Raw genomic sequence first — 72,089 nt, forward strand, 5'->3', positions numbered from 1 at the left:
ATCTGCCCTAAACTTAACCGGGAGCCAGTGTAAGGATTTAAGAACTGGAGTTATGTGTTCGTATTTTCTTGTTCTTGTAATAATTCTTGCAGCCGCATTTTGTATTAACTGGAGGCTGTATAAAGAACAGTTTGAACATCCACTGAACACCGCATTGCAGTAGTCAATCCTACTAGAGATAAATGCATGAATTAATTTCTCAGAATCCTGTTTATTTAGAAAGTGCCTTAATTTCCTAACATTTTTAAGATGGAAGAAACATGTTTTGGACAACTTTGTAATATGCGCTTTAAATGACATGCTAGAGATAACTCCTAGATTGTGGGCTGATTCAGTAAAATTAATTGGGATTCCAACTGAGTTAAATGATGACAAAATATTGTTATGATCAGCGTCATTCCCTCCAACAATTAACATCTCTGTTTTATCTGTATTTAAAGACAAGTAGTTCTCATTCATCCACTCCTTTAATTCGCTAACACAACTAATTAAAGACAACATCGGAGAAACTTCATCTGATTTAAATGAAAGGTATAACTGGGTGTCATCTGCATACGAGTGAAACTTAACATATTTCCTAATGATAGATCCCAGTGGAAGCATGTAAAGTGAAAACAGTAAAGGTCCCAGTACTGAGCCCTGCGGGACACCATATCCACTTCTGTGTATAATGATGGAGTACTGTCAGCACATTTCTGTACATATTGGAATCGATTTGATAAATAAGAACTAAACAAAGCGAGCACTGTGCCTGTAAGCCTAACATCATTTTCTAGCCTGTGTAGTAAAATAGAATGGTCAATGATGTCAAATGCTGCACTTAAGTCTAACAACATAATTACAGTGGAGTTTCCTTCATCGGAGGATATCAGAATGTCGTTTACAACCCGCGTTAGTGCCGTTTCTATACTATGACCAGTGCGAAAACCAGACTGGAATAAATTGTAATGCGAAAGGTGTGTCTGAAGCTGACTAAAATACTAGAAAAAGTAGTCGCCAGAGAGAAACGGTAGATTTGAAATAGGCTTATAATTATTTAGTATGTGTGGGTCAAGGTCTGACTTTTTAAGTAATGGTTTACTGACTGACACTTTTATTGCATCCGGTACTGTGCCATGCAATAATGAACTACTGATAATGTTTAGAATAGGCGCTGCAAGAACATTCATTGCACTTTTAACTAGTTTTGTTGGCACTGGATCTAGGGAACAAGTAGTGGGCTTCATTTTAGAAATTAAAGTTAAGACTTTCTGCTTAGTTACAGGATTAAAATTACTAAAGTGCTGAATGCAATGTGAGGCAGGGTCTGCTAAGCTAGTATTTGGTTTGTAGTGTGATGCAGAGATCTGGGATCTTATATTTTTAATTTTCTCATTGAAGAAGTTCATAAAGTCTGTACTGCTAATATCTGTTGGTATTTTGCACTGTTGATCTGAATTTCCATTTGTTAATTTAGCCACTGTTCTAAACAGTACCCGGGGATTTTTATAATTGTTAGCTATTAATGTAGAATAGTATTCTGAGCGAGCTTTAAAGAAGTCTTTTTTATATTTATTAACACTCTCTGTCCATGCAATTTGAAAGACATGTAGCTTTGTTGTTCTCCATCTGCGCTCGTTTTTGACACTCTAATTTAAGAGCTCGAGTGTTTTCATTAAACCAGGGAGAGTTTCTGTGTGTTTTGATCACTTTTTAAGGGGAGCCACTGTGTCCAGAGCATCTCTGAATTGTTTTCCACAATTACACTTAACTTACTCAAAGTATCTATAAATTTTGAAGCAGAATTACAATCTAGATGTCACACTGTCTTTGTTTTAATCTGGGAGTGTGTTGACAAGGGCAGGACTAAATCAAATGTAATTAAGTGGTGATCGGAAATAACTTCATTTAATGGAGTGATATTTAAATTTTGAATTTCAACTTTGTAAGTTATAATTAAATCTAATGTGTGGTTATGATTATGAGTTGGACCTTTGACAATATGACAAAATCCTACTGAATTTAACAAATAAGTAAAACATTTGCTAAAAGTGTCAGTTTCCACATCAATGTGTACATTAAAATCCCTCATCAGTACTATGTGATCATAATTTATAGCCAAATCAGATAGAAGGTTGCTAAATTCAGTCATGAACAATGAATACGGCCCTGGTGGTCTGTAGACTAGCACTATAATTGTGTTGGAATCTGTTTTAATATTTAAAATGAATGCCTCAAAGAATGTAAAGTTGTCTACATTTTTAGAAGTGATTTGCATTTTGTTACAATGAATTATTCCAAGGCCTCCTCCTCGACCAAAATCTCTAGACTTATGAAGGAACGAGTAGCCATCTGGTGACGCCTCAGCTAGGGGGACAGTGTCACATTTACTAAGCCAGGTTTCAGTGAGAAGACACAGATCAGATTTTGTACTTAATATAATATCATTTACCAAAACAGCTTTAGTGCCAAGAGAGCAATTGTTCAATAAGCAGCATTTAAAACTGCATGGTTCTTTCTGAACTGCTGATATATTTTTTGTTTTAATTTGAAGTAAATTTCTATTACAGATGCCCCTGGTGGAGGGTCTGGTTTTATCCCTTGGTCTAATTATACACCTTATTTTTTGGTTATCAGTTAATTTAAGGTTTGTATCAAGACTAAATTTACTGGATGCCCCATGACAAGGATTATGGGTAACAGCTTCAGGAAAAAAATGGAAAATGAATATTGTTTTGTCTTTGGTTCAGAGTTCTTTTTTGTCTTCTCAGTTTTAGACATTTTGGAGAATTTGAATTTTGAAAAGCCTTAGCACCTTTTGTGGGCTTATATAGACCTGAAGTCTACCATTTGAGTTTGGGGCTAAACTACTAAGGGTGAGGCCTATTTTAGTGTCCACACCTGTAAAGAGGGCAGGCCTGTTTTTTCTTAGTTTTGTGGCCTGCACTCCTTTTGAGATTTGCTGTGTGGCAGGAATCACAACACATGGAGTGAACATGAAGACTCCACAAAGACAATGACCAAATGTGGGATCCGAGTTCAGGACACTGAATGTGCTAGACCAGTGTTTCCTAAACTCAGTCCTGGGACCCCCTGTGGCTGCAGGTTTTTGTTCCAACCACATTCTTAATCAGTGACAACACCTGATAGCACTGATCTCATTTAATTAGCTGGTATTTTTTTTTCTTTAACATTCAGAAAAGCACAGCACCATGATTTTTACATTTATAAGACATTTAGAAATATTTCTGCTTTTGCTATAGATTTAAATGCTTAACTCTCTTTTGTTGATTTCATTATACTTTGCCCTTTCTCTGTTCAGTTTTTCCTCTTCGTTGTATCTTAATAATGACAATTTAAAATGAGCACAGCAGACACCCAGACAAACAACACTGAAAAATCAAAGGCTGCAACTACTTTAGAGTCAGACCCATTAATTAGTAAATAATGGATTAATTCAACAATTAGAACACCTTGAAAAGTAGAATGAAAATACTGTTAAAGAGAAAAAAAATACTTTATTACTATATAACTGCTTGGTACATTTTAATATATTTTCTTAGCAAACTTAGTTTTCTAATTTCTATATTGTTCCCTAAACACAGAACTTGGGAAATAACAATTCACTTAATTAGCCCAGGAGTCCAATTAAAAACAGAAGTTGGTTGGAACAAAAATCTGCAGCCACTGGGGGTCATTAGGACCGAGTTTGGGAAACACTGTGCTAGACAATGGGCATGCAGCCAAACAAAAGAGTGACCAGCATGACACTGCAGTCACCAATGGGTTATACCATTTTATATATTTTTTTTTTATGTATATTTTTTTATATTTAAAAAAACTGCAAGCCATGTTAAAAAGCAAGTCAGGAATCTACTCATTCAGTATCATGATCTACTACAGTTGTTCCCCATGAATGCCACTTTGCTGTCAATAGAAAAGTAATAAGAGAGTCAACACTGTGATGGATTGTCACTTGCCATTTGAAAAGTCAGGAGTCTTCTGGATGTCCCCACCTGCTTTAAGGGGGCCAGGATTCTGTGTAAAAGACTGATTGCAAGTGTCATTTTAGGGGCTTGTATTGGTATTGACTAGATGTTGGGACTTACCTATATGGCTGCAGAATTTTTTGCAGATCCAAGATTGAGAGAACTTTGCAGCATATTTGTAGAAGTTGAAGATTAGCAGATGAGCCACACCAGGACCCACCTCTCCAAACAATGAAAGACTGTGGTTCTCTACATTCAGTCCTGGGACCCTCAGTGGCTCAGAGGAGCTCAACCTTTCAGCATTCCGTGTTGTTTGCCCCTCGCGTTTGCTCTGATCGTCATACAATTAAGGGAGCAGAAAAGGGAGAGTTAAGCACTATAGCAAAACACAAAGATTTCTACGTTTTTTTTAAAATAAATGACAATCTTACATTACTGCAATTTATGAATGAAGAATAAAGAAACTTAAGCCCAGCTAATTAAACAGTGAAATACATTTGAGGTAAAATTACCCACTGATGGTAAAACTGAATAGAACAAAAGCTTCAGCCACAAGGGGTCCTGTTAAGTTAGTCTTTTTATTTTCTGTTCAATAAATTTTTCCCCAGGAGGTTTTATTATTTTTATGTTTTTTTTCAATATGGAAGGCTCACATTCACATTTTTCTTTGTGTTGGGGTTTTGGATGTTATTTTATTTTTGAATTTATATGTTAACTCCATTTTCTTTTTCTTCTAGGTGCCACCATTTTGGTTGCTATGATGCAATAGAAGTTCTTAAGGGCCATGGCCCCAGACGTCATGTCATGTGAAGTCATTGGCGAGTGCTGTGACATGCTGGTAACAAAGGAATATTGAGGATACAAAAAAATAACCAGAAGGTGGCAGTGCAAAGAAACAAATCATCAAAAGAGACAGCTGGGTCAGAGCCGACAAGACAGACAATAAGCCTACTAAAATGGAAATCTAAGAGACAAAAAAGGAGTTCAAAACGGAAAAACAAAACCAGATATTAGGGTCTACAGTAAACCCTCGTTTGTCACGGTTTAATCCGTTCCAGACTCTACCGTGATAAATGAATTTCCGCGAAGTAGGATTCTTTATTTATAAATCGAATATTTCCGCAGTTAGAGCATAGAAAACCTGTTTACGACCTTCTAAATACGTTTTTTAAAATTATTAGAGCACTCTAGACATGAAATAACACCCTTTAGTCGAAAGTTTAAACTGTGCTCCATGACAAGACAGAGATGACAGTTCCGTCTCACAATTAAAAGAATGCAAACATATCTTCCTCTTCAAAGCAGTGTGTGTCAGGAGCAGAAAATGTCAGAGAGAGAGAGAAAAGCAAACAATCAAAAATCAATAGGGCTGTTTGGCTTTTAAGTATGCGAAGCACCGCTGGAGAAAGCAGCTGCAAGGAAGAGAGCAATGTAAAGGTAGTCTTTCAGCATTTTTTAGAGGAGCGTCCGTATCCTCTAGGCCAGTGTGCGAACAGCCCCTCTGTCAGGAGCAGAAAATGTCAGAGAGAGTGAGAGAGACAGAGAAAAACAAACAATCAAAAATCAATACGTGCCGTTCGGGCTTTCAAGTATGCGAAGCACCGCGTGGGAAGCATATTATATCATTGAGGAGTTTTATTTAATACATAATACGCGCTCTGGTTGGGTAGCTTCTCAGCCATCTGCCAATAGCGTCCCTTGTATGAAATCAACTGGGCAAACCAACTGAGGAAGCATGTACCAGAAATTAAAAGACCCATTGTCCACAGAAATCCGTGAACCAGCAAAAAATCTGTGATATATATTTAAATATGCTTACATTTAAAATCCGTGATGGAATGAAGCCGCGAAAGTCGAAGCGCGATATAGCGAGGGATCACTGTATTTGATAAATAAAATACCTACACTAGAATTTGAATCACACAAGTATTCTCCACTGTGGGATTACGTCTTATATGTTCACCAACAAAATTAAATTGGTGGTGATGTCAAGAGATATGCTAACTGCGTCATGTGATAATTATAACACAAAAAACAGAATTGTAGAAAAACTTTAATTTACATGAAAATGATAATCGCCAAAAACAAGTTCACCATGGCCAAAAAAGTATAGTGTGAAGCAGAATACATGGATAAAACAAGGTAGGTAGTACAGTACAGTGTGATGATGTATAAACAGGAGCCACGGGTAAATCTCCAATATTGAGGAGATTCACAAAATCTTTCTCACAAGTTTGCTGTTCTGGTAACAAATGTATAAATTTTGTCTTTTGTTTAATGTATTAGCATAAATAATGGATTGACTTCATTTTTGGTTTTGACTCCTCACTAGTTTGCTGGTTATGTTTCATCCCACTTTGCCGCAAACCTCCTACCAGAGATGGTACAAGTCCTCGGGACTGAGCCAAAGAGCGCTGCTTTATTTATGTAGGACTAGTATTAGGCTCAGGTTTGTTATACAGTATTTTAAAATTACATTTTTGCTGTTCTCAGTTAAACTTGGGAGAGGTTTATGTGACAGGCTGCTACTCATTGTGTCGTGAAATTATGAAATCAGCTTTCACAGAGAAAGATTTTTATTTAATGACATTAAATTTTGGTAAAATTCTCAAGTGTCTGATTTTAAGTGTTCAGAACTATTCATGTCTCTAACTGCATACTAGAACTCTTCAGGGATTACAGGTACTTATATTAAAATTAATTTTATTCTAAGTGTTTTTACGTTCTGTACATGGCAGTTCTTGGACTCACTGGAAGCTGTGATTTCACTGTGAAGCTTTGAGATTTCAGTTGATTTATGTGCTGCAGGTAGGTCACAATTTTGACTCTAATTTTCAAATTTCAGACTTCCCTATCCAAAATTTGTCCCTTTTAGAGTGCCTGTGTGTGAAAAGTTGAGCCTATGTGCACAGCAACTCAAAACCAAATCAGTCAAAATGTAATTTTATTACCATTGTACATAGACAAATGTCTGATTTTGAGTAAAATCGCCCCATAGATGATGATGTTTTGTTTTTGGCCACATTTGTGATTAACTGCAACATAACCTAAGAAGATATATGACTCTCGAAATTTCATTCCACATAATAAAAACATGACATGCAACATTTTACTGCTAAAATCACAACCCTATGTGGGGAAAGCACCCCAGATTAACAATACGGTGGCAGCTAATGTTAATGCAGGTAACTCTGAGGGAACATTACGCAGAAGTATGAGTTGTGAGGAGCTCTTACTGGAAAACTGCCATTATAGATCAGTAGAAGAAGCCACTGTATGAAAACTGTTAATAACTTGTGGATTTGCGTGTATATTAACACTCTAAAATTCTAGTTTTAACATAAATATTTTGCATTGTTAAATACTTCAGATTTCCTCCTACATCACAAATTTATTTTATGCACATAATGTTATCACATTGTTACCAGATGACGTAGCCACGTCATGCCTGTCATATCATGGCAGTGCAAAGTGCCCAGATAACAAAATCGTGGTGTCTATATGCAAATGGCAACAGTAAAATAAATTTCAAACAAATAACAAAGAGCATGTCAACAAACAGGTACGGGTTAGTTTAATTCATGACTCTAAGTAGGCCCTGTGATGGTCTCCCATCTTATCTTGACTGCTTTTTCATCCTTGTGTCTAGTGCATGTAGAATAAGCTCATGACACAGAAATGGACCAAACAGTTTGAAAATGAATGGAGAGATGAATGAATGCTTTTAAAAAAATAAATAAATAAAAATACATAGACTGTACTAGAAATAGATCCCAGCATGTTTTAGCATTGGAGCAAATTATCAACACAAAACTCTGAAGGCATATGGCAAGAAGAAGGTGGTCTTGCATACAATTACAGTATCAAAAATTAAGTTGAAAAACATTGTTATAAATGTCAGCATTCCCACTGTCTTTCAGGGCAGCCTGAAGTATCCGCCGAAGGTCTTGGTTGCCAGATTTATTCCTCCATACCTGCAGCATTTCCAAGATCTATGCAAAGAAATAAGCAAATGTTAATCCTTCTAGGAATTACGAACAAAGATATCAGTGAATTGAGTAAATTATGTATTGCTGTTAATTTCCTTTGCAGACTTTTTAAACTACTGAGTCAAACAGCAAGACAAGCCAAATGTGGCCACTTCCTAAGCGATTTTGTGTTTTCTTCAAAAAATTAAGATATTTCTTTACTTTTGGAATTGACAATCTACTGCATTTAAAGTCTGAAATAGAAAATTTCTCTCGTCATTTCTTTCTATATATTCAATTTTTTTCCAAGTTATTACACATAGAATGTTGCTTGATATTTTAATATTCTAGGTACCTGGTAGTCACCATGACTGCCTATCTAAGGAGCTGCCCAAATGGAAACTACCTGTGCTGAATGGGCACACAATCAGCAGACTATTGTGTAAGTCTAACACGTTCACTACGATTTATCAGATTTTACCCACCGACTTCACAGAGAAAGTGCTAGATAAGTTATTTGACATTTTTGGCTGACTAGAAGTACAATTAAGACCACCTTGTGGCATGAACAAAGTCAGACAAACAAAGGCAGTAGTGAATGTCACTGTTCTCCATAATCTGTCATGTCAACTTTGTTATTATGAAGAAAATGTCTGAAGATATAATATGTTCAATCCGTAAGTACATCTTCAATCGTAGGTCTCTCTTTTATTTCACTTGAAAGCTGAAAATTCTCCACAATCACGATATCAATATTTTACTAAGAGACCCACTCAGTACAGGGGGATTCAGATCTCAGATAGCTTTGGATGCCACTAAACAAGAGCAAGCAGGAATAAAACATATTTAAAGGGATGTCTCACCATGCTAAGCAGAAGACCCCAGTATAGTGTGCAACATTTCAATGGCTGATAAGAGTCATTAAATTATACAAGAAATGTATAAAGTTTTTCACCAGAAGATGAAGCGTACATTAACTGTAACCCAGTCTTATTGTACTATGAATTATCTTAAAATTTAAAACTTAAGCAGGTTTTTTCAAATACACTCTGGGCTCAGGTGAACCACTCCACAATTAAGTGTTTTCTTTCTGGACCAAAAAAAAAAAAAATTTTGTACTAACTTACTATTTTCTTCTAGCAGGGTTTTGTATACAACTTGGTCAGCGGTAACTTGTTTAATGACAGTAGATTTAATCCTAGCCTTAAAGACTGAAGAACAGTCGTAGACTACTAAGCACTGTTGTAAGTCGCTCTGGATAAGAGCGTCTGCTAAATGATGTAAATGTAAATGTAAATGTCTTCTGGATTCATCTGCAGTATTAGCTCTTGTCTGGCAGTTACTGTATTTCCTGGAAGATTAAAGCAGGCTGTACCTGGGATTGCAGTTCTGCATATTTGTTCTCAAACTGCTTGCTGTCCTTTTCTAAAAATCCAAGGTGATTAGCCAGAAGTCTCCAGTCTCTTCTGTTCCTGGCTATCTCTGTAGCAATTTTATACAGCTGTTGATCTGTTATTTTCCTGTGTTCTTGGATAACAGCTGTCTGTAAAAAGAGACCAACCATGATAATATATATATATATACTGTATATATTAAAAAAGAAAAAAAAAAGCTAAATATCTTACAGTTAAGATACTTGAACAGAATGCAGAAGGACCAAATTGCCATATTTTGTTAAACTGTAATTTCTATATTTATTAATCAGAAACTCTTTAAAGTTATAGTATAGAAAGATTAAGAAAATACTGAAGCCTGTTGGAATGGGGTTTCCAAAGACTTTGAACTAAGAATTAAAAACGGAAAATAAAATGAATTAGTGGTCAAGTCAACTGACCATAATGTAATACAATTCTCAGTATTTTGTAAGAGTACATATGCAAAGTCTAAAATTGTTAAGTTGAACTTTGGTAGGGCCAATTTTGAGCAGATGCGACAAGGTCTAAGTAGGATACACTGGGATAAGCTTTTGAGTGTGGAGACAGTCGAGGAGCAGTGGAACAGGTTTAAAAATGTTTTACATGTAATGCAGGACAGATACATACCTTAATTTGGAATTAATAGAAAACTAAAAAAAGCCCACAGTGGATTAATAAAGATTTAAAAAAGAAGTTGCAAAGGAAAAAACTGCTTTATAAGGCATATAAGACTAATGAATCCAAATTGAATCATAGAGCATATGAGAACATGGGGGCAATCATTAAGGAGGATATCAGGGTGGCTAAAAGACAGTTGGAGAGGAATATAGCAGATAAGGCAAAAGACGACCCTAAGAGATTCTTTCAGTATTTTAGTAGTAAAAGAACAGTCAAGGAGGAGGTCAAGTGTATCAGAAATAGTAAAGGGGAATTAAAAGATACAGACAATGAAATAGCGGATGCCCTAAACTTAAATTTTTCTGAGGTGTTTACAAGTGAGCAGGTGGATAACCTCCCAGAGGTAAATGTGACTACTAAGGAGGTACTGAGGGATTTGGAAATTGTAGAGGGAGAAGTGCTGCTCAGATTAAATAAGCTGAAATCAAACAAATCACCAGGGCCAGATAATATTTACCCTCGAGTTCTTAAGGAGGTTAGTGAGTACATATATAAACCCTTGACACATATTTTTAGGAAGTCACTGTGCATTGGAGAGATTCCAAAGGACTGGAAAATGGCAAATATCATCCCATTATATAAAAAGGGTGACAGGGCAGATCCAAGCAACTATAAGCCAGTAAGCTTAACATGCACCACTTGAAAATTAATGGAAGGAATTATTAAGGATAAGATTGAGCAACACCTGGCAAGGACAGGAGTTATTCTAAACAGTCAGCATGGGTTCAGAAGAGAGAGGTCATGTTTTACAAACATGCTGGAATTCTATGAGGAGGCAACAAAAGGATACGATCAAAGTGGAGCTTATGATATTATTTATCTGAACTTTCAGAAAGCATTTGATAAGGTGCCACATGAGAGGTTGGGCATCAAAGAAGTGGGAGTTCAGGGTGATGTTTTTAGATGGGTGCAGAATTAGCTCAGACACAAGAAGCAGAGGGTGATGGTGCGAGGAACCTCATCAGAACTGGCCGATGTTAAGAGTGGTCTTCCACAGGGGTCAGTGCTAAGGCCGCTGCTATTTTTAATATATATAAATGATTTAGATAGGAATATAAGTAACAAGCTAGTTAAGTTTGCAGATGATACCAAGATAGGTGGATTAGCAGATAATCTGGAATCCGTTATATCATTACAGAAGGATAGCATACAGGCTTGGGCAGATTTGTGGCAGATGAAATTTAATGTCAGTAAATGTAAAGTATTACACATAGGAAGTAAAAATGTTAGGTTTGAATACACAATGGGAGGTCTGAAAATCGAGAGTACACCTTATGAGAAGGATTTAGGAGTCATAGTGGACTCTAAGCTATCGACTTCCTGACAATGTTCAGAAGCCATTAAGAAGGCTAACAGAATGTTCGGTTATATAGCACGATGTGTGGAGTACAAATCCAAGGAGGTTCTGCTCAACCTTTATAATGCACTGGTGAGGCCTCATCTTGAGTACTGTGTGCAGTTTTGGTCTCCAGGCTACAAAAAGGACATATCAGCACAAGAAAAGGTCCAGAGATGAGCAACTAGGCTGATTCCAGGGCTACAGGGGTTGAATTATGAGGAAAGATTAAAAGAGCTGAGCCTATACAGTTAAAGCAAAAGAAGATTAAGAGGTGACATGAATGAAGTGTTTAAAATTATGAAGGGAATTAGTACAGTGGATCGAGACTGATATTTTAAAATAAGTTCATCAAGAACATGAGGACACTGTTGGAAACTTGTTAAGGGTAAATTTCGCATAAACATTACGAAGTTTTTCTTTACACAAAGAACGATAGACACTTGGAATAAGCTACCAAGTAGTGTGGTAGACAGTAAGACGTTGGGGACTTTCAAAACTCGACAATGTTTTCTTGGAAGAAATAAGTGGATAGGACTGACGAGCTTTGTTGGGCTGAATGGCCTGTTCTCGTCTAGAGTGTTCTAATGTTCTAATGTTTTGCAAGGATTGGGAGATAAACAGCCTTTAGGGGCTATTCTAAAGATTTGATGATAGACAAAGTGGGGCAAAAGCCAAGAGACTTAACTTACCTACCACCTGAAGCCTTGAACAAAACCAATTTTTTTCTAGAGTCAAAGACACATTTTTTTCTAGATTCCGTCAAGCTATTTACACCTTTCTTTGCACTTTATAAGGCTATTACTGAAGATTGTAAATTTATTGACATTGCTAAACGCTTCAGAGATATTTCTTTGTGCTCATGGGAATTCTGGCCGCCAAAAGACACACAGTGTGAGCAGTGAACATATTTAACAAGTGCATTTAAGACATTTCCAAGGTATTGTGCTTAGTAAAACATTAGTTATGTTTATTTTATAATAAAACACTCAGGTCTGCGTGTGTGTCCAGTCTCTCTGAGCAATCTGATTGGTCCTTTTGCCTTTGGTGCCATGACTAAAAGAAAAAGTGCGAGTGTGAGGCACACGTGGAGGAGTAAAGGTGTAGGAGGCATGCTGAGAGTCACCTTTAAAGTATAAAAGTGTGACAGGAGAGGAGGAAGGCTCCTGAAAATGAGTTAGAGAAGCAGGCTTTATGGGGGTGCACGTAAGAGAAGGAGCATCGGTCAAGAGAGTTTCAGACACACAAGGGTTCTGAGGAAAGACACTGAACATACACTGAACATATCAAATTTAAAAAAAAAACTTCTATCACTTTTCTTTGTCAGGTAACATGGCCAGTGTATTATATATTGCTTAACTTGCACAGAGTCGATATTATATTTGTCATGTTGGGAAGACAATAGATCTTAAAGCTTGCAAAGAAAAAATAATGTAAATATGCAATCCACATGTAGTTACAGCTTTATGTGCATTTTGCCAAACTTTGGGAGCTGTACTTTGTGCCACTGATGTCATTTTATGCCTTTCTGAAGGTGGTGTAAGGAAAAATGCCCCCAGAAACATTCCCAGGTGTTGGTTTAGGACTCCCTGCAAGCGCTTATGTGTTGCTTTTAAACAGATTTTGTCGGAATCCTCAAAAGAGGACTGATTAGTGTTCAAAATATTCTCCATGTAGACATGCTTCTGCGTGTTGGTTAGTTGAATCTTGGGATCTTAGTAATGGCTTTGTAATACTTCCCAAAGATAAACAACTTACATTTCATTAAAAACTGAATTTCTTTTGATTATGACATAGTGCATAGTCCTCTAATACCAGTTTGGTGACATCTTCACTTCTTACAGTACTTGGTGTGACAGTCATTTGAGATAATTATATTATCTCTTTTCAAAATTCTGTTTCTTTAGCTCTTGGTGCATGATGTGATTATGGATTTTAAATCCTCTGTCACTACTAAAGCATTCAAACAACTAAACCCACTTGTTTCATCCATTGGGTTAAGTTGGAAGGGTGGAAGTAATGTTTTGCCTCTTTAAAATGGCATGTTTGATTACCTTGTACACCAAACAAATAAGGACCTGACCAAATTAACTATAAAATGTGAATAATGCACATAATCAAACAGAGGGCAAATATGTCTTCACTGTACTGTATACACAGATGCAAAAGTACATTAATACAGTCATCAAACAATAAAGAAATACAGAGCCAAACCGTCCTTGCTCTACTGGCTACGAGATAGTGGAGTGTCTTGGGGTGGGGTTGGGGAAGATGTCAAGTATGGAAGATAAGAATTCCAAGCAAAAAGGAAGAGACAGAGAGGTCTAAAATGAAAGTGAATAAACTGCAGTCGTGTTTAGGCTATTTCACAGCATATACTGCTGCCTGTAAACAGAATTAAAATTTCATTTCTATATCAAAAATTAAAGATAATTATTTTAAAATTTTCAAGCAGAGCAAAATGCTAGTTTTAGTTTGAGTCATTTATATTATCCTGGATAATTGTGGACGAGGACGAGGATGGGCACATTTTTATTTGAATTTATGAAGTACACATAGCTTAATGATTCCCAAGGTGGTGCAGTGGTTAGCACTACTGCTTCAAAGCTCCAGGGGTCTAACTTCAGATTTTTTAGCCTATCCACTATGCGGAGTTTACATTTTACAGATGTGTTCATATGGACTTTTTATGGGTATACAAGTGTTTCTCCACATCTTTTAAATGATAATTCTCAGTTTAAATGTTGGAGTTTGTTGGAGTGCATACAGCCATGCAACAATGTCCAATCCAGGTTAAACATTTGTCTTGTGCTCAGTGGTGCCAAGATGGACTTTGGCTTGCTACAGTACTATAATGAATGAAACAGTTTAGTTGCTCTACTGATTTTATTTAATTACAGTGCAAATGGAGCCAAACCTTTGAAGGAAAGCAAAAATGTTTAAACATAACATTTAGCACATTTACTTAAGTCTGAATTCTTTTTAGGTCTGTCTGCAGAGATTCCACTGACTTCAGGGAATTTGACAGACCATCTAATTTAATATCATCTGCAAATTTTACATCTTGTTAGTTACATTTTTGTATAAATTATTTATATAAATTAAAATGTGCAAGAACATCAGCATTGATTTCTGCTGAACGCTATTCATGAAATCATCTTAGCACAGAACTGTCACAATATAAACTGCTGCTGTTTGATGCAACTTTGCAGATCTCAGCACTGCACACCCTTACTTCTAGTCACTTACAGAATGGTGTCTGGTGATTATTTAATAGTCAAGGCAGATATCTGTTGTGCACTCTGCTGAAATTGGTTTTTGCTGCTTTACATGTACTGTTAAAAATTAATAACAGGGCCTCCCTGATTAAACCAGTGCTGTCTGTTTACACATCTGTGTGGAATTGTACTTTTCTGCCTTGTCTTTTAAAATAAGTTGAAATAATTTACTTATTGTAAAATTAGCTTCCAGTACTACAGGGTTTTTGACTTGTTTGTAGTGATCTCTTATGAATTGATGAAAGAAAAGGTTTTACATATGTAATTAGTAGCTTGTTTGGAGTCTATAGGGAAATTGCTGTCAAGTACTGACAATGTATTAGTTTTAACTTTCATAGTAGGTCTACATCTTTCATAATGATTTCTAAATTGTTGTAAAATTGCAAAGCTTGCTTAATTTAATTGATAGTGTTAAGTAGCTGGATTCTGTCCTGGAAGCACTGAGACCAGGCAGAACCAACCCCAGATAAGGCACCAGTCCAATGCTGTGCCTCTGTGCACTGGCACCCACACTCACTTAAGGTCATTTTATAGTCAGCAATGACCCAAACAAACACACACACATCTGTGCGATGTGGAAGAAAAACCACAGTACTGTGAGAAAAACACCTCATAAACACAGGAAGACCACAAATACGCTACCCAGAAAGCAGCAGGGCGGATAATCTCAGCCTCGAACAGCAGTGCTAACCACTCTGTCACCTTGATACTCCTAAATTTTTCAGTGCTATTCTGTGAAGCAGCAATTTCAGTCAACTGATGGATAAACGTGTTGTATTTTTGTGTAGTAACCTTCACTGATATAGTTATATTCCATATATGTTGATGGGAAACATCAACAATATGACAAACTGGTACTGTAGTAACAATTGGTACTATTTGTTTGGTAATTAAAAAGCAGGATGTACAAAAGATGGTGAAAAATAATCTGTAGTAAATACCTTGTTGTAAATAATTAGTTTGTCCTAGAAAAAACATTTTACTTAACATTGGATGGCATATGTAACATTACATTAAAGGTTCACCTCACAATGTTCCTATTGCTGACAAAGTAAAATATGAAACTACTAGCCAACCCTACGCCGCATAATTATGTATTGATGGGTGAACACTTCCTGAAAGACACAGTTGTCCAAATGGGGTTGGTTTTGAGGATACAACTGTAGGTGAATGAAAAGATGGAACTCTGGAGAGGGCAACATACAATACAGTGTTTTACACGCTGCATACAGCGATTCACATTGAAGCATAGACACTGCTAAGACCATGGGATACCCCTCGCAAACTGTTTTACACGCTGCATAGAGATTCACATCCGTGACAAATTGTTTTACACGCTGCATACAGCGATTCACATCCGCGACAAATATGATTCTTCTTAGATGGTGCTGTCGCGTCCACCCTCGCTCTCAAAGCATACACACTGCCTGGTCATGTGACCGCTCGCAAGAGCAACTAACAGAGACCCGCCCACCAACTGTAAGACCATGGGATACCCCTCGGAAACTGTTTTACACACCGCATACAGCGATTCACATCCGCGACAAACATGCTTCTTCTTATGGGGTGGGTTTGATGATACAACTGTAAGGGAACTCTGGAGAGAGCAACATATAATTGTCTGTGAGTGAGAACTGGAGGACCGCCGACGCACCCCCACCTCCCAGAGCGAGGGACAGGGCTGGACAGCGGGCGTGCGCAGAAGGCGGAACGGGGTGCGAGGGGAAGGACGCCCAGTGAGGACGATGTATTGATGGGTGAACAGTCATCTCTTAGTCATCGTTCAGTACGCACTGCCTGTTCATGTGCCCGCCCCCAACTCCTCACCTGAATTGCTTTCATCTGTGTACAGTCCACATGCACTTGTGAGTCACGTTGACTATTCATTTTCCAAACACCGCCTCAGTCGGTTTCGCATCTGCTACAGTCCACATGCACCTCTGAGCCACGATGACTGTTCATTGTTCTTTTTGTCCAGGCTGGGTGAGGTTTCCTGTGTTGAGTCTAATTAGGCCAAAGGCTCCACACCTGGTGGTGCCCTTCCATCAATTCTTTTAAGTTTTGGCTTTGCAACCATACTCCCCCCGGAACCCAAAGACTTTGGTTGCCCGGCGGATCATGGGAATAATGCTGCCGGATCGCCAGTCGGCATTGTTTATGGTCGGAACTACAACAGTATGTGATCGTCTTCGAACCTCCGACTTTCGTTCTTGATTAATGAAAACTTTCTTGGCAAATGCTTTCGCTCTCGCGTGAATTGTTGGTGGACGGGGCTCTGTCGTGCGTGTGCTATGGAGACGGAAGCGACTTTCGCGGTGTTTGTTGCCTGGAGAGCGAGGGTGGACACGGGCTGGTGAATAAGGAGTATTGTGTAGACAAACGTTTTCCGTGTTCCTGCAGGACCATCTAAGAAGAAACATGTTTGTCGCGGATGCGAATCGCTGTATGCAGTGTGTAAAACAGTTTGCGATGGTGGACGCGGTCGTGCGTCGTAACCGAAAAGTCAACATGGCTCAGAGGTTCCTGTGGATTATAGCAGAGACAAATGCAAATAACGTCGTGTTTTGTGAGTTGTCGCGTCCAAGTTGGTGGGCGTGGCTCTGTGAGTTGTCGTCCTATCCCATTTGGTGGGCGTGGCTCTGTCTTTTGTGCTCCATGGGTTTCTTGCTTGCGTGCTCCATGGGTGTCTTGCTTGCGGCTGCTTAGTGAATTATATATATAGATATATAGCCAACCAAAGAAATGGAGAAAAGAAAAAGCATGTGTTTTGTACACATTTAATTGAGGTCATTTGTAAAAAGATTTTTTAATAACATAGTAAGTATCCACAATGCTGCAATCTGACAGGTGACGGTCCCTGCTCACAATCATCGATGCCATCCTGCCCGATAAGCCAATTACTTAGAGTCAGGTAAAAATCTAAAGGACTCCAGCAGTGGATAACAGATTTACTGATATCTTCTATACTGTATTTCATTAAAAAGCCCTGAATTTTGTAATTATAATGATGATGTGTTACTTTCCTGTGCCTTCAACAATTCCTTGTTTTAAGAATGTTAACCATATTTTTAAGTATAACTAAATGTGGTATTTTTTTATTTTTATTTTTTATTTTATTTTAAGTCTAAGTGCAGTATTTCTTCTTTTACGTCTAACTAAGTGTAGTACTTTTTACTTTTTTTCCTCCGGCGTTTCAGTGTTTTGCCCTGCCAACACAGGTTTGACTGCTAGTATCCATACCAGTACAAGCGGAATACACCCATGGGCTGTGAACTTTCTAGTACCTTTGGGTGCAGCAGCCAAGTCTGAAGACCCATCTTAGGACACACTGCTATTTCAGCTAAGAATTGCCACCTTCAGAGTTTCCACCAAATAAAGGAAAGCATTTTAAATGGATTAATAGTTGCTGCTTAAAAATTAAGTATTTTCTTTTGTTTGATGATGTATAAGTTATTTTGCATATTTTGGATAACTTTTTGGTTATAGTAGTTGCTTTAACACTAGAATTACCAAAGCCTACAAAAAAACTTGTAAACCTGGCCCACCTTAAATCCGTTTGCACCTCTCCATCAGCATCTTTTGCGTTGTAAATATGTTGATAAGCACAAGCAGTCTGCTATCACATCCCCCGACCGCTGCAGGAAGGGCAAATAGCTCTCCCAGCTCAAGCCTTGTTTATCTGGGAGTCATGTACCTAGAGCTGTATAGGGTAAATAATATATCATTATTTGGAACACATGCATTTCATTTGTGTTCCGTGTCTACAAAGATCTATGTAAGTGTATCATGACAGAAATGTTGAACACATACCTAAAAAACAAACTTTTTTCATGTTTCAGTATGTGTATAATGTGTGAAGACTGAAGTCCAAATATGAAATAAGCACTTTCACAAAAGGTACAAATATAACAAAACAAGTGTGCTTTTATTCAAGACTATAACTGAAGAAAAAGAAATCGGGTTAGTGTACTTTGTTGTCACGGCTGCTTTGGTAGTACAGCGATAAGAACTGTCGACTCATAATCGAGAGCTTGTGGATTTGAGCCTTGCCATGTCCTAAAATAAACGTTTTGAGTAGTGAGATGCTCTTATTGTTACTATTATACAATAAAAAGATAGAGATTGAGATTGAGTCTGTAACAGCCGGTGTAAATATATGGTACTTGTAAAGGTTAGCGTTTTTTTTTTTTTTTTCAGTTTTATTCTCTCAGTCGTGTTCACGCTCCCCACTGATCTGACACTGCTGTTTTCAAATAAAGATGTGCTATAACAGAAGTGAACTCAGAGAACAGAAGCCCTCCCAACAAGAAACGTCCACTCACATATAAGAACAACACAGCTGCACCAGGGATAAAGGCAAAAGATGGCACCGTTTGGATGCTACAAGAGGTCCAGCGTCATCCTGCCAGTCAGTCTGCCTCATACCTGTCCTTCAACGAAACAGCACGGCTTACAGTGCTTGCCAAGGTATCATGCAAAGTCCAGTTTGTGATTATGTTTTGTGATAGTCTTTATATCAAAACATTTATATGTTACTTATATAAAAGCCAGATTGAATGTTATTTACCTTGATTTATTTACATATCTTCCTACAGCATAAGGTCACTAGTAAACTGCAGAGCTAGACACAGGCATGCTGACAAAGTACATGTGTACTGAAGTGACTTTAGCTGTAGGTGGAAGCTCCTGTCGCACCCTACGCAACTGTGTTTGATCTTATTCAGGAAAAGATCCTAGTTGCCCCACAGGAGAAAGGCTTTTCAAGACTAAGGTCAAAAAGCTTATGAAACCGTTTCTGGACAAAGGCAGAACCATAACAACAGTTGTGTGGAGCTTCCACCTGCAGCTAAAGCCATGTGTTCCACATGAAATGCATGTGTTCCAAATAATGATATATTATTAACCCTAACCCTAAGCCCTATGTGCTTATCGACACATTTACAACACAAAAGATGCTGTATTAATGTGCCATAATACTGGGGAAAATATATGAACATCTTTAGAAAAGCAATTTAAGTTATAATATTTGATGCTTTTCACCAGTAGAAAACTATCATTATATAGCGCATTGATAGGATTATTGTCACATATAAATTAAGTGACAGCATATACAGTACTGTATGTTTACAGAGAAACTAAGGAAAATATGACCTAATATGTCCCATTAGTACAAAAATGAAATAAAATTGAAGTTTCTTCTAGTGATCACTGGTGCACCAATAGCAGCAGTACTGTCATATGCAGTGTGGTCATTGAAGAATACCTCTCTTTATTAAATATTTTGTAGCCTTTTCATATGCACAGACTTAAGATGAACAATCTGTGTAGTACTGTTTTCATTCATTCATTTAGGATTTTCAGTGCTGCATCATATAGAATCCATGAGGCACATTATCACACTCTAATGCTGATTTAGCAGCATTATTTCATTTACATTCATTACTGCACTTAGCAAGCGTATTTCATTGCTCTGAGCACCTCAAAAATTAAAAATAAATAAAACCCCTACATGTCCGAAGCTATACCGTACCGCTTTATGGTTACAATTAAAAATAAACCTGCAGTATGTGAACCTCATACATAAAACTAGTTAATTTAATTAAATTTATGAACATACAACTTGTTGGGGAATTTTCAGTTCATTTTCTTCAGCGACTTCATGGGGTATGACTGGAAAGTGTAATACATCCTTCAGTGTCCCCCATCGCAACTTGTTCATCCATGTCATGAACTGATCTTCATCAATATATCCTATGAAAAAAAACAAAGTTCAACCAAAATTCCAGGAATGAGACAAACAGTTGAACAAGTTATGTTCAGATTAATATACAGTGAATTATTTCATAGAATACAATATTTACTTCAGAAGGACAAAGCTGTTTAATTCATTAAACAAAAAAAATCTAAACTTTTAATTTACTTAATTAATGCACATGGTAAATATGAACCAGGACTGGTTGTAAGGTATATTCTCATTAAAATATTTTCTTAAATATCAATTAGAAATGACATATACTTGAGAGAATTTCCATCCTTCATCTTGTAAAAATATAAATTGTTTTTGTTAATAGATACAATCCTGATCTCAGAATACATTAGCCCAATATAATATTACATCAATGTATTTTAAACAGTTGTTGAGAATTTCTTACTATTACAGAATACATACACATTAAACAATATTATCTTATACACTGGGCATTTGAAAAATATTAATTAAAAAAGCAAGTCACCTTGTTTTTTTGTATCAATTTCTTGCATTAAAAGGTTACATAGTTGCTGCGTTTCCTGTAGGCTCTCATGTGGATAAAGTATTTGCAGGATATTTTCTAATATTTCTCTGCTAAGAGAGCTTGATGTTAATATGAGATATAATCCTGCAAGTAAAGAAAACAAGTACAGTTTAATGAAACTTCCCTTTACAAACATTGTTTTTGGCTGATTACAAAACAGATAAGATTATAATGGACCAGACTCACTGCTTGAATAGTTATTTCCAAATTTTACCATGCAGGAGGTGATACTTACTGCAAAAATGTAAAACAAACAGAAGTAGAAATAGTTCTATACAGACTGTAATAAAACCTTTAAATATGCCAGATTCAATTCTGTTGAAAAAGGTAACTATTATAGAGCTCTCTTTTAATGGATATAAATAGTCAATTTTTATTTAAAGTATGTAGGATTATGCTTTAGTAAGTTGCTGACTAAATCAAATAAAATTCCACTTATAGACAATAAAGGTAAACTAAACTAAAGTAGTCTTTGCAGTATGAAACTTTTGATGCACAGACAACAATGTTAATGTGAAAGAAAGATTCAATTAGTCAAGAGTTTTTGACAGGAGAATCAGAAATATAGCCTAAATGCCTTAATGACCCACATTATTTCTTCCCTATGAAGGGTAACCTAAATTAATGTGAATAGTTACAGGTAATGGAAGGAGAGTTGACCAGTATGCAGTCCAGCCATACTTAAAAGCAGCATTATTGTTCTTTTGACAAATTAAACTAACATCAGACCATGGGAGAGGGTTGGGTGAGATGCCAGTTTAGTGGTGGACATAGGCAGGAAAACCAATGAGAAATCTTGGATGCCAGAAACAGCACACTACACACTGACTATATTGTAAGGTCGATGACGCTATGCACTATAACTTCCGGCTGCCACTTGATAGCAACAGCAGGCTAGTACAGACTGATTCATTCCTGAAAACTCCTAGGTATAACAAATACATATTTAACATTAAAGGATAAAATTTGTAAGCATTCCCTGATCCCAAAAAATTACCTGTTTTTTTCAAACACTACTAAACTACATTCATTAAACACGACACAATTAGCTCAATAATAATGTTGGTCATCAAAACAAACCCTAATATAACATTTTATCCTCATCAATTACAGTTTAATTAACAGGGTTACCTTTTCTCTTTATACTCTTTTGTTCAGTAAACAATACATACACACAATACTAGGTGCTCACATGTAAAGAAGTTTGAGAATCATTCCACATTCAATTAAACTATCATCTTCATACACCCACATTTTTACAAAGCTTAACTTGGGGGGAGCCATTACTTGTGTCTTTCTCTGGCCACCTCTTCTTCTCCAGGGTGAGAGATCTTATTTTCACTCCACTCCTATTCCTGAACTCTAGGACTAAAGAAGCTAACTGCCCAAGACTCAGAAAGGATGAAGGGAATGTGTAAATATTGGATAATTAGGACAGAAAAAGGGTGAAAAAATGTTTAAAAGAATGCCATAAATTGACTGAACTAAACCACATTTTTGCAATACAAAACACTGCTATGTTGAATGTTCATAAAAGCACTGAATTATTAAAAGTTATGCTGGTAATATTATTTTTGAAACAATATTCCTACAATGGACTGGTAGCCTGCCTAGGGAATGTTTTAGCCATGCGCTTCTGGGATAGCCTTGTGTTCTCTTGAGTTTATAGGACACCGGATTTTCTGGGTCATATAAATGGATGTTATACTTAATTCTAAAAGTTATTAAGAAAGGCTGCACATTATGGAGGTAATCTATTAATAACAACTACCAATTAAACAGTGCAATAATCATAGTACAGTATATAGTAAATAGCATATGAGGAGTATGACTGCAGGATGAAAGTAAATTCATTTTTTCATTATTATATAAAAATATTTTTAACAACAACATACACTTGAAAAATGATTAAGTAATAATAATTGAAATATTGTGGGGTTGTGTGGTGCAAGTGTTAACCCCCTTTAGCAGTTTTGTTCTTATTATTTTAATGTTTACTTGTGTTCTAATTCTGCATAACTACTGAAATATATGAACAGTGACAGCTAAAACTTGGCAAAATAGCACATTATTTGGAAGTCTGTACCTTGTATTTATGGTTATCTTTGTAATGTACACATCATGTCTACAACTGTCCAGGAGGGACAGATCTTCAATTTTTTAAATAACAGATGCTTATATTTTTATTATATTTTGCTCAGACAAAGAAGATGAACTGAATTTACAGCACACTTACAGGGGCAATTAACATCAAAGTATCTTCTCTTCCTGAATTGTACCAGTAATGTATCTCCTTAAAACTTCTGTTTCAACAGTTTGCCTTGATTTGCTGCGTTAATTATTTTTATTATTTAGGAACAGAGATGTGTAAAAAGATGCGCAAAGTCATCCATCAGACAGACCGCCTGCTTATCACTTGGAAACAGAGGTGTGTTGAAAGATCAGAAACTTGGACAGCCAACCAATCACATGTCACAAAGCCCCATGTGGAATCTATAATAATAAAAGGCAAAGTCCTCACTGACTGACTGACTGACTGACTGACTGACTGACTGACTGACTGACTCATCACTAATTCTCCAACTTCCCGTGTAGGTGGAAGGCTGAAATTTGGCAGGCTCATTCCTTACAGCTTACTTACAAAAGTTAGGCAGGTTTCATTTCGAAATTCAAAGCGTAATGGTCATAACTGGAACATATTTTTTGTCCATACACTGTAATGGAGGAGGCGGAGTCACGTATCGCGTCATCACGCCTCCTACGTAATCACGTGAACTAAAAACAAGGAAGAGATTTACAGCACGAGACACACGCGGGAACGAAGGTAAATGACGTTAATTTTTGACTGTCTTTTAATACTGTGTAAGCATACATATTAACACATGTGCAATTAAACGTGTGCATTTACGGGGTGATTTCTCAGGCTTAAAAGCTCACCTTTTATCAAACGCGGGAACTAAGGTAACTGACGTTGTTCACTGTCTTTTAATACTGTGTAACCATACATATTAACACATGTGCAATTAAACGTGTGCATTTACGGGGTGATTTCTCAGGCTTAAAAGCTCGCCTTTTACTAAAAAGGTAAATGCAAAACTATTTTCAATCAGTTTATTGAAACGCTCCGTTAAGGATTGCAATAACATATTCGCGAGATAAAAGAACGAAGTAGGGGGAAATGGAGGAAGAGCCGGAAACAGCAAAGAGCAAAAAATTAATTAAACAATTGAGAACGGAGCGAGTGAAGCATACAAGCATGTTCATAAGGGAAACAAAGCACGGTGTAAAACGTAACTTTAAATTAAGTTTATAGAAACGCTCCCGCTGCGGATTGCAATAACATATTCGCGAGATAAAAGTTTAATGAGAAGACACGAGGTATAAATGAACCACACGCCGTGGCGCAACGTTAGGGGCAACAGTTTCAACCATTCTATGATCTGCTTCTCGCAACTGAAAGACGGCACATGGCGGATGTTAGCCGACTTGCTGACCGCAACATTAGGGGCTTCAACTATGGCGCTCACGCCACATCTCAGTGCCAACACTTTCCAGACTCTACTTAAAAGACACGCCCTCCTCACTGGACAGTTAAAAAGACCAATCAAACTAACGATGACATCAAGTATTACCCAATCAAAAGTAGGAAAGGAGGCATCTTCATAAAATGCGTGTGGGATGATTTGCATGACACGCTGCTTTAAAAAAAAATGATAAAAAAAAATACGGGATAAATCCCGTCCAGTATTGATTCAAAACGGGACTCGCAATTTCATTCTCAAACGCGGCACGATTCCGTATTTTAAAGGACGGGTGGCAACCCTACAGTCCAAGGTAAGCACCCATACAATCAGATTGTGATTCAGACTAGGAATGCAATGAATGTAATTTCCCCGATCTACATACAAGGCGAAAGTCTTGCAACATTCAAAGATGAGTACTTATTAAGTACACCATGGCACATAAAAGAGCTTATGAAGCCTTGAACCGAAAAAAGCAAGATCTCAGAGATCGTAAAAAAAAAAAAAGGAGGTAATGTCGTTTTACTCGCTGTACATTTTACTCAAACATTACCAGTTATTCCACGAGGGAGACCAGCAGATGAACTCAACGCGTGTTTAAAATCCATGCTTCTCCCACGCTCGGTTATATGTCGCGTGTTCTCGGGTAGGTACACCAAAAAATGTATACATTTAAGCATGTAATGGGCAAACAAAAAATGAGGTATACCCGAAGGCACTGCAGTAGTACTCAATGTAACTTTACTTCTTAAATGTTAATGTTTTACTGTTTAATAATTTATACGCTTCTTATATATTGTTCTAATTCTTTTATCAAAATACCAGTGACAGCGCAATGCACGATAACATGGAGTGAATACACCATACGCATCTGCCCACGGCCGCCCTGGTGTGCGCAGATAGGAGTTGATTCTAAAATAAAATAAACATAAAAAGAGTAATACAATCATCACCCATAAAGCGGATAGCAGACGTGACGTATTATATGTGTACCAGATTTCAAGTCAATAGGTGAAACGGTTTGCAAGCTACAGCTGATTTAAAATCCTGGACAGACCAACGAAAAGCCACGGTAGCAAATTATAGAAGAAGATTTTACTGTTTAATAATTTATATTTATATGAAATGTGCTTCTTATATATTACTTCATATTCTCATATGATAATGATGTTAATGTTGTTTATATTGATTTCTATGTTATTGTAAGTGCATCTATGTGTGTATATGTATGTATGTGTATATATATATATATATATAAAAAATCTATATATAAAAAATATATATATAAAAAATATATGTGTATATGTATATATAATATATCTGTATATGTGTGTATATGTGTATATGTATATATATATGACAGCAACACTCATAACAATGACAACACAATTACATTGACAATCATGTTACGTTATTTTTAAAATGTTTCCTTTACTTTTTCATAACCTCTTTAACACACTACTTCTCCGCTGCGAAGCGCGGGTATTTTGCTAGTTTTAACATAAATATGGCTTGTCCAAGGGACCAGGAGGGAAAGGGTGAAGGTGACATCAATAGAGGAGACCTGGATATGTGTGACTGTTTCATCTGAACGTCAGCGAAAGCATTTTATAAATAACACTGACTGCTTAATCAAAAGCTGCCCTGGGCAACATCTACTGCTTGACATTTTCGTTAAGCTTTATCTAAAGATTATATTCAGACTCTTAATATCAGTTTTATTTTCTGTCATATCTTGTTCTGTTTGGTTTTATTATCTATACTAATTAATAAAAGGCAAAGCCCTCACTGACTGACTGACTGACTCATCACTAATTCTCCAACTTCCCGTGTAGGTGGAAGGCTGAAATTTGGCAGGCTCATTCCTTACAGCTTACTTACAACAGTTAAGCAGGTTTCATTTCGAAATTCTACGTGTAATGGTCATAACTGGAACCTGTTTTTTGTCCATATACTCTAATGGAGGAGGCGGAGTCACGTATCGCGTCATCACACCTCCTACGTAATCACTTAAACTAAAAACAAGGAAGAGATTTACAGCACGAGTCAAATGCGGGTACGAAGGTAAATGACGTTAATTTTTGAGTGTCTTTTAATACTGTCTAAGCATACATATTAAAACATGTGCAATTAAACATGTGCATTTACGGGGTGATTTCTCAGGCATAAAAGCTCGCCTTTTATCAAACGTGAGAACAAAGGTAAATGACGTTAATTTTTGAGTGTCTTTTAATACTGTGTAAGCATGCATATTAACACATGTGCAATTAAACGTGTGCATTTACGGGGTGATTTCTCAGGCTTAAAAGCCCTCCTTTTATTAAAAAGGTAAATGCTAACTGTTTTCATTCTGAAGGGCACAAACCACGTTGGATTTTGTAATGATAGTTGATTAGTAAGGTCTATTAAGGGATACGTACAGAATGATTAGTAATGCCTGTGAATGCCGATGCAAGTAGGAGAATGGGCGTGAACTAAAGAACGATTAGTAACTTGTACAGTAAATATCTCTAAAGTCTGTCTATTAAAAAGTTATTATATCTTTCAATCGTGTGTATTGATTAAACTACGAACCTAACAAGATCACTACATGGTGTCAGAAGTGGCGGATTGCAAGAGGAATGTGAAGAAGAGGTTCAGCTTTTGAACGAGTCGCGTGTTTGTTAGTAACCCGAAAACGTGATCAGAGAGCGCGAAGACGTTCTAGCAAAAGAGAAAAACAAATATGTTAGGATTACAGCCCCCACCAAATCTCCAGTTAAAGGGAAATGTAGCTGAAAATTGGAAAAGATTTAAACAGAGATTCGAGCTATATCTTGCTGTGATTGAAGCAGATAGGAAAAGTGAAAAAATGAAAGCGTCTATGCTTCTACATGTAATTGGTGAAGAGGCGCTAGAGGTGTATAACAATTTTCAGTTTGAAGAAGATGGAGACAATATGAAATTGAACAAAATAGTTGAAAAATTCGAAACGTATTGCAACCCAAAGCGCAATGTGACGTTTGAGCGGCACAAGTTTTTTTACATGTTTCCAGAAAAGCGGAGAAACAATAGAGCAGTATGTGACGGAATTGCGTAATAGGAGCTGTTCTAAGAAGAAACCGTCAAGACATCAAAGGACCAATAACCTCTAATCAGAACACTAACACCAGTGAAACAAATATTAACGAGAAAACAAGTATAAATCAGGAAAGAACATCTCAACTGCAAACACAATTAACCAGAATATCAAAATGTCAAGTAAAATCACCAGAACGACTCATTGAGACATGTTGAGGATTAAAGGAACATTTTCAATTAAGAAATGCTGAATTCCTTTAACAGTTGTGCTTTTATACATAGTTTGAATGCTGGATGTATGCCTGAAATGTTCTGGATAGTTTAGTTGTTTGAAGTGATCAAGAATTAAACGTGTGCATTTACGGAGTGATTTCTCAGGCTTAAAAGCTCGCTTTTTATTAAAAAGGTAAATGCTAACTGTTTTCATTCTGAAGGGCACAAACCACGTTAGATTTCAGCCGTTAAACGCGCAAAAATGTCGGTACACCAGATAAATAAGCGCAACATATTATCAGTTGTATTGTATGCTTACAATACATATAGAAATGTGTTAATCGTTAACTAATAGTTTCGGATGGTGTTTTTCGACTCGCGCCTTGATTTAAACGATTGCATGTCTTGGTGGGTTTGCGTAGCTTATTATCAATATCTTTACACCTCTTTTTAAGACTTATTGACTGAAACGGGCTTTCATGAAAAAACTTAGGGCTTTGCTAGAAGATACACCCTCCACAAGTTAAGGAAGTAAAAATAAAAGTAATATATTTCTGTTTTATTTAAACCTTTTAAGTTCGTATGCATAGCCCCATTTGGTTGTTTAAGTTTTTTTTTCTTCAGTAATATTTAATCTCCTTAAAGAAAAACAACATATGCATTTTACTTTTTTTGTATCTCTTTAGTAATATTTTAGTGTAAAAGGATAACGAGTATTTAAACCTTTTATGTTACTTTATAAAGTTATTTTACACAATGTTGAAAAATTAATAAGAAAGCTACATATTTTGGCAGCTGCTGCTTTAATTTTCAATGAAATGAAAAAAGCTCTCCAAGAGAAAACCTCAATGAAGAAGAAACAGTTTGCACTATCTAAAAACGAGAAACCCTCATTTATAAAGGTTTGCTGCAGATGACTTAACTGAAAATAAATGAATAGTTCCTATGTGTATAATACATATTTATCTATTTGACTTATGCCTTTATTCCAGCAACTTGCAACATCTGAGGTACAATTTGTTACATTACTTTGGTTTTTTGCAGCACAGGCAGGTGAAGTGACTTCCTCAGGGTCACAAGGCAGGAAACAAACCCCGGGCAAGGTGCCAGCCGACCGCAGGGCGCACACACCCACACACCAGAGACAATTTAGAATCGCCAATGCACCTAACCTGCATGTCTTTGGACTGTGGGAGGAAACCAAAGATATGTGTATATGTAGATATGTATATATATGTATATATGTATATGTATATATATGTTTACATAACCTCTTTAACATACTACTTCTCCGCTGCGAAGCGCGGGTATTTTGCTAGTTCGTTAATAAATACCACTTTGCTTTTACATTTTCTATACTTTGTTCTTGCATCTAGAGTTATTGAAATTACAGTTATGTCCATAAATATTTGGACAGAGACAACTTTTTTCTAATTTTGGTTCTGTACATTACCACAATGAATTTTAAATGAAACAATTCAGATGCAGTTGAAGTGCAGACTTTCAGCTTTAATTCAGTGGGGTGAACAAAACGATTGCATAAAAATGTGAGGCAACTAAAGCATTTTTGTAACACAATCCCTTCATTTCAGGGGCTCAAAAGTAATTGGACAATTGACTCAAAGGCTATTTCATGGGCAGGTGTGATCAAGTCCGTCGTTATGTCATTATCAATTAAGCAGATAAAAGGCCTGGAGTTGATTTGAGGTGTGGTGCTTGCATGAGGAAGATTTTGCTGTGAACAGACAACATGTGGTCAATGGAGCTCTCCATGCAAGTGAAAGAAGCCATCCTTAAGCTGCGAAAACAGAAAAAACCCATCCAAGAAATTGCTCCAATATTACGAGTGGCAAAATCTACAGTTTGGTACATCCTGAGAAAGAAAGCAAGCACCGGTGAACTCAGCAACGCAAAAAGACCTGGACATCCACGGAAGACAACAGTGGTGGATGATCACAGAATTATTTCAATGGTGAAGAGAAACTCCTTCACAACAGCCAACCAAGTGAACAACACTCTCCAGGGGGTAGGCGTATCAATATCCAAGTCTACCATAAAGAGAAGACTGCATGAAAGTTAAATACAGAGGGTGCACTGCAAGGTGCAAGCCACTCATAAGTCTCAAGAACAGAAAGGCTAGATTGGACTTTGCTAAAGAACATCTAAAAAAGCCAGCACAGTTCTGGAAAAACATTCTTTGGACAGATGAAACCAAGATCAACCTCTACCAGAATGATGGCAAGAAAAAAGTATGGAGAAGGCGTGGCACAGCTCATTATCCAAAGCATACCAAATCATCTGTAAAACACGGTGGAGGCAGTGTGATGGCTTGGGCGTGCATGGCTGCCAGTGGCACTGGGACACTAGTGTTTATTGATGATGTGACACAGCACAGAAGCAGACAAATGAATTCTGAGGTGTTCAGAGACATACTGTCTGCTCAAATACAGCTAAATGCAGTCAAACTGATTGGGCGGCGTTTCATGATACAGATGGACAATGACCCAAAACATACAGCCAAAGCAACCCAGGAGTTTATTAAAGCAAAGAAGTGGAAAATTCTTGAATGGCCAAGTCAGTCACCTGATCTTAACCCAATTGAGCAGGCATTTCACTTGTTGAAGACTAAACTTCGGGGCAGAAAGGCCCACAAACAAACAGCAACTGAAAGCCGCTGCAGTAAAGGCCTGGGAGAGCATTAAAAAGGAGGAAACCAAGCATCTGGTGATGTCCATGAGTTCAAGACTTCAGGCTGTCATTGCCAGCAAAGGGTTTTCAACCAAGTATTAGAAATGAACATTTTATTTCCAGTTATTAAATTTTTCCAAATACTTTTGAGCCCCTGAAATGAAGGGATTGTGTTACAAAAATGCTTTAGTTGCCTCACATTTTTATGCAATCGTTTTGTTCACCCCACTGAATTAAAGCTGAAAGTCTGCACTTCAACTGCATCTGAGTTGTTTCATTTAAAATTCTTTGTGGTAATGTACAGAACCAAAATTAGAAAAAAGTTGTCTCTGTCCAAATATTTATGGATCTAAATGTATAAATTGAAAATTAAGACACCTGTGTCAGAAGATTGTAGCGTTACTTGCTTACAGTGTAATTAAAGCTAGAGGTCGCTCTTCAAAAGAAAGACAAATGCGGTAAAACCAGAGCATATTGTTTGACTGGTAAGTGGCATATAACCAAAAGAGCAGCACTTTTAAAGTTTGTCAATGCTTGTGATAGTAAGGTCTTAAGTAGAGACTCCTTTAAAATATTGTGTGATGCATTACCTTTGTCTAAATTAGGATATCTATGTATGACTGTAAAGGGGTTCCAAGTAGAATATTGAAGGGTGACTGACAATTAGGCTTTCATGTGAGATTTTCTCTATAGGATCCCTAATGTGCGTTAATTTTAAGGTACAAGAGTAGACCAACCTAGTAATGAACTGAACCCATAATAATAAAGACACTTAATTTTATTTGACTGTTTGACAGCTTGCAGTTCCACCACATGTTAGTAGATGCTGCTATATAAAGACAAATTCATGCCAAACACTTTCAGCATCAACAAAAAGTTATCTAGTTACTGATCGTGAGATGAAGAGGACGAAACCAAGGACCGTCTATTCCCACCACATGTGGAGAAGCATAAGAAATCAGCAATATACAGAATGCTGTATATGCTTCTGAAGAAGTGCAGCATCCTACAGAACTTGTATAGTGAAGTGCACTTGTCTTAGTTTATAGTACATGTTGAAACCAAACTAACAACTTAGTTGTTAGTTTTTAACAGTGAAGAAGCACAGACTGTCTACTAATAAGAGGGAGTAAACCTTGAAGATAGATATTAGCATACTGTAGTTCAGAAGTTAAATATACAAACATCGAAAAAGTACATGTCTCCTTGTCGTGACCCAAATGTCAACTGCATGTATTCCAGCAGACCCCCGTGACCCTGTAATTAGGATATAGCGGGTTGGATAATGGATGGATGGATGGATGTATTTCACACTTCATCCATTTTTTTTATTATTATTTATAATCAATGATATAAGGCAGGGTCAATGACTTGCCCTCCGTTTGTAGAACTGCATCTCTAATCCTATCAAGTTCAGTGATGTTCTGTGAAAAGATACCTGCACAAATGGGGTTCACCCAAAAAGAGGTTTGTTTCATGATGTTATTATAGCCACACACAAAGTACCAAATATCTGGTTTTCATATCAAAAATGTTATGTGCTCAGTAATGATTAAAATACAGCAAAACTGTATTATATATACAGTACACAAAATAATTCTACTAAGATTCTTTAATTCTTCCCAACATGAATGGTTGCATGATACAGAAAGTGATGCCAAAGCGGACATCTGTGCCATACAATGCTTGGAAAGTCAGATGTTCTGATTCAATCTGAAATGCCAGTCTCTTTGTTTTGTGTTAGTATATATTTCTTGTTAGCTGTTTTGTGTTTATATTATGGTGTTCTGATACTTACCAGGGGATAATTATCTTAGGCTAGTACACATATTGACAATGTACAGTGGTCTGGGTGAATTGAGCATTTGTGGGCTTAACCACAATGTCTGTGATTTTATCTCATGGTAATCACTTTCACAGATTTTATAAAAGCAACTTAGTGTACCATCTTCAGTCATTTAAAGATTATACTGTTGTGCAATTGAGTTATGAAAAATGCTTATACTGTATGTGTATTATCATGTGTAAGACAGAAATCATAAAATACATAATTACACCAAATATTTTAGATCTTATAGTAATGAGTAGCTTTTAATAAAATGGATATCAACTCAGATAAATGTTATCAGAATGTTCATCCAATACATCTATTTCTTTGCAAAACAAAATAAATAATTTAGTACAATTTAACTTAAGCACACTGACTGTCAAGTTCAACACAGTGATGCAGCAGTTAGTCACGCTGCTCTTTCAGCCCTGGGTTCAGACTTTCATCCACCGCCCAAAAACGTGTGTTAGGTTGACTGGCAATTCTAAGATGGTTGTATATGAATATGTGTGTTAATGTGTCTCAGGCTCATGTCCCTGTCAAACTAACATGGATTAAATAAGTTTAGAAATTAGTGAATAGATGGATATAGGCAATCAATGTTATAATAGAAGTTTGTGTTCTTTTATTTTGTTTAATGTTTACCTTGAAGTTTCACCTCTGTGGTTGAGTTGCTAAGCCAAGAAACAGCACTGCAGTAGGTCTGAAACGTCAAAAGACCATCATTCCTGTACGGCAATTGTTTTAGCAACTACATAAAAGACCAAACACAAAGACGACATAATTATAAAAACGTACTCCAAGAGAAGAGATTAATTACCTAAAATAGCATTAACTATGTCCTGCTTTGCATCCACTGCTTGCTAAGGTAGGCTCCAGATTGCTTACGACCCTGCCCAGGATAAGTGGGTTTGGAAAATGGTTGGAACATTACCTATGCAGTCTACAATGCAGGTGGCTTAATCTAATTTAAAGAAATTTCTTATAATAAACAGTACATATTAATTTTCATTTAATCATACCCCTAATTGATTGATGAAACAAATACATTTAAATAAACTGATTAATATTTGAGGGGATGAGTCACGATCTTTATCAGTTAAGTTGTTCCATTAGGCAGCAGGTACACCACAAATCTTACAGTGAATATCAAATTGGCCAGAGGAAAAAAACAACTTTTGAAGGCCAAAAAAAATCAGTTTAATATTTACAATTTATTGTTCTACAAGAGAAAGTATAAATAATGACTTAATAAAAATAACAGAGTCCTTCTGAATGATCTTTAATAATTGTACATGTAATATTGATATATTTTAGCTTGGAATACTAATGCAAAACAACCCAGCATGACTGGAGCAAAGAGGATTTTGGATCCGGCATCAGAAAAGACTTGAACAGATTGAAGAAAACCCTGATGCAGCTTAGTGCAACTCTCTGAAATGAAATAGGTAGAATTATTGGCAAAACCTCTGACTTTTAAAATTCTAATTTATAAACTCAAGGCAAATATGAACACTTTACAAATGCAGTCTGAGGAATCTGTTATGGAAATTTAGAGTTTTCCTTGGCTCTCTTAAAGTCCCTTGCATCCCAGAATTTAAATATGCTGGGATTTGCACTCACAACAACTTTGTAAGGAACTTTGAATCGCTAGGCTCAAACTCAACTACACAAAATAACATTAGAACATTATTTTTATCTTATTTTATTATACACTATAGAACTTTTGCATTGTGGGATTCCCACAAGTGGGAGGAAAACATTCTATAAATTTCTGTAATTACTTTTTTTTTTTCCAGAAGTGCTGCAAGAAACCCTCCATAATAATCCTGAGAGACTGAGCACACTGATCTCTAACTACAAAGCAGAGCTTTGGCAGAAGATTAATTCCACTAATTCTATTCTTTACTCCCAATACAAAGAACGCTATCTTTTCTGTACTTCAAAGAATAGACAACCAATATATACAGGTAAAGTAACTGAATACTTCCTGTTCTCAGAAGAGAATTAGCATGCAAAGGAGGAATATTAATTCAAAGATAAAAATTGATACTTTTTTATTATATACTGTATACATAGTGATCGGTTGTTTTCAACCAAGTGTGAGTGTGTAAATGGACCTAGTCTTGTGTCCTGTACATGTTTGATTGTGGTCTTGTTCCCAGTGCTTCCAAGATAGGCTGCAGCTCTTTTTAACCCTGTACCGGATTGGAAGCATTTAAATATGCATATATGCATTTCAAAAGTGCATATGTGTGTGTATATATATATATATGTTTAATAGTATACATACAGTTAGAAATAAAGTTATAAACAAATCTCCTACAAATTACACACTTTGAGCACCTTTTTAGTCCAGTAATATCTTCACATACAAAAGATTCAGCAAGAAAAAAAGACTTTAATCACACAGAAACTTTAATAACTTTATGAAAATTAAATGTGGTTGTGGGCTGGAGGCTATGAATTAGGGAGTCCTGATCAAATATATGTTTCTAATAAAGACTTTCTAAAAAAAAAACTTTTGAAGTTATCCTTCTACTCATCCATCAACTTCCTCCATTACAAGTCTCAAACAGCCACAGTCCATCACAGTTATATCTGCTGCAAGGCAAGTACCAACCCACATAGACTTGGTTCAGACATCCTTCGAAAAGAGTAGGAAGTAATGTACAACAATGTCCTGCCTAAATTGCCCACCACAGCTTTGTCCATTCTAGCCTCTTAATCATCCCCTCTCTCTAATTGGCTATTTCTCTTATCCCTTCACCACCTAATAGCTAATGTGTGGTGAGTGTACTGGCACAAGAATGGCTAGTTTTGCATCATCCAGGTGGATGCTACACTTTGGTGGTGGTGGTTGAAGCTGCTCCCCTACTGCCTATGTAAAGCACTTTCAGTGTCTAGCAACATGCTATAAAAAATTAACTATCAATCACTCATTTCAAGGGGTATCTATTCACGCAACACACGTGTCATTTGGGATATACAGTAGGAGGAAAACTTGTACAAACACAGGGAAAATGTGCAAACACCACACAGACAGTGGCTGTGTTGGAAAAGTAATTTGCCTTGCTGGAGCTGATGGGCCGAAACACTAATCACTGTGCCAAAATAATTTCCTAGAGATTTTCTTTCTTGTACACATTTTACACTGAATATTAAAAAAATACAAAACAGTAACAAATTGACAATTTAGTTCTGGGGATGGACATGCATTAAATGCTAGTCTTGCGAAGCCAGATGCGATTCTTGAACAAAAATATGTGTCTGGTGACAACTTGTTAAAAAGGCTGCAGTAAACAGCTGTAAAATCAATGGCTAAAAAGGCTTCACCCACAGGCTTTCCCTCCAGTCCATGCACTTTAAATAGCTGGCTGCAAGGTGAGAGCAAACGAAACTGAACAAAAAATGTAACACTAAGAGAAAATAAAAAGCTTATATTGCTATTATCAACTCAGGAGTTCAGTAGCACAAGGTAACTGAAGCTTAATGATAACCTTTGAACGATGTAATGAGCGCTACGATTGAAGAGATAGACAGACAGACACACATGAAGACCACATCAGGAATTTGGCCAGACAACTTTGAGAAGTGCTCCTGTCTGCTGAGGTATATTTCTGTTATTTTGACTACTGCATCACTATTTAGCATAAAAACAGAAAATACAGTTTATATAAGCTTTATAATCTATGGATATACTATGTGTTAAAAGGCTGCAGCTATACTGTATATTTTAGAATGGCATGTACTGCTGTAATGTTAGTTTGATGTTCAACGTCTGTTTGACATTCTCAGGTTGCAGTTCCATATCTTCAAAAAAATACAGCATGAATGTATTTCCAATTAGACAGTAATGTTAACTTACTTTAGTTATTCATTTAGATATTAAGTCAGAAGGTGGATGCTTTTGCAGCCTTGTCTATGGTTATGCCGGAGTGATTTTTGTACCAATAACTGCATCTCCTGTGGTTCATCATTATTCACTCTCTTAACTGCAGTCTTTTTCACTGCATTTTGATGTAGCTCGACACATGGTTTACTTCAAATCTTTACTTTTTAATTCACATTTTGACCCAATACAGCTACAAGTACTTTCAAACTTGTATTGATTACTACAGTTTCATCGTAACTGAACAACACAGATTTAGGAGATTATAGGAAACTTTCGACTGTAGACAGTTTACCATATTCACAGGCTTTCCGTCTGTTGGACCAGGCTAACAAGAGATCCATTGCTCTTTGCAGTCCAAAATCAATGGACTGGTTTAGACATGTGACACCACTTTTAAGAAAAATTCACTTGAGGTTGTCTAAAGACGTATATATTATAAGTCTGACTCTGTGAGACTACTTAAGTGCAGTGAAGCCAATGGTAAATTGCAGACTTGAATAATTTGTGAGAACAAACAAAGGGAATCTTATTGTTCTAATACAATAATCCAATTGTTTTTACATACTGTATTTGCTAAACTTTTCTGAGTCTCAGTTTAAAAAAAATTCCTCAAGAGACTTTTGGTTTCCTTTCCCAGTCCAAAGACGTACAAGAAAGTCCATCTGTAAACTGTTAATATAGGACTGCTCTAAGGTGGAGTGGCTTTTCATCTTAAGGTTGTTCACACTTTGATTTAATTCAATTTACAGTGACAATCCTATATTAGAAAGGCAGGTAAAAAAGGATGCACTATGATACTGTCCTGGCTTTTTAAACTATTGCTACATAAAGAAATGCTGAAGATTATCTTGATGAAAACAAAAAATCTCAATATTAAAAATCCCCATAAAGCAACTTTATGAATTTATAACAATTCCTCATTAATTGATTGGAAAATGTGCTGATATGTTATCACTTCTAAAGTATTAAGAAAAAAACTAACACATATTATGTATAAAAACCTTAAAATTGTCCTAGTTAAAGTACCTGGAGTAAACAAAAAAGCTGAAGATGAGGGAAAGTTAAATCTGTACACAACACATGAGTATTTCCTTACTTTTACTGTTACACTCATGGAAGTCTGCACTTCATGTACACAATAGATAATGCATACTGCAGATCTTTGTATAAATACATAAAAAGCTTCTTCATACTCAGAAAGGAAATGCATGTATTTACTCTAATAAGTTACTACAACTTTAAAATTTATAAAATGTTTAAACATTTTTTTTTTTACCATGTGCAGTACCAGCAATCAAAACTTTCATTTAAAATTTAAGATTTCAGGAAGATAATTCAAAAATCTGCCACAGAAGTTTGCTTCTTTTCTGTGTAACTAGGGGTATAGGGTTTTACTGCTCCAGTCTGCATGTTTTTGAATAGTGGGTTATATTCACTAGATATTTCATGTATCCAACCTCCCATACCAGCCAGTAAGCACAGGTACCTAGTGTCATGCTTGCCACCTAAAAAATTAAAATAATTTCAAATTCTGAACAATAATTCTAAAGTAAGAACTTTCTAAAAGTTGTCATTTCTCTTTGATAAATGTTTTCATGAGTGTAGAGGCTAAGCTTCATCGGCAGACTAAACATCATCTGTACAGCTCTGTTACTGAATTTCCTAAACGCACTTTATCCTCCTTCAGCAAATACTGGAACTTATTCAATATATCTTCTTCTTCATTCTGTATTTCCTTCATAATATCGTAACTTTACCAGAGTCAATATGCTAGTTTAAATATTTCAATATTGTCTAACTTCTACTGTATGTCACAATGCTGAAATTTGGGAGTTACCTGAAATTAAGTAATAAAATGCTACTTCCAAATCAATCATATACATGATATATTGTAAAAACAGATCTCACATTAGGGAGTTACTGTGTTATAGTGGTTAGCAGAGTGGAGATCCCATGCTTAATAAAGCAAGACATTTATATAGAAACTGAACTAAAAAAAAAAAAACCGTACCTGTTTACTGAAAAAGTCATTTCCTTTTAGTCTCTGTATCTCAATGTTGCCATTAGAATCTGGTTCAAAAATCTGGAAATTCTCCCAGCACCTAAGTACCTCAGGAACAGACACTTGTGAAAGTAGAAAAAAAACAAACAAACAAATAATGCTGGTGTTAATTTCTTAAATTGGAACAAATAATGTAAACTCAAAATGATCCAGCTGTTCTTATCTATTTGAAGTTGTATGTCGTGGATTTCTCTAAGGGAAGGACAAAATCTTATAAAAACTCTCCCCAAAATTGTCAGACCCACAAAAGATCATATAATGATTTATTCAGCAAGAAATGAATCAACAGAGAACAAACAGGGAGTTAATGAAACTATAACAAGGTAAAACTAAGCCAAAGAACAGGAACTGTGAATAAAAATGAAGGCGAACTGCAACAGGTAAAAGGGGACAATGAAATACTGCAATATTGAAAACCAGACTCAAAGAAATTACAAAGTTTATAAGCTGAAAAAAACACTCCCATAATCAAATCTAAATGAAAGTCAGAACTTCTTTACCTTTTAAACAATCCATCCATTCATTATCCAACCCGCTATATCCTAACTACAGGGTCATGGAGGTCTGCTGGAGCCAATACCAGCCAACACAGGGCACAAGGCAGGAATCAAACCCTGGGCAGGGCACCAGCCCACCGCAGTTTTAAATAATCCTTGAATATAAAACCAATTGCACAACCTTAATATAAACCAGAGAACACACCAAATACCCAAAACAAAAATTCAAAAGCTGGCACAACAAGGATTTTTTTTCCTAAATTAAAGGCATATTCTTGGGAGACAAGTGAGCCAGTAGGCAGAATACCACAATGAAGATGTGAGGCAGAAGGCAGCCTTGCAGTTGCCCTCAGGTGACTACATGCCTAATTACCATTGCACTTCTGGGAAATTGGCTATCTTGAAGCACCACCCCCTTAATAATAAAACTAAATGAGAAAACGGCGTACACAATTAAGGGTAAATGAAAAAAGGAAAACAGATGGGTCAGAGAAGGGGATAGCACAAAACCATGAAACTATAGGTACCAAGTCTATAAGCAGAGGTTGGCATAGGTTAAAGAGGCACTGCAAAAATATTAAAATGTGCAGCAGTTTTCTGCCATAAATGTGTGAAAGTTGGAATACAAGACAGTTTTAATTTAAACTACAGATACAATCTTAAAAAAAAGGTGCCAGAATGATTCTTCAGAGTGATGCCATAGGGGAACCATTTTTGGTTCCTCTACTACATGAAGGTTCCAGAAAGAAGCCTAATTTATTTGGATGCATAACAGGCTCCAATTTTAGTCAAATGTTGTTTGATAAATATGAAGATACCAAAGAACATAAAAGAATTGCTGAAGTTATGGAAAGACAAAAAGTTGACGGGGGATCAAGAATGCCCCTTCATCAAGGGAAACATGCAGTAAGTTATTTGCAGAACAGTTCAAAGTGTACAAAATGTCTTCTTACTCACTCTCCATGATCCTAAACATGCAAAAACCAGTCATGAATTTGCACAAGATGATGTACTGTTGAAGAGGCTTACCATTAATGTTGGGGCCCCTTATCACACAAATGTAAATGGCAGATTAATTATGCATATAATTGCTACTGCAGTCTGCTCAGTAGTTGTCAACAAAGTGAAATCTGCAGAGTTCTAAAGAATTCTTTTCAGTGGATCAAAAGACATCAATGAATCTGAAAAGGATTTTGTTCATTTCATCAGTTGTCTGTACAACAACTTATTCTTAAATTATAACAAATGTTTGTCACTGGGGATTCCCTTATTCATGTACTTTGCACCATGCACATACTCCATGCACTGCTCCTACTCAGCTGACTGCTCTGTATAATACTGTGAAATATTTATCACAGAGTTGTCAAGCTCCTCAGTTTCTACTTATTGAAAAGGGGTACAGATAATATTAGATATGCTGAAGCAACTTTGTGATGATAAAGAAATTCAGTTTGTAAGATAATGTAAGTTTCACAATAACCAGTAGTGTGCATAAAATTGTGAGGATTTTTACCAACAATTAGAAAGCAAGTGTCATCAAAATCATACAAGTAAGAAATGAATACTGAATGTTTTCACTATTTATCATCTAACTTATTTTATACTGGTAGTAGTTTACAGCATTCATCATCTGCATTTAAGCGTGGGCTGCTCATTGCTAGACAGTGTGAAATAAGCTGTCCTAATGTGCTAGTTGTGGGATAGTTCACACTTTTAACTGAAAACAGTGGTCAGTTCTGGTCAAAAGAACCTCCTATCATTGATACAGACAGGAACAAAGTGAATCTGTTAATAAATTTGATTTTTGAATTTGAAGCACTGTATGCATCATTAAATTAATATGACAATGGTCTGGGCTTTGATCCACCTACGTGGCTTAAAGAGAAGCAAGATACTCACATTTTTGTAAACAGACTTCTCGGTGTGAAGCTTGTTTTTCTTTTGAGGCAGAGTCTACTGTAACGGAGTGGATGCAATTGTGTTGAGCCGAGACACATCTGGCTGCCTTCTCTGTCTATGACCTAGTCAGTACTGCTAAAGCTACAAGTAGCAGTCCATACTCCTACCTCAATATTTACAAAATACTTTTGTCTCAGATATTGCCTTTAAGCAGTACTGTTTCTTAGAGGGGATTTTTTTTCACAGGTCAACATAAATCAAGAACAATACAAATGCCCCTTGTCTGTTTAATGCCTATTCATATTTGCAAGCTGACAACTGAGACATTTGTCCCCAAGTCCGCAGTTCAATTGTGGTTGTGATAGCACATTGCATGTTCAAACAGAAAGAAAGAAGCTCACACCAGGTTGAAACTGGAATGTGAAGATGAGACAGACAGTGAAGTGGATTACTTTAAATTAATCTAAGTACCACTCTATTCATGCATAGAGTACTATTACAAAAAACTAAGTTAAGCCCTTGTGTGTTAGATAAAACATAATTTTCCTCAGTACATTACTTGTAACTTTACTGTTTTTGAACCCTATTAGTACAATTAATGATAATTTTTTGACAGATAAGTGTTGCCAATTCAGGGAAGGATTAACCATTTTCTTCTATACATCCTTTTCGAGATGAATTAACCCTTTCTCAGTTATGTGCACAATGTGGGGCTGTAAGGTCTCTCTAGATTTTTTATATATTTTTTTCTATATATTAGCTATGAGTTGATGGGTTATGCATGCTTTTCTTGCTGTGTTTTAACCAATTTTCTGATACTTAATAAAGTTTCGATAAAACAGACTGGTTCTTGTTTAACTGCTTTCTTAAACATTAAATTCTTGTACCAGACTTCAGTTAAAATCTACTGTTACAAACAAACCTCCACAGTATTTTTGGCTAAATCTGTTTTTTAATATCATGCTTTATTTTCTTCCCCAGCAATCACTCCATTTTATAAATGAAAGTAATAAGTAATTAACTTTTAACTTTCTTTTGATCTTATGCTTAATTACACCAGATGTATACTATTTCTTTGGTGGGCCATAATGAATACACAGATTTTCATGTGAGCATCTTTACCAGGTGTGTTGATTTCAGTTTATCATAAAGCTCATCCTTTATCTTCACATATTTAACAGTTTTTTAATTTCTTTAAACTTGTACATAGGATTCTTATTCTCAGTGATTGTTCAGTTCCACCAACTAACATATTTACATAATTCTTTATGGATATTGTATGGATTTCCAAATCCTTTTGATTATTAAGTTTAGTCAGGTCTTCTCTTACTTCCTGTTACATATTCCAGTACCTTTAGAAAATACAAATTATTTTTATTTTGTTGATATCTTTTCTTTTTATGGTGTATTTCTTATTTCTGTTGATTTAAAAGGGCTAATGTGATTAGACTAATTTCATAGTACACCTTCAAGCCCTTGAGGGTTAAAGAACACTAAAAGCAACCTTTCGACTGAAGAAGGTACATTAGAAGAAGAAGAAGAAGACAGAAAGTGAGATGAATGTTGCTCAGTGTAAACAGGTGTCTCTGGCTTGCTCAATTCTGTTGCTAATACAGTACATGAAGTGCCCTGTATGTTGTTATACACTTATAAATTAAATATAATACATTCAGCAATGTATTCTAAATTTATTACACAGAAATAGTCAACTGCTGAGACAGAACCAAAACCACTTTTTAAATTAAATCTGTGTAAGGATTTAATTAGATCTATTGTACCCTTTTGCCTTTTTTAATTTTGCAGAGATAAATTTTATTATTAATATTTTGTAGTATGTATAGTACAAACTGCTGACCAGCGCAAATTCAAATTAAACAAAAATGTGACAAAAGAAATGGAAATACACATACTGAAAAAACATATAGTAATTATGTATATGTTGGTGTCTTTCTTTAGCGCCTGGCTGGAGTAAATAGACATCTGAAAAGCCTTTAATTTTGTAAAATACATGAATCTTCACTTTTGATTTAAAAGCTTGTCTCAGAAATTACAGAATTTAGAAAACCAATTACTTATATGTCATCGTGCCACCTATCAGAAGAATTTGTGCACATAAATGGGGGATCCTGACTTACTGAAAAGCTGCCATAGACATTTGTGATCAAACTAATTTACTTAACAAACATTACAGTACCTCTGCACTACAAATTACAAAGACTCTGCAATTATTTAATAATCACAAAAACATTTATTACATTTTGTTTTGCCCATTTTTGCAATGTTTTAAGCAGTGCTTAAACTATTTTTATATTTTGTAAAATGTATATGAAAATGGCAGTATTACAGTTTTTAATTGATACTTTGATATTATAATTAAAATTAGGACTGAAGAACTTAAGGGTAACACACTGATAACTGATTAAGTATTTATTTTTCTCCTGTCCCTTAAATTGCAGAAAGATGCCTTTGATCTGTAACAGCTTCAGATATACTAAAGTTTAAGAAACACTTGTTAAAAAATGAAGTAAAAAACAAACATGTGACACATACAATATTACTGGAAATGATTGACCTGTTTATGTTTTTTCTGTTTTTTGTATCATCTCCATGTTGAGTCATTCTTAAATTATTTTCTTTCTCCATATCAGTAACTGACTTGGTGTTTCTACCACCTCTTTTTTTCTAGCTAAGTTTACATTAAAACTGCATTTTTTTTTAACAGGCAGAGTCCTACATCCGGTATTCAGCTACCCCTTTCCAGTAACTTTCCCTTGCAAAAATTCTCTTTGAAAGAAATATTTAATGTACAAAAAATACTATTTACTACTAATGTGCTATATACTGTATATTAAATGCCATATTAAATTCTTATGTTAGTTTTGTTACTTGAGTTTTTCCACTGTTTGGCATCCTTACACATTATTCAATGGTTACTTGGTTTATTTTAGTTTCTGTGTCTCGTTTACTTGGATCAGTAATGTAGAACTACATCACATTTAGATTTCTTCAGTTTTTAACATATTTATCAAATCTTATAGAGAAAAGCCAAGCAAAATGACACCTTTTATTGGCTAACTAGAAAGATTACAATATGCAAGCTTTCGAGGCAACTCAGGCCCCTTCTTCAGGCAAGATGTATGTGATTACATCTTGCCTGAAGAAGGGGCCTGAGTTGCCTCGAAAGCTTGCATATTGTAATCTTTCTAGTTAGCCAATAAAAGGTGTCATTTTGCTTGGCTTTTCTCTACATTCATAATGGCTAACACGGTACAACACCCTAGTACTTCAAATCTTATACAAAGCACCCAAGATCCTAATTTTGGACTACTGTATTCTACATTTTCTTGTATAAAACTTTCCTATTGGCATTGTATTAAATGTTCACATTTATCTAGATTTAACAAGGATACAGCTACTGCAAATCAGACTGTATGATGCAATGACATATTTCTTACACATCTGCACAAATAAAAGACAAACACATTTCCAATTAAAGTGTGTGTTTCAGGCGTCCAACTGTATACTGCTATGTTTTATTTCCATTAAACACTTCGTCTTTCACTATACAGGCCAGTATACACTATAGAAACCCCCACAGATGGAATTAGCCTGAAGATAACCAGTCTACCTGGTAATGTTTAATTCAATATTCATCTGTAATTTACATTAGAAATTTTAGGTCATTACACAAGCATTTATCCACCATATTTTTTTTGATGTAGGCTTAATCCACTCAAACTTCCAAGCAAAGAAATGTGAAATGGTTATCATATATTTTATGATGTCTAGGTTTAAAATGTTAAAGATTGTTGACACTCTTTTGCATACTGTGCAAAGTTTAAATTACAATTAAACAATATACAATTATCTATTCCATCCTATTGGGCAGAATGTTTCTATACATGTTATAGTGTACATTTAACAAGAAAATTGGTCCCAATTAGTTCCAGGCTAATGTTTTTTGTTTTAAAACAAAAAGGATATACTTAATGCTTATATTTTATTTATACTTTTTATACTATATTTTTTACATTAATTACATCCTAAAAACCACAAAACATGGCAAAGGAATTAAATCATCATCAGAATGATAGAAATAAACAACTCTGAGAAAAACAACTTTAAAAATTTTAAACCCTAATTAGTAACTGACGCCATCTGTAATAAGCTGTTAATTTCTTTAATTAAAAAAAAAAAATTTATATAGGTTCCAGTTTTTGTGTTCTATTTTTACATTCTATATTGATTGTTCTTCCCCTTTACTTGTTTTTAATAAAATGTTAAATTCCTACATTCTTCTAGTATCTGAACCTTACATTGAAACATACATAGATCTTTCCTAGATTTATTTTAACTTCTGTTAATTGCATATTTTACAGTTCTCTGCATGTTGCCTGAATCTTCTACCTTCCTTTCATTGAGAAAAAGTGTTTACGTTCTTTCTTTTAACATATCCCAACAAATGTCAAAAGACCTAAACATTTTACACCAAAAAAATATTGTTTTCCATTTTACAGTAGGTATTTAGTTAGTATATTGCATTGTACATCTTTACCTGCCAACAGTTTTATATTTATTTTTCAAACTTCCCTTCCTCTCATTTTATTTACTTTACTTTACATATCCGTTTTAAGTTGGTTGTGCTTTGAGTAGAAAAGAGGACACTTTGAAAATCTTCCATATTTAGGTGAAAGCAAGTCCTAAGTACTTTGCCAGTCCACTGGACATGAAACACATCTACATAACAACACTTATTTAGTCAACGCCAACTTGAGGTAATTCATTAACATGCAGTCTTCAAAATGTGAAAAAAAAGTGAATGGCCGGAAATAACACATGCAGCCAGAGAGAGAATATGCCAGCGTGGGTCAGTGATAGGACTTGAAATCAAATCTAGGTGCCTGTAGCTGTGAAGTGCAATACTCTCTTAACATGAACCACAGTGTTGAGCTGCATAGCCATTCAAAATTGTCAATATATCTAATCAGCAATGTAAATTGCAAATGTTTTTCTTTCATTTTGAAATTTTCTGTCTTCAGTTTTGCTATCTGTTTTTCCTAACACAGTTTCCTCAAAATCATTTATAACACAGTTGGCTTACATATGTGCCTATGGATGCTATACCTTACATACAAGTGAATGAATAAATAAATGTCAGAAGATACATAAAAAAAATCATACTAATGTATGATGTGCTCTGTTATGTTAGAAAAGACTTCATTCTTTTTGGAGTTTTTGTTTAGAAACATATTAAAATAAATTAATAAAACAACATGCAGTTCTTACATTTGCATGCTTCTGCATGGGCTGTAATCCAGTTTGCTTGTGAAGGATCTATCGAATCCAGGAGTATCTGTCCTCCACTCTTGTGAAAACTGCTTGCATAAGCTCCCATATTATATATTATAATTCCTGCATTTGCAAAATATACAGTATATTATTACTTTTTTGGAAATGGCAGAGTACAGAGTGAAAAAGTAAAAATATCTTTCTATGCCAGATATTGTTTAAGAATGCTAAATTTGGCTCCTCAGAGAAGAGGGCAAAATGGATCTAACCAGGATAGAAAAAGGGGGAACGACGAGATGCACAACAGCATAAGAGGTGAAATGCATTGAGAAACAAATGCCTTACTGATCCTCTTCTTTACATACATGTCAAATACCAGTGTCATCTGCAACAGGGAAAAACTGTTTGGGATGCTGGCCTCAGTGACAGTTTAAAAGAGAAAGACATGTGAAACTGGCAAAAAGAAAATGTTAAAATGGGCAAAAGGACATGACTAGAAAAGTGTATTATGCTCTGAACCCCACAGTCGTCTTTTGACTGGTACTGTACATTGGCTTAAATTATAAATAGAGGAGTCAGGAAAGGGTGGAACCTCAAACTCACAAGTTGTAATTGGAGTCAGAGTTAAAGGTTTTGTGTACCTCTCCACAGCCCTGGGTACAGGCAAGAGAAAGAAAGGCTACTCATGGAGATGAGGGACTACCCTAAGGCAGCAGTGAAGAATACAGGTGCCTGAGTGGTGAATAGAAGAATGTCGAGAGCTGAGGAGTAAGTGGACTGGGTGATACACAGGCTTCAACATCAAGAAGTAATGGGCAGGGTCAATATAGGACAGGCAGGCTTTGGATGCAGCCATCCATCCAGCCCAGGGTTAACGGCCAGTAAGAAAGGAAAGAAGGACCTCATCATCATGGTTGTGACCAGGATGAAGCAGGAAGAGTACAAGGTTGATATGGTTGTTGGACAATGTGAAGAAGCATTGTGAGTTGAGTGGTTAACTGGCCAGACTTATGGAATCTGCCACAGGCTCAGCTCAGTTTCCTTATAAGAGCTATCTACAACATCCTGCCAACCCTCAGACTCTCCAGATGTAATTTGGCATAAAGTAAGCCTGTGACCTATGTGGTGTCACCAGTGCCATTCCCCAACACATATTGTCTGGCTATAAAGTCTCTCTGGAACTTCGTTGGTTCAGGTGGCGGCATGGCCAGGTGCTCAGAAAGCTGTCAGAAGTGTTGGGAAAAGGACTGTTTTATGCCAATCAGAAGAGCTCTTTCTTCAGACAAGGAGATCCCATGGATAGCTCCAGCAGAAAGCCAGCACCAAAGCTTTTGGCACCAGGCATAGAATGAAAGATGGACGTGGTCCTGGGCAGGAGAGATCTGTAACACCTCACTGTAGCCAGCCACAGTGCTGTAGGCTACAGCTGTAAAATCCGCTGCTGGTTGAGAGGACAGTGCCATGAGAGGAAGGGAGTAAAATAAATGCAGAAAAGCCCAATGTTTGCAAGGCTCTGCCCGATTGAGTTTGGAGCCAGAGGATTTGTGGGCCTACTAACAACACCTCTGGTCAAGGACCTGGTTTTTCATGGAGGCAGACTGAAGGCTAAGGAGGGGGGACAAGGCTTGGGAAGTGAGTAACTCCTGAGGAGAAGTAAGTTGCAGTGGGTGTCAGGGAGCCATCCCTGTTCATTACCCACAGATGTGCTGGGCTAGGGGGCAAAATATCAAGGAATGATGATCCCCAGCTGTTGACCCTACAGCTAACTGAACAAGCACTGGTGGTGGTGCGGCAGGTGTAGAGTCAAGCAGGAAATATCTACCTGTATATGTATGACTGTTTCGACACAAGTTTTACAAGTCATGAATGACACTGCTATAATAAGGTTACAGACGCTCTTTTTGGCAAACTGGGTTTGATGTTTGCCATAAACACTGGACCTCATGTAGTCAACAAATGTATTTTTAAACTTTCCATAGAATACTACCTGGGGACTTCGCAAACCTGAAATAATCATCAACATTATTCTTTGTGAGCATTTTTTATAAATTGCTACTCTCAAATAAATCACATTGTTACTGTGTTTTTCAATTAGTCATGAATTTAGCCAGAACAAAAGAGGCATGAGAAGATGTATGGGCTATTTTAGTATACTTTTCAACTTCATTAATGATTTTATGCTCATTTTTGTGCATTACTTCAGCACAACTATCTTAGAAAGATTCACTATGACCCTGGATCATCTCTTTTGTAGGGGAAATGCACAACTTTAGAAACGGCTTTGCTAATACATGGGGACTGATAGATACCAATTATATTTTTAACAAAGGCCTTCCAGAATATTTTTGATCTATGTAGGATAAGACACCACAATCTATATACTAAGAACTTTAATGTACTGAATTATTAAATTTTGTATTGGGCAATACTGGTCCAAGGTACAAGATATTCTTTAAGTATCCTCAAAGCTGGTTCTCACTTTCCCCACAATTGAGTTGATTAAACTGTGGGCTTTAGTTTTTTGTACTGCTACACTGTATTTTGTATTATATTTTGTTCACATAGATTACTAAACTATTTGGACCCACAACAAAAATAAACCATATTCAATCTCCAAACACTACGAAAGATTATAAAATAAATGATACTTGTTTACGTAACAGTCTGTAACGTGGCACAGTTGCTACCTTACAACTACACTGTTGTGGGATCAAATCACAGTTCAAGTCAAGTCAAGTCAACTTTATTTATAAAGCACTTTACATACAACAGCCGCTGACCAAAGTGCTGAACATAGGCTAAAATAAATTTTAAACAAAAACAAAATAATAAATAAGTAAAATAAAATACAATAAATGAAACTAATTAAAACATAGTAAACACAACTAAACAGAGTTAAAACAGAGTAAAATCAACTGCTCACACAGGATCAAACGCCAAACCAAAGAGGTAAGTCTTAAGAGCAGACTTAAAAATGGGCAGTGAGGAGGCCTGTCTAATGTGGATCGGCAGTGAATTCCAGAGCCTTGGAGCCACAACGGAAAAAGCCCTATCCCCCCTGAGCTTTCGCTGAGTCCTAGGCACATCCAGAAGCAGCTGACCAGCTGATCTGAGTGAGCGGGAAGGAGAGTGCATATGCAGCAACTCAGCGAGGTAGGGTGGAGCAAGCCCATTTAAGGACTTAAAAACAAATAAAAGAATCTTAAAATGAACTCTAAACTGAACAGGCAGCCAGTGCAGTGAGGATAACACAGGTGTAATGTGCTCATTTTTTCGCGTGCCAGTTAAAAGGCGTGCAGCAGCATTTTGCACCAGCTGGAGCCGAGACAGGGTGGACTGGCTAACACCAACATACAACGAATTACAATAGTCCAACCGGGTTGTAATGAAAGCGTGGATTACTGTTGTAAATTGATCTTTGGAAAGAATGTTTTTTATCTTCGCCAAACGTCTCAGCTGAAAAAAACAAGATTTCACCACCGCGCTGATCTGACCGTCCAGTCTAAAATCCTCATCTATCCTAAAACCCATATTTGTAATAACAGGTGTACCATATTGTGCAAGGGGACCCAAATCCACAGGAGCAGAAGTAGAAATAGACCCACTGGTGCCCCCAGGACCAAAAACTATAACCTCTGTCTTATTTTCATTAAAATTTAAGAAGTTTACTGCCATCCAAGCTTTCACCTCTTCTAGGCACATAACCAAAGTTTGTATGGAGTAAGCATCCTTGCGTTTGAGGGGTACAGAAACCTGAGTATCGTCTGCATAACAATGGAAAGAAATTTTATGCTTTCTAAGAATAGAGCCAAGAGGCAGGAGATACAAAGAAAATAGCAGAAGACCAAGTATGGAGTTCAGGCACTGTCTGTCTGGAGCTGGTATGATCTTGTGTCTACATGAGTTTTCTTTTGGCTAATTCAGTCGTCCTTGCATATCCAAAAAAATTGACTTGTCACATTAGTAGGCAACTCTAAATATGGCACCATATGAGTGACTGTACCCCATGCCCACTTGGTTCATGCCATATGTTTAATGCTGCCAGGAAGGGTTCTGGAACATCCTGAGCCAAAACTCTACACATAAAATCTTTAAAACTAAAACAATCAATTGGGTGACTTCACCATAGTTTAACTGCTGGAGGACTGCACTGGCTATGGTTTTTCACTGAAATCAATTTTTGATTTAGAGGCCATTATATTTCTCGTATTGAATTTGCCTTTGTACTGGATACCAGTTTGTGCTGTAGTGTAAATGTGCTGTATTTGTTATTAGTGTTTAGTGCCCTGGTTTATGGGTGGAACTGCACTTCATAAGTCTAAACTGTATTGAACTTATTTGAACTACAGGATTACATTACTTCTCATCTAGTTTCCTGCACCTCTGAGGTCACTGTTACCATTCTTGTAATTAAATGCAAATTTTTGCTTTACACTGAACTCTTGCTTATTTACACTGCTTGGTGTTCTACATTAGTACTAAGTGTGAATGTGGAATCGATTAAATTTAACACTGAATGCTAAGAAGTGCAGTTCCTTCAGTGCCACAATCACTTGCCTGCTCATTTACAGGAAACTTACTTTAATGAGCAGACAAACGTGAATAGCCGTGAAGTGCAATAGCTGCTTCAGTGGAACATTTAAAGCCGTCTGCACTGCTTATTGCTAATCAGTATTTGGATACAACAGAGGTAGAATATTCAACACTAAAAAGAAAAGCATAAAAGTAATCAAAGCTTTTAAAGTTATGTTGAAGAATGCAAGTATTTCGGATTTTCTTAGAAACTGTTGTAAGCTTGATTACACTGCACAACAATTTTTTTGAAAAGTCTTGCTTCCTGAAATGTTTTTCTTAATGTAGAATAAGAGAAGAGAAAAAAACTGCCAATTAATTGAGATCAGTGTTATCAGTTGTCACTAATTATGAATGAGGTTGAAGCAAAAACCTGAAGCCACAGTGGGCCCCCCGGACCGACTTTGAGAACCCCTGTGCTAGTCGATCGAAGGGCTACCTGAGAAGTTCATTAAATCTGCGAGCAACCGAAGGGGATTAAACCTGTAGTTGAAGAAAGCTGCGAGATGTTGTCCGGTTAAAACCATAAAGTCAAGGTCGCGCATCGTCTTCTTTCGCTTATTGGTGAGTCATTTTTTAATTCCAACACTGCATGAAATCGATGAAAACAGAGGGTGGAAGATGATATCAATTTTTTTTTTTGTTTTATATATATATATAGCCTTACGAATAAGGAATACCGACGTAGTAACGTGACACTCTTGTTCAAATTCCCTCATTGGCATGCAGCCCAAACCAGCAAGTCTACACCGTTCAAACAATGTTTTAAAAAGCCATGAGCTTCCCCTCGTACTCACCTGGGCTTTTTGTAAAGCTCCTCAGAGTCGGCGGCAGAGCCGTCGGTCCAAAGTCAGTAAGCGCACTTCGTCAGGCAGCCGTGGCGGCAGCTCAGTCCGCGTCAGCAGCCGTCAATCTCACTTGTCGCAGACGCCGCGCCCGTGTTTGGCAGATCACCGCAGCAACTGCCGCGTAGACTTCCCACCGGCTCACTTGTCAGGTTCGTGTCGAGGTGTTTGTAGAATGTGGAATGCTTTCTGTTTCTGTGTGGACGCACGCGCTGAGCCTACGGCTTTTGATAGTGGCGTCAAACTTGGATGAATGTTCCTACTTTAAACAAAATACGTCCCTCGAAACTGTCAAAGACACAATACGTAATGGTAGAAAAGAATAAAGCAAACGATGTGGTGCACACGGAGCTAGAAGTTTCTGTAGAAACAGTCGGTGTGTTTACTGCACTCAAGGACACACTAAAGTCCTCGGTATACAGTAATTATGCTGTTTCTATCTACAGCACTCGCGTAACCGGGTATGGGGGAGGAGTAAGCAGCAAGTGGCCTGCGCCCACCCACGACACCCCTAACCCTTTAAAAAGGGTTCCCCAGTCCTTTTACGCCAACGACCTTTCACATGTTGTACCATAGCCCCCTCTCCCCCGGTATCCTCCATCCCATCAAGCAGAGACTTGTATTAGATCCTTGTTCCTGCTTTCAATAATCGAAGTGTGATTTTGGCAGCGTCTGCTGAAACTCATTTGGAACCCTAGGCGATGTTTGGTTGGGGGAACAGCGCCCCGTGGTGTCCATACTAGGTACTCCGGTGGCCAGAGCACGCACCCCTTCAATTACATACAGTGTCTTTAATGGATTTACTAGCTCTAGCTTTAATCCCCATTCTAAATTTTTTGGACTAGGCACCCTGTGCCACTCCCACTCCCCCAGAAAGATTTGCACTGGGCAGCAGCCGATGTTGCCCATACCTAAACACGCCAATGGATTTTGAACAATGGTAGACCAACATTATTAAACAAAACAAATGCTTTAGTGTAGCAGACTGTTGAAGTACAATATATAAGGGATTAGGTGACACATGATACAGTATATCTAGGCTGTAACATTTATACAGACCTACCTTTTGCAACAATGGAACATTTTAGGTTATGTTTATTTAGGCAATTTTGAAAGCAATTTCTTTTTACACAATTTGAGTAATTTTTTTAATGACTAGCTGTGCTACCTGTCTAAGAGTAGTTGAAATCTATGTAATCAACACAGACCTCAGCATTAACTTTTGCAGTGAACCATTCAATCATATGTCTGTTATATGCCATTTGGTATGGAATTTGTAAAAGCAGTGTTAATGTTTGTGGTGTGTCATCTGTTGGAATGCAGTGCATTTTATTTCTGAAAATGTTTGTGATCCACCATTTTTTGAGATGACAGAAAGATCGCAACTGGACAGATGCAGAGACAGACATACATATATCCTTTTATTAAGGTGAATGTCAATTTTACTCCGTTTTGAAACTGTTGCCCTATCTTCTCAGGTCCTAAATGTGTTACTCCCAAATTTACTACAGCCAACACCTGGCAAGTTCTGAGTGTGTTGATCTTATTTACAGCGATCACACACATTTCCTAGCACAGCTTTTACAGAAAATGCCACACTTGCATACAAATACAGTCCTTCCATCTGACAGTGAGTGTGTGCTAGCCCCAAACACAACACTTACAAATGCAGATACGTGCACTTACCTTGGCAGACAGTATTCACATCCCATTTAAAGCACTGCCTCTCAGATGTGCTATCTGGTTCTTTATCTGATAGTCAATGTGTTGCCCCAATTGCAGCTCAAGCACGCAAACAATTGCAGCACTCACAGATATACAGTACACTGAGCTCCTGGATGGGCAGCACATACACTATGTTGCTCCCAAGTCCAATAATTTCACACAGACTAATGCAAGTGTACAATTTAATTACATATAAATATTAATACATATTAATATAGCCACTCGGGTAAGAACACTTCCCTTCCCATTGTATAGTAATGACGCATTATTTGTGATTAACATTTTTGCATCTTGGAATTCTGTTCATGCCATTTTTGTAACTTCTAAAGCATTTTCATATTTCTCATTACAGTATAATGTTGAGATCACTGTGATGCCATTTGGGATGGCTCTTTTTTTGTTGGTGGTGCCGTTTTTTGGGTCTCTGCCTGACCACAGCCATATTGTTTATGGTCACTATGCCTATTGCCAGTAACGTGACATGTGGGTAAGATGGCATACTGAGATTTATGTATATAAGATAGCAGCATATTGCATTTGTTGTATTAGATTCTTTTTCTAAAACAACACTCGGGGTAAGGAAAATAAGGAAGATTTAGAGACGTGCTTAAATACCTTTTTAGATTATGAAATTGATTTGCATTGTGGGATTTGACATTTTCTTTTGTTTTCTCCTTTTTGGTTTTCTTTATCCCTACCTGTATTTCAGCTTCAATTTTTATTTTCTTTCACAATTTTGTGGTTATTTTTACTATGTTAAAGTGTTGGCCTCATAACGCCAGGAGCCACATTTCCAGATGCTCACTGTTTAAGCAAATAATTTAAAAGACGAGGAGGGTTAACAACAGTTTCCAAAGAAGAGTGCTCATATTCAGCATAACAGTAGGATCAGATTTTATTAAATTAGCGCTCTGTAGGCAGTGCCCTTCTATCACCAAATCAAGTAATGAAGCCTGACAGTGTATTATAGAATCTGCCGTCTGTCTTCACAGCAGTTTTTTTTACCTTTACAATACGGTCAAGTTCAAAGTTTTCTTAGAAATCAAAGCTGTGTCAGTCGTAAAATTTTAAACACAGGAACATGTAAAGAAAAAATCTAATCCGTGTCAGCCTCTGATACCAGCACTGGCTGCCATACACCTCTTGGAGGCCATGTTTGCTCACACAGGTTAGGTAAATTTTTCAAAGCAGACTTAACTTGTTACTTATATGTAGGGTGATCTCTTCATGTTAGACTACCAAAAGATTTGTTCTCCTACAACATACAATACTTAATTGAATCCACCATAAATCCTCTTTATTCTTTAGGTGACTGCAACATACTGTAACTGGTAGATCATGATGTTAAGATAAGGTAATGTTGCTAAGTGATACTGAGCTTGGTGGTTTTTGTTTTTATTGGTAGAATGAAATTAAGAAAATGAATATTAAGGTTTTTTTGCCACAGTTAAAGTCCTCTTTTGAAAGTAATGTTTAAACTTTGACATTTCTTTTTCCATAAGATTGACTGCTAATGGTGGTAACGCTGAACAAACAGACCTTTGTTTCAAATTCTTTATATGTTGTAGATAGGCCTTGTGTGTTAAATAATGCTGTCTCAGGAAAGGTACACTTTTTGTCACCCTAACCCCCCCCCCCCCCCCATATATTATTACTAGTCGATACACTTAATTCATGCATTGTACATATTGCTATACAAATTTTGTGATACTGTGCATTCTCTGAAAATTGTACAAAAAAAAATTGGAAAAAAATTCGAAGCAATAAAAATCTAAATTCAAAATAAATATTAAAAATCTTACAAATGTATAATATGAAAGTGAAGGCAGAATGAACCTCAGCTGTATCGCCACTCTTACACTCTTCTTTTGGCTGTTTCAAAGTCTGCTGAATTGAAGACTCGTAACTAGTGAGTAAAGGATAGTGGTGAATGTTCAGATCAAAAAGACAGTCCCATATACCTAAACCCCCCCCCAGTGGGCATTACTATAAGTGTTTTTGAAACTGTGACTCTTCAGTGCTTTTAGATCAAGGCACTTTTTTAAAATTGCAGTGTGTGATGTCTCAGTGAGGGAGACATTCTATTTGAAATTTTGCTTTGTGGTTGATAGGTGCCCACAAAGTGACTCTCCTCTGGTCATGAATGGCTTCAACGTGAGTACTGGCACCAACAGGCTGACTATAAGCCGCTTTGTTGGATTTGGGACTCCAATACTGGTGGTGCTGTGAAGGAGATCACCCACATCCTCTTGGGCAAGCCCTCAAGGCTCCTACATAACTACAGGGTCTACAGAAGTGTCCAGTTTTTTTAATTCTGACCACAGACCTGTTGTTACTACTCTGAAGATCCAGCTTAGTTTCAGTAGGCTACCACCAACTAGGAGAATGAGACTGGACTTGGCCAGACTCCAAGATCGGGCTGTTTCTAATGAGCTTGCACACCGTTTGTGTGAGGAACTTGCAGACTTGGTTGCGAATGCTAATCTTAATGATGAGGGAGACCTTCCGTGACAAGACCGTGAAGGTTGTTGAGAATTGTGTTGTTGACGGCAGAAGGAGGAATTTCATCTCACAGGACACTCTGGATATTATTGAGAGTAGTTGCAGCACATGGCTTGATAGCAAACTCCAGCCTGCACCAAGAACTGAGAAGGATGGCTGCAAGGGCTCTGAGGTGTTTGTTAGAGGAATCTGTGAGAAAGTGACACCCCATCTGTAGTCTATCGACTCGCATCCTGCTTACAGAGGAATTGAAGCATTACGCACATTCAAATCTGTTCCTCGGAGAGTCGTAGTCAGAGCAGGTGATGGAACGATCCTCAAGGATGATGCAGCTGTTGTGACCCACTGGGCTAGCTACTTTGAGCAGCTGTTTAAAGCTAATCCTCCGGCTAAGACGTTGGACATTTCTGGGTCCACGGTTCTTGAGGCAGATCCCCCAATTAGCTGTGAACGACCCAATCTCACTGAGATTGCATAGGTGGTGAGCCAGCTGAGGGTTGGGAAGGCTGCAGGATCTGTGGTATCCCAGGTGAACTTCTCCAGGATGGTGGTAAGGTTGTCCTCCGGGCATTGTAAGCAATCTTTGCTTCCTTTTGGAAGATGGGTGCCATCCCAACTGAATGGCAAACGGGACTTGTCATCCCGGTCTGGAAAGGGAAGGGTGATTGCTTGGATTGTGGCAAGCACAGGGGGATAACACTGCTCTCGGTGCTGGGTAAGAACTTGATAGGGTCATCCTCAACAGGATCCATGATCACTTGCTCGCCTACCAGAGACCAGAGCAGACTGGTTTTATGCCTAAGAAGTCTACCATCGACCCCATCTTTGCACCGAGGGTTCTCATCAAGCGCAAATGCAAATATCGGCAGAGTTTCTTTGCAGCCTTTGACTTTCATAAAGCATTTACCTCAGTTGATCAAACTGCCCTGTGGGACATCCTGAGTCTTTGTGGGATACCCCTAAACCCCCCCAGGGGGAGTTGCTGGATGTCATTGCTGGCCTGTATACTGGTACTGTGAGTGCTATGCAGAGTGGAGGCAGAACCTCTGTTTTTGCCAGTTTGATCTGTGGTTTGCCAGGGGTGTGTTCTTGCTTCTTCTTGTTCAGTGCTTGCATGGACTAGGTGTTGGGCAGGGCCATGGGGTTCCAGCAGCTGTGGGGTATCTATTTGTGAGGAAAGATTCATTGATCTCGATTGAGTCATTAGATGCTCTGATCAGGGCTCTTAATGAGGAGTCTGAGTGTCCTGGAATAAAAACCAAGATTCACAACTTTTAATGACCTCTTGGGCACAGCCATTAGCAGTGTGTCTGCAGAGAGAGTGTCGACCGTGGCAAGAGCTTTACATACATCAGCAGCAACTTTCATGTCTCTGGTGATTCTTCCTACGAAATCAGGGAGCGCATTAGGAGAACAGGGCTGGTGGGGAGGTGTCAGGTCATCTCGAGTCATGAGGTCACTGGAATGGGATTTGTGATGCTCCCTATATTTTTGCAAAAGGGCGAAGTTCCAAGTCTTTAGAGTCCTGGTGTTTCCTGTTTTGCTATATGGTTGCGAGACATGGACTCTATCCAGTGATTTGCGTTGAAGACTGGACTCCATCAGTACTGTGTCTCTTCAGAGAATTCTCGGGTACTGCTGATTTGACTTTGTGTTGAACAAGCAGTTGCTCAGAGAGTCCCAAATGAGGCACATTACCTGCATTGTGAGGGAGCGTCAGTTATGGCACTGTGACCATGTGGTCAGATTTCCTGAGGGTGATCCGACTCGCAGGATCCTCTTTGTTGAGGACTTGTGTGGCTGGACCAGGCCATGGGGACGCCCACATAATACCTGACTGTGGCAAATGGATGGTCATTTCTGGATAGTGGGACTGGACCACTTGTCTATCTGTGGGTTGCTAACTGGGATCCCAAGCTGTTTTGTTGTGTGGTGGGTGTGGCAATGCGCTATACCATTCATGCTTCCCAACCTGACCTGAAACTTACACTGTTTCACGTTTACCAATCTACACAGCAAGTGTGTACGGTCAGGATAGCAACTTTCAATTTGAAAGCATGCAGTTTCAAATTGTTAGAACGTGTAACAGGAGCTGTCAATGGTTATACTAGGGGTGTGCAGTACACACATAGAAATGTGCTTGACCAAGATAGAAATGACACAACTTGTTACAGCTAAATTTGAATGTTTACATGCAGTTAAGTAGCATATAGTCTACATTTCCTAAAATTGATAGTGTGTGTTTCAGCAATCGAATTTATCTAAACACCTCTGTTTTGTGTACTATAATAATAATCGTGGACAGCAGAGCTGAATGGCAGTACAGCTCGGACTATTTTTGTTTCAAGTTGTATTTTGCGTTATTAGCATCTCTATCTGTCAAACAAACATGAAACACAAAATAAATTTGTGCTTATGTTGGGTTAGTCAGTTTACTTCAAGGATCTAAATATAATCTATATGTTTATGGAACTGCATAGTAAATTGTAATTGTGGTGTCACCATCACTGTAAGCTCCTTGATAGGCTGGTGCATTATCTAGAGACCTACCTTAATTTTTGTTTATATTGTCACTCAAAGATAAAAAATTTTCATTCTTATTTTTATAGAAATGTGAAATCCAAAAAAAAAAGGTAAGCCTGCCAGTACAGATTGATTGCTACATGTTTTGTACAATGTCAAGCCACCTCAAACGCATATTTTTCTGAGAAAGTCTTGCAGACAAATTCAGCAGTGATGTGTCTCCTCAAAGCATTTTTGAAGACTTGCCATCATGAGCTGAGCAATTCGAAGACATCCTACACTGAAGAATTTGAATTCAGCATGTAGCTGATATTTGTGTTTATTAGTTTACACCTGCCTGATGAATTCATTTTTATTAGTTTTGTAGATTCAGGATAGATACTGCTACCAAGTCATATGATTTGAATTACCTAAAATTAACTTGAATAGTCAAACAAAAAAATCATATGAACCACAAAATGGAATTAAGACACTTTTAACTACAGTCTGAATGTAGCCTTAGTAGGCTTTGAAATGTGCATGTACCATTTTGATTTTTGGATGTTTGCAGTGTGATTAGGCATTGTGAACAGAGTTCACAAAATTACATTATTTTTCACAGATTTTAAAGAGGGTATATAAATAAGTCACAAGAAGGGAATGTAATTCATAAGGTCCACACATAACGTTTCTATAGTACAATGTATTCATTGAAATGTGTTTTTTTTTTTTTTTCTTTAAAAAAAAAAAAAAGTTGCATGAAAATGGCACCATTACCAAAGTGCTGGGTGCAGCAATCACCTTATCATCTCACCCATGCACTTACCCTGGTGATTAGGCCTTAGTTGGATTGTTTCTAGCAGGGCTAAATCAAGAGAGAGACTTGTTCAGAGCTCTGAAAAGTGTAACCCCAGTTAAATAATTTTTTCATTATAGCTATAAAACATAATTCTCCATTATAGTGCCACCCCATTTATTTGTTCATTTAATGAAACAGTTGCCTGTGTGGCAGTCTTCATATTCCTCCATGTATAGAACTTCACAGACGGGGCTTCCCCATGACATTGATAAAGATAATTGCTTTGGGAGAGTTTACCTAGTGGGGGTGCTTGAATGTAGAACTTATCAAGGAATGTATGGGTTATTGACGGCCTAGTGTTTGAGTCCACTGAAAAAGTGTGAACAGTTTTTATTTAAACTTGTTGAAGGAGACATGGCAACTGCTAATATTAACTGGGCTATGGAAATTATTTTGCACAATGTTCTCACCATATTTAAGATGAGAATTTGCATTCATTATGTTTCACAGTGTTATGGAGAGCTTAATGTAAACATGCAATTTGCAAGTATTGTCATGGGAAAATGGAGTTCTGCCACACACTATAGAAAAAGACTGTCAAATTCATATGTGACGTTCATGTTTGTCCAGATCTATAGATTAGAGGATACATTTTGTCTTTAATCAGATTCATGTTACTTTAGACACAGTATGCATTGTTGCAGGTTTGTCAGATCACCATCTCATCTTTGTACATCACATTGATAGGTTACTTATTTTTATTTTTTTTGGCTATATATTTTCATTTCTATTGTCATCAGTAAAACAGACAGTATTTTGCCCAAGGAGAAAGAGTAAGTGTTTTGTTTGCAAATGTAAAAAAGCCTCACTACAGTTTAGCTCTCTTTTCTTTCAGCTGCAGAACCTAGTAGGTGTGACTCTCATCCCACCCAAGCACCAGAAGTGCTTGAAAGCTGAATTGTATTTTATGCAGAGGCAAATTTCTCTGAAAGTACAAAGAAAGGATATTGAAAATGAAGAAGCACATACTTAGCACTATCTTGTATATTCTTGTGTTAACATACAGTAACACAACAATTGTGATAATATTGCATATTGGTTTCCTGGGACGTTTACACTTCCTTTCCTATCTACAGTTGTTACATGTTATAAGGGTGGACACAGGAGGGGAGATGTCATTTGAATCTCGGAGGCAGAAGCAGCTGAATAAGATGCTATCTTTTAACCTTGAGAGAGAGATGACAGGCAGAACAGCCTCCTTGGTCAAGGGAAGCTACAAGGAAAGAGTGTGGGGAAACTTTTAGTAGCTGAGACGTTTGTGTTGCTCTGTTGAATTCGATTCTGTAGGCAATTTTGACAAAACTAGATATTCCCAAGGCTTTGTATCTCTCTTCAAATGCTATTTTCACATTGGCTACCTCATAACAAAAGCAACTCCAGTTTGTCTTCAAGGAATAAGGCTGTTAAGTAAAAATAAAATATCCTTTTCTAGATGCAGAACGTATTAAGGAGTGCGCACTGGCAATACTTGAGCTTTTTACAGAGAGATGTTGTGATTTGTGTAAAATGAGTTCTTCTGTCTGTTTCCAAAGCAGTCAAAAGGTTAACAATGACCATCTGCAACAGTCCTGCAGTAGGTATGAAATATAAGCTAATGTAAGCTAATAAGCAGTCATTTCATCAATGCTGCCTATTTATCATTGTTTGGTAGATTTTGTAATCGCAGTATCTAAACAAATAATTATTGTACTTAACATGTATAGTAAACAAAGATGACATTTCTGATTAAATTTCAAGTTACAAAGCCCTTTTGAAAGACAGCTCTGCCAAGTAAAATGGCCTGTTCCTGAACAATGATGTTCGCTGGTTGACTTCAGGCAATGAACTAAAATGGTCCTGTGTACGTGTGAAAGAAATAATAGAATTTGTTTCAAACCACAACCCGGCCAAGGTGCCTGAGTCATCAGAGTTAATGAACAATGTCAAAGGCATTTGTCCTGTAGAATCTTTGCAGTAACATAAATCCCCTTGATTTTTAGCTTTGAGGCAATGCAACAAGGCATGATTAAAAGAATGTGTTCCTAGAAGATGAGATGTAAAGCCCATAATAAACACGTGCTATAAAACAAACTGAACTTTTCCAAAATTCTAGTGACCCTGTGTGAGAGAGGATTTATGCATGAATGCCTAATGCAATGTGGGGATGTCATTAATGAAACAACCATTGAAAGGCAGCAAAACACATTCTAAACGGTCAACATTTTTCAAATAAAATTAGACCATGTAACAAAGGATTATTGCATAAAATTTCTAATTTAATGTAGTTTCTCCCAATAGGTCTTAGTGGTCTGCCACACAAAGTAAAACATTCCTAAGTCAGTAATGGCTAATGTATATCTTCAATCAAAAATTATAAATTCTAAGAGCTATCTTCAGAACAAAATACACAAGCACGACTTTATCATCAATGCTAAGCAAACTGGTCATGACTCTAGTTACGATCACTTTTTGTTTTTAAAACTTTAAACTAATACAGTAACAACAGCAGTTTGACAATTAATGAGGCCGTATGCTGACGAAGTGGTTTGTGACGCTCCGATTCAGACTCCTGGGCATGACTTCTGGCTTGGGCACAGCTGTTGAGTTGAGTTTGCATATACTTTTAGTTTCAACTTATTTTGGCTTCCTATCCATATCTCAGACTCTAAATTGTCAAAATTATTAAAAAGTTTGCATTATGTGCCTTCAGAAACACAAGTACAGAATCTCCCAAATCTTTTCAATAATATCCCGTGGATATAAGAATTTCATGCCATCACCATTAACAAAGAGATGAAGAGATTCATTTGATGTTAACAGAGTAAATGATAGACTCGGGATGGTAAAACTGGTAGTCGGGGATATGACCACGAACTGTATTGGGATACACCCGGCAAGTTGCATACCCAGTTGTGTGTGTGTGTGTTTTTTTTTTTTAATAAAAACAAAACAATTCATGACTATCTTGGGAGTTCAAGTAGTAAGGATGCCTGAACAAGAGAAGGTTTTCCTAGCAGCAGACCTAATTGGCAATTACAGGAAGACCACAGATGGGTATGATAAAGATAGGAGGTACAAGTTTGGGAGGATGAAAAAAAGAAGATGAAACTCTGGGCCATTTCAAGAAGTCTTTAAAACTATTTGCAGGTGTAACAAGCAGGGGACACCTGAGAGCCCCAAACTACAGACACAGTAATAACCAAGACAATTCCTGGTTTAAATAAGATATTTATTCAAACACAGCACCTCACCAGTGATCAACTTTTCCTTACAAAGATCCATCAAAATACACAAAATAAACCCATCACAATTCCTCCTTCCTCATCCAAGAGTGTAGCCCACCGCTCCACGACTCTGACTTGTCGATGTGAGACTGTGGGCTCCATTTTAACCCAGACCTGGGAATAATTCCAGGAAGCACTTCCAGACCTTAAAGAAAGTAGGGAGGTCCCCCAAAACAGTCCTCCATTGGTACCCAGGGACCCCGAAAGGGCTGCATTTCCGCACTCCCAACTCCCAAGCACACCTGTGAGTGTCCTGACTAGGTTTCCATATGGCGTGTGGAGAATGATACATCTCCTGACTGACATAAAGTTAATTTCCATCCTGCCAGCCACTCCATCTGTCATTCAGCTCTGGCCTCCGTCCCAGGTAAGAAACCATCCTCCTCCACAGCCAAGGTGCCTGTTCTCCTCCTACAATGTTCCTGCCTCAGCTGAGCCCTGTAGGGATCAGCATCCAGCCTTGCACGGGAGGAATAGCACCCACTGCGTCTATCCACTGATGTAACTACCATAGGCAGGGTTAAGCACTCGCGTGACTCAGGTTGGCACATCTGATTGGCCACCTCCACTTTGTTGGGCGAGTCTTTTATTTTAGACAGACTGCCTATTTTCTTTAGTGGTCTTTGGACGGTTTAGGACCCTTTATCAATAGAAGCTAGCTGTGTGGCCTTTATAACACTGGGGTTCTGGTTTCCTCAAATACATTTTTGCTTTGTGTTACTTTGGCACCTTTCAATGTCATCCAGTGCCCCTTCACACTCCACCCCCATTTTTGTACCCCCTCTGACCTCATCAGTCTGTATAAGTACCTCTGAGACTAGCAGTTCTGATTGGGGACACTTTTTTTTTTTTTTTTATAATCAGTCCAACTGTTGAAATGAGTGCTGCTTTGTCGGGGTCCGTTTTGCAGTGCGTTTCCCTACTCCGTACAATACAGGACTGACTTGCCTGTATGGCCAATTCCACTCTAAACAGTGACCCAAGGTCCAGAATCCTTCTATATTGCTCTGTGCCTCCAGTGGTGCTTTGATGTCTTCAATCCTGTGTACTACAGACTTCTTGGTATCTAATACGGACTGATGTGTCATCAGTGAATTTAACAATTTTCGCAGTTCCTGGAGGTTGACTTGGCCTTCGGCATAGCTTGCTTGCCTTCAGGAAGATCTTTGGGTTTTTCCATCCCAGCCTTGCAAGGCTGGTGATCATTGGTCTAGCACAGGGGTCTCCAATCACAGTCCTGGAGGGCTGCAGTGGCTGCAGGTTTTTGCTCCAACCCAATTGCTTAATAAGAAGCACTAATTGCTCAAGTAACACTTCTGCTTCACTTTAGTTGTCTCGCTCATTAAGATTTTGAATGCTTATTGCTTATTTTCATCTTAAACAGCTGTATTCATTCAGTTTTTAATGGATCCTAATTAGCAATAACATGTGAATGACAAAAGAGACCAGCATTTCTCCATTTGGCTTGTTACCACTGTGGGTAAAAGGGTCAGAACAGTCCATCCCAGAAAAGGGACTTCCAGTCTTAAAAATTTTACCAACGGGAGTCAGGCACAAATTCTGAGACCCCTTATTATCTTCAGTTAAGAAAGGAGAGTCACTTACCCCTGGTCTGGTCAACAGGAAATTCGTGGATGACGGCTCCAGCAGTTTGGGGTTTAAAAGTAAGATCCTCATCATCCAGGTCTTCTTGTGACTTGTTTCAGGTCGGTAAGCTGAAACATAGATCAGATGGCCAGCCACAGGGTCACTGTTTCCACAGTTAGAGGTGGGAAGGTTTTCCATAGCACTTTGCAGTGGTTTTGACCCTTTGATGACACATACCTTGTTATTGTCTGTGGCAAGCAACACTCCATTGAAATGGCCATTCTGAGTTCCTGCCAGCAAGTCCTCCTTCTGCACATACAGATGTGTTTTTCAAATGTATTCCCAGTTCTCAAGATAATGCAGGTTTTTCAGCCCTCCACAGTATCTTCTCGTTTTACTAAGTGTAATCTATCAAGGATGGACCTCTGACAAACTTCTCTGGTGACCTCATCCCAATTTGTCTCCTCTCAGTTAACCTCCCTGAAATCCACTTTTTTTAAGTTACAACTGATGCCAATAGCTTCTGTTTTTTGGTGTGGGACTGTGTCAAAGAGTATTTGAAAGTCTATTTAAATTATGTCATATGGTTGGCTTTTCTTTTACCTAATGTTAAGTGGTCCTTTTTAAGTCGATTTCCAAGAGTACTTTTGAGATTGATGTAGACCTATAAAACTCCCAAATCTATCTCTTTGCGCTCCTCTGGCAGTCTGGGTATTGCTGTAAGCCTTTAACTGTCTAAGAGAGGCTCTCTGCTGCACAAGTAAAGCGCAGCCACAGCTAGGAGATTTCATTTATTGCAGTGGTAGAGACAGCAGCTTTGAATGCACTGATCCATGTTCACATCCCACCTTTGCTGTCTCAGGGAGGATGGCTAGAGAAGAGTGGGAGTGTCACCTTGAGAGTTTCCATGCCAGTGACAAATGGCTCATTTTCTATTAAGGTTTTGACCACCTTGCAAGGGCCTTAACAACATGTGCAACAAACCAGTACAGATTGAGCTCCACTCAGCTTTTGCAACAGCCTTAGTTACGTCTGCTTCCCAGGTGTCCTCCTGACTTTTGCTAATCTGTTGCCCTACTTTAATGGTTCCGGTCGTCTACCTGTGGTGTTTGTGACCTATAATTGTCCCTTGTGTCTCTTGCACGTGTCAGTTAAACCAATTATGGTCTCCCTCATCATTAAGCTGCCTTCTCTACTGCACCCTGCCAGTCATCAGCGTTGAAATAAAGAGCTTAAAACACTATTAAATATGCAGTGCTTACCATAGAGTAAACTCTTCTATCTGAACAGGCCATGGTGGTTACTTACAGTACAGCATGCTTTATTTAGTAAAATCACAAGATCCATAATGAGAAATTAATTTATAAATTCAGGCATTTTGAGAGCCAGGAGGACGATTCTTTAGTGACCACATACAGTATATGTGCAGCCATACTTATGTTTCCGGTATTTTGTGCGTTAGGATCTGAATGAATGAATGAAGGAATGGGTGAATATTATGTAAACGAGCAAAGTCTTAGCAGCACTGCAGAAAAAGTAATTACTGCCCTGCAGCCATTGGCACATGTGGGAACTTTCCTCCACTACATTAAAAAGACTTATGGTATTTAACAAATTGATTGCATGATATCACCAAAGTATTATCAAGTGCTTTATTGCACAAGGCATGGTGTACTGTGACTCTGCATGCAGCATACATTTTGTAGCTGCATTTTTCCAAAGTTACCAAAGTTCAGCAGCTCTAACTTAAAAAATGGAATTCAACAAAAGCCTGACATGCAGAAATGATTCCACAGACAAAATCTTTGTTTTTAAAAGTTTAGTTAAGTTTCAAAGTAAAACAGTTCACACAAAAAAGAAAATTAAAATCGGAAAAAAGAGAAAAAATTCGTTAAGAAAAATTCAGTTCTAAGCTTAATCTTGTTGCATCTTAAATCATTACTATTCTGAACCATTTCAAAACGGTCAGAAAACTGTATGCTTATCCCATTTCTAACTTGAAAATGGGCCTTTCAAGTCCCTGCTTACTGGGGCCTGTTCTGAACACAACTGAATATGTTATCACACTGTTTCTCAGTTATAGCAAGAAGGTTCTATCTCTTACTAAATTATAGGAGGAAAAGACTATACCATTGTCTATGACTATGGAAGAAATTATATTCTATTCAAATTAAGCAAACATTAATGAGTTGAACTCAAAACTTTAATTTTCTTAGATTGGCTCTTACACATTTTGAGCGCTATACTGCATCTCCTTGCTGCAGCGTTTTCAATTTACAATCTTTAAAGAAAAGAGAATGTCAAAGGTTTGAAGAATCAGATAATTCTATAACCGCAGCCGTGCAAACTAGAAGATAGATAGATAGATACTTTATTAATCCCAAGGGGAAATTCACAAGAAGAATTCACAGAAGCACATCAGTAAGGTGGTAACTATGGCAAAAATGCAAGGGGTCATTTTAATTTTGACATTTTTAATAAACTGTACCCCATATATATATTTAAAGTGTTTATTTTTGAAATTTTTTCTGTTTTTAAATATACACATTTAAATATTAACTGAAGATAGTGAAGCAACAAAAGAACAAAACAAGAAAGTGGATGAATAGCTGCGCCATGCCTGACGAGGCTAACTGGACAATTGAGCACTGCAAGTGTAGATGAGTGGGCATGTCCAGGAGTTAAGAGTGTGGGTTCAGTTTGTCTATACAAAATATGATCAGGTTTAATCAGTAAAGTGTTTGCTTTTCAAAACTGTCCAAGTCTTAAACTGACTCAAGACTTTCCCAAAGTCTGTCAAAAAATGTGAAAGCCTCACAGATGAAACCAAACATTAAATCCTCTACCTGGTTGTTGTCTCTGAGGAGTTTTTATATTTTCTGGATTATCTTCAAACATTCCAAAGACATGCATGTTAGGCTGATGGGGGGATTCCAGATGGCCCTGTCTGTTGCAGGTGTGCGCGCATGAGCACGGTGGATTCAAAAAGTATTCAGAACCCTTCACTTTCTTCACACTTTATTGTGTTGTAGATTTTATTTTAAATTGATAAATTTGCTATTTTTGCCTATTAATCTATCCTCAATTAGCCTTAATGATAAAGTGAAAACATGTAGGCAAGTTATTGCAATTGCAAATTATTAAAAACTGAACTCTCTCATTCATTCATTCATTCAAGTATTCGGTCCATTTGCTGTGGCACTCTGAATTGTTATGAGCTCCATCCTTTTTGCTTTAATTATTTTTGAGATGTGTCTAAAACTTGACTTGAGTCCACCTGTGGCAAACTGAATTGACTGCACATAGTTTACAGATGTAAACATCTGGGTTTTTAAGGTCCCATAATTCACACTGCTTGTCAGGACAAAAATGAAGCCATGAAGACCAAGAACCTCTCGGTAGACCTCCGCAATCAAATTGTTGAAGTATAGATCAGAGGAAGGGTATAAAACAGTTTCTAAAGCAGAGGCTGAGAGGGGTTCCCAAACTTCTGGTGGAGGTTCCATCATGCTGTGGGGCTGTGTGGCTAGTTCAGGGACTGGGGCCCTTGTTAAAGTCGAGGGTTGGATGAATTCAACCCAATATCAACAAATTCTTCAGGATAATGTTCAAGCATCAGTCACAAAGTTGAAGTTACGCAGTGGTTGGATATTCCAATAAGACAATGACCCAAAACACAGTTCAAAATCTACAAAGGCATTCATGCAGAGGGAGAAGTACAATGTTCTGGAATGACCATCACAGTGCCCTGCCTTGAATATCATTGAAAATCTATGGGATGATTTGAAGCAGGCTGTCCATGCTCGGCAGCCATCAAATTTAACTGAACTGGAGAGATTTTGTATGGAATAATGGTCAAAAATACCTCCATCCAGAATCCAGACACTCATCAAAGGCTATAGGAGGCGTCTAGAGGCTGTTATATTTTTATTATTATTATTATTATATTTGCAAAAGGAGGCTCAACTAAGTATTGATGTAATATCTCTGTTGGGGTGCCCAAATGTATGAACCTGTCTAATTTTGTTATGATGCATATTGCACATTTTCTGTTAATCCAATAAACTTAATGTTACTGCTGAAATACTACTATTTCCATAAGGCGTGTCATATATTAAAAGGAAGTTGCTACTTTGAAAGCTCAGCCAATCCATCCATCCATCCATCCATTGTCTTCCGCTTATCCGGGTTCAGGTCGCGAGGGCAGCAGCTTGAGCAGAGATGCCCAGACTTCCCTCTCCCCGGCCACTTCTTCTAGCTCTTCCGGGAGAATCCCAAGGCGTTCCCAGGCCAGTCGAGAGACATAGTCCCTCCAGCGTGTCCTGGGTCTTCCCCGGGGCCTCCTCCCGGTTAGACGTGCCCGGAACACCTCACCAGGGAGGCGTCCAGGAGGCATCCTGATCAGATGCCCGAGCCACCTTATCTGACTCCTCTCGATGCAGAGGAGCAGCGGCTCTACTCTGAGCCCCTCCCGGATGACTGAACTTCTCACCCTATCTTTAAGGGAAAGCCCAGACACCCTGCGGAGGAAACTCATTTCAGCGGCTTGTATTCGCGATCTTGTTCTTTCAGTCACTACCCATAGCTCATGACCATAGGTGAGGATAGGAACATAGATCGACTGGTAAATTGAGAGCTTCGCCTTGCGGCTCATCTCCTTTTTCACCACGACAGACCGATGAAGAGCCCGCATTACTGCGGATGCCGCACCAATCCGCCTGTCGATCTCACGCTCCATTCTTCCCTCACTTGTGAACAAGACCCCGAGATACTTGAACAGCTCTACTTGGGTCAGGATCTCGCTACCAACCCTGAGAGGGCACTCCACCCTTTTCCGGCTGAGGACCATGGTCTCAGATTTGGAAGTGCTGATTCTCATCCCAGCCGCTTCACACTCGGCTGCGAACTGATCCAGAGAGAGCTGAAGATCATGGCCTAATGAAGCAAACGGGACAACATCATCTGCAAAAAGCAGTAACCCAATCCTGAGTCCACCAAACCGGACTCCCTCAATGCCCTGGCTGCGCCTAGAAATTCTGTCCATAAAAGTTCTGAACAGAATCGGTGACAAAGGGCAGCCCTGGCGGAGTCCAACTCTCACTGGAAACGGGTTCGACTTACTGCCGGCAATGCGGACCAAGCTCTGACACCGGTTGTACAGGGACCGAACAGCCCTTATCAGGGGGTCCGGTACCCCATACTCCCGGAGCACCCCCCACAGGATTCCCCGAGGGACACGGTCGAATGCCTTTTCCAAGTCTACAAAACACATGTAGACTGGTTGGGCAAACTCCCTTGCACCCTCTAGGACCCTGCTATGGGTGTAGAGCTGGTCCACTGTTCCGTGACCAGGACGAAAACCACACTGTTCCTCCTGAATCCGAGGCTCGACTATCCGACGGACCCTCCTCTCCAGGACCCCTGAATAGACTTTTCCAGGGAGGCTGAGGAGTGTGATCCCTCTGTAGTTGGAACACACCCTCCGGTCCCCTTTCTTAAAGAGGGGGACCACCACCCCGGTCTGCCAATCCAGAGGCACTGTCCCTGATGTCCATGCGATGTTGCAGAGGCGTGTCAAGACAGTCCTACAACATCCAGAGCCTTGAGGAACTCCGGGCGTATCTCATCCACCCCCGGGGCCCTGCCAATGGAGTTTTTTGACCACCTCGGTGACCTCAGTCCCAGAGATGTGGGAGCCCACCTCTGAGTCCCCAGGCTCTGCTTCATCATTGGAAGGCATGTTAGTGGGATTGAGGAGGTCTTCGAAGTACTCCCCCCACCGACCCACAACGTCCCGATTCGATGTCAGCAGTGCACCATCCCCACCATATACAGTGTTGACACTGCACTGCTTCCCCTTCCTGTGACGCCGGATGGTTAACCAGAATCTCCTCGAAGCCGTCTGAATGTCGTTCTCCATGGCCTCCCCAAACTCCTCCCACGCCCGAGTTTTTGCCTCAGCAACCACCAAAGCCGCATTCCGCTTGGCCTGCCGGTACTTATCAGCTGCCTCCAGAGACCCACAGGACAAAATGGTCCTGTAGGACTATTTCTTCAGCTTGACGGCATCCTTCACCGCTGGTGTCCACCAACAGGTTCGGGGATTGCCGCCACGACAGGCACCGACCACCTTATGGTCACAGCTCCAGTCAGCTGCCTCAACAATAGAGGCACGGAACATGGCCCATTCGGACTCAATGTCCCCACCTCCCTCGGGATGTGGTCGAAGTTCTGCCGGAGGTGGGAGTTGAAGCTACTTCTGACAGGGAGCTCTGCCAGACGTTCCCAGCAGACCCTCACAACACGTTTGGGCCTACCACGCCTGACCGGCATCCTCCCCCACCATCGAAGCCAACTCACCACCAGGTGGTGATCAGTTGACAGCTCCGCCCCTCTCTTCACCCGAGTGTCCAAGACATGTGGCCGCAAGTCCGACGACACGACCACAAAGTCGATCATCGAACTGAGGCCTAGGGTGTCCTGGTGCCAAGTGCACATATGAACACCCCTATGCTTGAACATGGTGTTCGTTATGGACAATCCGTGACGAGCACAGAAGTCCAATAACAAAACACCGCTTGGGTTCAGGTCGGGGGGGCCATTCCTCCCAATCACGCCCTTCCAGGTCTCACTGTCATTGCCCACGTGAGCATTGAAGTCTCCCAGCAGAATGAGGGAGTCCCCAGAAGGTATGCCCTCTAGCACCTCCTCCAGGGACTCCAAAAAGGGTGGGTACTCCAGACTGCTGTTCGGCGCATATGTACAAACAACAGTTAGAACCCGTCCCCCCACCCGAAGGCAAAGGGAGGCTACCCTCTCGTCCACCGGGGTAAACCCCAATGTACAAGCTCCAAGTCGGGGGGGCAATAAGTATACCCACACCTGCTCGGCGCCTCTCACCGGGGGCACCTCCAGAGTGGTACAGAGTCCAGCCCCTCTCAAGGAGATTGGTTCCAGAGTCCAAACTGTGCGTCGAGGTGAGCCCGACTATATCTAGATAGAATCTATCTAACCGGAACCTCTCAACCTCACGCACAAGCTCAGGCTCCTTCCCCTTCAGAGAGGTGACATTCCACGTCCCAAGAACCAGCTTCTGTAGCCGAGGATCGGACCGCCAAGGTCCCCGCTTTCGGCCATCACCCAACTCACACTGCACCCGACCTCCTTGGCCCCTCCCATAGGTGGTGAGCCCATGGGAAGGTGGACCCACGTTGCCTCTTCGGGCTGTGCCTGGCCGAGCCCCATGTGTGCAGGCCCGGCCACCAGGCGCTCGCCATCGAGCCCCACCTCCAGGCCTGGCTCCAGAGGGGGGCCCCGGTGACCCGCGTCTGGGCAAGGGAAAACGCCGTCCAAAGTTGTCTTTCATCATAGGAGGTTTGTTTAACCGCTCTTTGTCTCATCCCTCACCTAGGACCAGTTTGCCTTGGGTGGCCCTACCAGGGGCATAAAGCCCCGGACAACAGAGCTCCTAGGATCATTGGGACACGCAATGAGAGCTCAGCCAATGATAAACTAAAATCCAAAGAATTAAGATGGGTTCCCAAACCCACTCATTTTATCCTCCATGAATGGCTTGACTGATCTGATGGATTGGAAAGGATGGACCAACTGCCTGACCTTCAAAAAGTCCCAATCTAACACCATGCGGAGGTATCATAATAACATTTAGTGTCTAAAAGGCAGAATCAATTTATCTATCTGTAGCTGAAGTCATGGTGGACATGCTTCATTGTACTTGATCTGAAACCAGGTGACTATGGGTCTTGTTAGGGCAGGACCATTCCTGCTGAATGCAATCCCTGATATGCACCTTTTGCCAGCCTAGTACTGCTGGGACAGGCGAAGTCTCCTGGGAAACTTACACAGGGTAAAGCATATTCAAGAATTAGATGGATGACTCCTTATTTAAAAAGATTTTGAAACTGTGTATTTTTAGTGACCCCTTATGCATAACCCTACATGTGACACTCTAAGACATGAGTGTCCCAGTCTTTCATATGTTCTGATCAGGGCTTTTATATCCCTTTGTTACCAACATCTGTTGTTTTACTTTGGCTGTTGTTTTCTCAAACTGGACATGGTTAATTCAGCTGGTCCTGCATTTACATTTTTTTCTGATCCTGCTCCTGCCAAATTAAAATTTCACTATGTTTAAAATATGCTTTCCACTGCAGCTGCATACCTTCCTCAACACTCCATACACAGAGATACAAACCACCATTTCTAGCAGGCAGATCACTTTCTTACTGCAGTTTCAGGTTCCACTCCTAAAAGCCAAATGATCCCACTCATTCACAGTCCGGAGACACTTGCCTTAGTAAGATTCATTTCATAATGAGCATAGGT

General features: G+C 38.2%; 1 protein-coding gene across 1 annotated transcript; it reads right to left on the reverse strand.

Moving 5' to 3' along the window:
• Positions 1-6,008: 6,008 nt before the first annotated feature.
• On the reverse strand, positions 6,009-51,709 carry LOC127528766 (uncharacterized). The gene is made up of 8 exons (XM_051929592.1): positions 51,258-51,709; positions 45,886-46,011; positions 38,153-38,265; positions 32,892-32,997; positions 20,877-21,020; positions 20,261-20,394; positions 9,312-9,479; positions 6,009-7,960 (listed from the first exon to the last, which is right to left on the reverse strand). Exons 2-8 carry the CDS (start codon positions 45,992-45,994, stop codon positions 7,832-7,834), a joined length of 903 nt encoding a protein of 300 aa, XP_051785552.1. The 5' UTR covers positions 45,995-46,011; positions 51,258-51,709; the 3' UTR covers positions 6,009-7,831.
• Between the last annotated feature and the right edge of the window lie 20,380 nt (positions 51,710-72,089).

The sequence above is a fragment of the Erpetoichthys calabaricus genome, chromosome 7, assembly GCF_900747795.2.
Source record: "Erpetoichthys calabaricus chromosome 7, fErpCal1.3, whole genome shotgun sequence".
Taxonomy (NCBI): Eukaryota; Metazoa; Chordata; class Cladistia; order Polypteriformes; family Polypteridae; genus Erpetoichthys; species Erpetoichthys calabaricus.

Coding starts and splice junctions, on each gene's coding strand:
- LOC127528766 (XM_051929592.1), bottom strand. CDS start 45,994: ATGGGAGCTTATGCAAGCAGTTTTCACAAGAGTGGAGGACAGATACTC. Junction 38,266..45,885: donor CCATGCAGAAGCATGCAAAT/GTAAGAACTGCA, acceptor TACTTTCACAAG/TGTCTGTTCCTGAGGTACTT. Junction 32,998..38,152: donor ATGACTTTTTCAGTAAACAG/GTACGGTTTTTT, acceptor TCTTTTATGTAG/TTGCTAAAACAATTGCCGTA.